Source organism: Lactuca virosa, chromosome 4 (genome assembly GCF_052849685.1).
Source record: "Lactuca virosa cultivar CGN04683 chromosome 4, Lactuca_virosa_CGN04683_v6, whole genome shotgun sequence".
NCBI classification, from domain to species: domain Eukaryota; kingdom Viridiplantae; phylum Streptophyta; class Magnoliopsida; order Asterales; family Asteraceae; genus Lactuca; species Lactuca virosa.
In genome coordinates, this window is record NC_136429.1 from 322,422,741 (window position 1) to 322,494,829 (window position 72,089).

The 72,089-nt window shown below is 36.2% G+C and overlaps 1 long non-coding RNA gene across 1 annotated transcript; it reads right to left on the minus strand.

The window, feature by feature from the left end:
* Positions 1-38,226: 38,226 nt before the first annotated feature.
* Positions 38,227-40,149, minus strand: LOC145168909 (uncharacterized). Its single transcript, XR_013742169.1, has 8 exons — positions 40,132-40,149; positions 39,965-40,011; positions 39,416-39,509; positions 39,236-39,346; positions 39,128-39,159; positions 38,754-39,027; positions 38,578-38,669; positions 38,227-38,369 (listed from the first exon to the last, which is right to left on the minus strand). It is a non-coding gene; the product is annotated as an uncharacterized LOC145168909 (long non-coding RNA).
* Positions 40,150-72,089: the final 31,940 nt, after the last annotated feature.

Here is a 72,089-nt window from a genome sequence, read left to right on the forward strand (position 1 = left end):
TATATATATGGAACTTAAATGAACGAACATAAAGGAACGTAAACGAACAACATAAAAGAACGTTCATGAAAATAATTAAACGAACAAGAATTTGTGCTCATGTTCGTTCATTTATTAAATAAACGAACATAAACGAACTTCTCGCCGAACGGTTTACGAACAATTCGCCGAATGTTTGGTTTGTTTACAACCCCTATATACTGTAAGATATAGGTTATATATTCGATAAATTATTGCCCAAACTCGAGACTTCTAATACTTTGAAATTCGTATTGCAGAAAAATTAGCTCCACTTATATCTTTTCATATGCTGTTTTGAGAAATTGATACATGTATTGTGTGGTGTATTATAAAAGTTGGATACTCCAAGTAAACCCCCATCTTTCGTTATGTGCTTGTATAAAGACTTTTTAAAATGAGTAAATTTATAAATCTTTTTGTAACGAATTTAGAAGATAAAAGGTAGAAATGACAGTGATGAAGCACATGTTATGTTCCCCTGTAGCGTCTTTGTTTACGTTATAGTTAGTAAAGATGCTAACCATATGGCTTACGCATGAGAATTGATGGATGGATAGTAAGCAATAAAGCACAATCCTGCTTCTCATACATCATGTGGGGATAAGGTAGGTGATTCTAAAATCATACTTTATGAAGCTTTTATTAATTAGAAAAAATAATATATACTGGAAGTTAAATTGTTAATATGTAGTGTTTAATCGAGAGATTATGTTTAATTTTGGGGAAACACACACACATATGTGTCGGAAAACCATTATAACGAAGTGTCGGAAATCATAATTATCAACGACCAAATGAATGGTTGTAGATTTGTACATTGGACACACATACACCATATTATACCAAAAAAGTTCATCTTTTTTTCTTTTAATTTTTTTTAAGTGATGTTTGTTAGCGAAAAAAAACCCCAATATATAATCGTTTACGATTTTATGTCCTCTTTCCATAGAGATTTATATTGATATATAAAAAACGATTTTTTTTCCGAAAAAAATACTCATTTCTTTTTGTTGTTTTTTTTTTCAATATTTAGGCCTTTCTTATCCCAAAAAACTAAATATACTAAAAATCTTAATTTTTTGTCTTCTATTAATAAACATCAATATCGATTAAAAAAACCACAATCTATTCAGATTCACACTGTGAATCCGAACTGTAAATATTCAATTTTAATATTCACAATATGGATCTGAATTACTATTTCAACTGTTTTATCATTCACAAATTAATTTCATGAAATTTACATATGAATTGAAATATATTTTTATATAACTTTATAATATTTTAACGTTATAATAACTCAGAAATTAGTGTTGTAAAACCAACAAATGAATTTCTTCACACTGTAAATGAGAACCGTATATGATTTAGTTTTCAAAACTGATAATGGAAATCTGACTTACTATTATCCACACTATAAATCTGAGTTGAATATAAATCAATTTTCAGCAGATTCATAATATGAATTTGAACAGATTCATAATGAGAATATGAGTTGATTCATAATGTGAATCTGAGCTGAAATTTTGATTTTTTTTAACATCAATGAGTCTATGTTTAATGGGTACCAATAAATATGAATTTGATATATTTATTAATTATTTTCAATAAAAAATAGACCTTAATTAAATTTTCAAAAAACAAAGAAAATTAAGTTGAGTTTTTTTTTGAAAAAAAAGAAGTTAATTTTTTTATATATCAATATACATCTATAAGGAAAGCTGACGAAATATCATGAACAATGGTATATTCGATTTTTTTTTCAAAAAAAACATAGCCTAAAAACAATTAAACTAAAAAAAGGAACTGAGTTTTGGTATAATCTGGTGCATACGCGTCCATTGTAAAAATCTATAACCTTACTTTTGACGTTGATCACTTTAAATTTCGACGTTTTGGATTGGCTTAATGATTCATATATATATATATATATATATATATATATATATATATATATATATATATATATATATATATATATATATATATATATATATATATATATATATATATATATATATATATATATATATATATAAAGGGCTAGGTTCAAATATGGATGAATATCTATTGTGCGGACGTGTAGACAGTGCTACTTTGTGAGAATGACAAAGAAAATATGTTATTTGGTAATATGAATACGTTCAATCTTACATAACTATTATAATTATCACGCATTCTCATTAATTAAATCATCTATAAGGTTATTATAGATTTTTTTTATGATTCTCATTCTATCAGAATGTTTATTGAATTGTATTCTGTAAAAATGAAAATGAGTTAAAAACGATGCGTGAGAACAAAAATGAATAAGAATTACTAAGAATGCATCATAATGACGATAGTTGTGTGAGGTTGAACGTATTCATATTAGTAAACAACGTATTCTATTAGTCATTCTCATATAATAGCAATGTTCACACGTCCGCACAATAGATGTCAATCCACATTATATATATATATATATATATATATATATATATATATATATATATATATATATATATATATATATATATATATATATACAGAGAGAGAGAGAGAATCATTATTAACTAAGGAACCAAATAACCAATCTAAAACATTAGAATATAATACAATTGACGGAAAAGAGAAAGTTTGTAAATTTGTACATTGGACATGCATGCATCAAATTATATCAGAATACTCATTTCATTATTTAGTTTTATTTTTGGGATAATGACTTAATAGGGTAACATATTTTTGATTTGTATACATTTAGTTTTTTTGTCCATATTTTCCCATTGAACTTGTTTGAAATGTTCAGAAAACATCTTTATGACCTGCTATCGTAGGCTTAACCAGTTTCTGGTGTTCTTGGCAGCTCCAGGTATATTCCGGTCATCTTCTCCGAGGAAACATTATTTTTTTAACGACCAAAGCAATCAACCATGGGTGATCTCGTCTCGTTTTTAGAAAATACATATATAAATTTGTAAAACGAGTTCATCTAATACACACACACACACATACTATTTTCTCGCCGATGACAACTTCCGACAAGACCAGATCCCGTCTCAAGTTATCTCCGACAATCTCTGATCAACCTTCGTCATCTTGTCTTTCACTTCAGGTGAACCACTCCGATGAGTCTTTCATCTCCAACGATTCCAAACTGTCCGACAAACTCTATTGTCTTCTTCGACGAAACTGAAATAAACTAGGCATTTTCCTCGTCGATTGGAAGGTTAAAATTATACAAGTGATCCAACTCACCATACAAGCCAACCTATAAATCACATGTACATCATGTGACTTACCCTTGGCATCTTACCCCTCAAAACGTTGTCGTTTTACTCAAGGCCGACCTTACCATGTAAAAAACTAAGCATGGGCTTAGGGGCCCAATTGTAAAGGCCCCCAGTTTTTAAAATCGGTGGCAGTTACACAATCAACAAGAGAAACCGGCGACGACTCAATTTCCACAAAACACGATCGATTTCCACAAAACGTAGCCTTTGTTCTAGTGTTCTTCCTTCATTCCCTTCTCGATTATTCCTTCTCCATTCTCTAATTCTCAATTTTGATTGTCTGATTCGATCGGTGTCTCGGTGGCAGAGTGAATACCGAAATGTCACCAACGCCCTAAAACCTTCTACAGTTCTACCTCCTGGCCCGTTTTTGATTCTCGATTTCGATCATCATCACCATCTCTATTGGTATTGCTTAACTCTTTAGAATTTTAGGTTTATTTTTATGATAATTATTTTTCTGATTGTAGATTGCACTTTTTAAATCCCTTTTCTGCTACTAGAACTTTCTTGAGCACATTTTAGATTGGTCATTGGTGCAGGTTAATTCTCATGTTCTCTTTTATCTTTTTTGAAAACAAAATATAAATTGTAGAATCATGGCCTTAGGGTTCAGGCCTTCACGGTTCGAACAAGCCAACAGGGAAGGAATGTGACTTTTCACTTTTGAGTTTTCCATTATCTTCTATTCTCATGTATTTCCATTAATCCATTAATCCATAATTTCATAATTCATTACATCCAATCTAACTTCACCATTTAAAAAAAATGGTTTATTATTGTCTGTCCCAATCCCTGATAATGGAGGAGGGTTTATAACATCATAGTAGTAAAGACCAAAGGGCCCAAATTTTCGGTTCGCTTAGAGCCCCCAAACTGGTTGAGCCGCCCTTGGTTTCACTTATCTGGCAAATAGTATATTTTGCTTCCAGATTAGATATTACTAAATCATATTCTTGATATTCTTCTGAATGCTCTAAGTACAAACCAATGATACAATGCCTCTTGGAACCAACCATCGAATGTTAAACTCACATACACCTCACGTGATTGTACCTGTGTCACCACTTTGTCAAAAAAATCTTTTGTTTCTAGATTAAATGCAGCTTAATCAAATCCAAGTGATTTCCTATGATACATCATGTATAACTCGGTATTGCACATTTGTTTGGAAGACTTTCTCATAGGATTAAGGATTTTGCAGTCAAACTGAAACTTTCTTTGGTTATAAATGTTTTTCCGACGAGAAAATGGTGTGTGTATGTGTATTAGGGAATCTCCAACTCTACACTAAAAATGTCACTTTTACACTATTAGTTACACTATAATGGTCTAACCCTACATTATATATAGTGTTGTATTTTAGCGTAACACTATATATAGTGTTGGATTTTAGTGTAACACTAAATAGAGTGTTGAATAAAGACTAATATACCTAAAATATTTTTTTAGTGTTAAATATAGTGTAATGGGTTGGAGGACTTTAGTGTTTACATTATCTATTACACTATAATTATAGATATAGTGTAAAAAAATAGTGTTAAGGGTTGGAGATGGTCTTAGAGTATATCAACAAAAGAGAAAACAAAACAAAAAAATTTTGTTAGAAAATTGGAGAAGGTGACCGACCAAACCCACATCAACCGGCCATAATGATTGATTGTGTACAAGATAACAAGTTTAATGGGAAATACGGACGGAAAAAGATTTGTTGACTAAATTTGTACAATACAAAGAATATCTTACCCTTCTAAGCCATTATCCCTTTATTTATTTGGCCATGTTTTTTATTAAAAAAAAAAAAAGAAATGTACCACTGTTATGATTTTTCATCATTTTTAAATAGAAATCTACATTAATATATAAAAAACGATTTTTTTTTTCAAAAATCTTCCATATTGTTTTTTTTTAAACTCAAGGTTTAGTTTTTTATCAAAACATTTAATAATATATCAAAATTTATAGTTTTTTTTGGTAATCTTTAAATATAGATTCATATTGATGTAAAAAACAATTTATTTTCTCGACTTTTAAGCTCAAATTCACGTTGTGAGTGCTGAAAAAAATTGAATTATATACAGTTCAGATTCACAGTGTGAATAAATTCATTTGTGAATTTTATAAAACTAATTTTAAAAAAACTCACTTCGTTTTGTTGTGTGAGTTTTTAATAGTTAAGTTTATTTTTTTTCAAAAAAATAAAATAAATATATCAAAATTCATAATTTTATGTACTCTTTAAATAAACATTCATATTGATATATAAAAAATAATTTTTTTATTATTTTAAATTTTAGCTAAGAATTAATTGAGAATACTGAAAACTGAATTATATTCAGTTCAAATTTACAATGTGTATAGAAGTAATTCAGATTCATATTATGAATTATGAAAGCTGAATTATATAAATTTCAGATTCACAATATGAATAAATTCGCTTGTGAAATTTATAAAACTAATTTATTAGTAATGAAAAAGTTAAAATATTATAAAAGTACAATGAAATATACTTCGATTCACATCTAACATTTATCAAATTAATTTGTGAATACTCGCAGAGTTGAAATAGTAAGTAAGATTTACATTGTGAATGCTAAAACATGAATTATTATTACAGTTCAGATTCACAGTGTGAGTCATTTCAGATTCACCAATTTACATTGTGAATCTGTCCAGATCAAGATGAACATTATATTTTTTTAATATCGACGTTGATGTCTACTTATAGAGGATAAAAAATTGAGAAATTTGGTATATTCATTTTTTTTGATAAAGAGAGAGAGAGAGAGAGAGAGAGAGAGAGAGAGAGAGCTAGATTCATATATTCTAACTACTTACTGTGTGGATATAGAAATCAATGTAAACTAATAATTTCAAAAACATAGATAAGGAAAGTTTGGTAATTGACTAATAAATCAACTAAATGTATTTAAATTACAACCTATAATATTGGTAATTTGTTATATATATATATATATATATATATATATATATATATAACACAAAATAAAAAAAATATTGCGGGTTTCTTTAACATTATATGATATTTTTTTAGATTTATTAGAATATTCTAATATTCTACTACAACTTCCACCATAAATATACTCAAATAGAATAGAATTTATATAATATTTTTATATTGTAATAGAATAGTTAGAATATTCTAATAATATTCTAAAATTGTTAGAATATGCGATATATTCTACAAGAATATTACATGTAAAAAAATCGAAAATTTCCATAAAAAAGGTGGTAATTTTTTTTTTATTTATTTGAATAAAAAATTACGAAAATAATACATTAAAAAAATCGAAAGTTTCCATTTATTTTGTGTTTTAGATTTTTTTAATATTTTTTTGGATCGTCCAAATGAGTGGCTAGTATTTGGTCCCCATGTGTCGTAAAAACTCATGGTCTGAAATGAACCTTTATATATATATATATATATATATATATATATATATATATATATATATATATATATATATATAAGTTGTGGTTCAATAGAGAACATTGATTAGCAATGAACCAAGAAACTAATCATGAACGTTGGAAAATATAACTATGAACGACCAATAGAAGGATTGTAAATTTGTACATTGAACATGAATGCACCGGGTTATGCGAAAAAACTCACCTTGCTTTTAAGTTTAATTTTTTATTTTACCATGTTTTGTATTGGAAAAAAAAGAACCCGAAAAAACCGAAATTCATAATTTTTTATCCTCTTTCCATAAACATCCATCTTGATATATAAACAATGATTTTTTTTTTGGGAAAAAACTAACTTCATTTTGTTGTTTTTTCCTATATTTAGGTTTAATTTATATATAAAAAAAAACTACATATACCAAAATTTTTAATTTTTTCCTCTATAAATAGTAGTCAACATCAATATAAAAACAAAATTAACCTTGATCTGTTCGAATTCACACTTCCAATCTGAACTATAAATAATTTACTTTTTTAACATTTACAATATTAATCTGACTTACTATTTCAACTTTTTGATCATTCGCAAATTAATTTAGTGAAATTTACACGTGAATCAAAGTATATTTCATTGTAGTTTTATAATATTTTAACGTTTTGATTACTTTCAAACTAGTTTTGTAAAAATTTATAAGTGAATTTATTCAAATTGTGATAATATTTTTAAAATTCAGAATGTAGATGTGACTTACTATGATCAACATTATGAATCTGAACCAAATATAAATTTAGTTTTCAAAATTCACAATATGAATCTTAGTTAAAATTTTGGGAAAAAATTATGAATTTCTATTTAAAGAGTAAAAAATTATCGCATATTCATAATTTTTAATATAATTACATTTATTTTTTAGATAAAAAATAAACTTATGAATTGCAGTAAACTTAAAATTTCGGGAAAAAATTACTTTTTGTTGATCATAGTAAGCCATATAAATTTCTATTTAAAGAGTAAAAAACTTATGAATTTTAATATAATTACATTTATTTTTTTAGATAAAAAATAAACTTATGAATTGCAATAAACTTAAAATTTCGGGAAAAAATTACTTTTTGTTGATCATAGTAAGCCATATGAATTTCTATTTAAAGAGTAAAAAATTATGAATTTTAATATAATTACATTTATGTTTTTAGATAAAAAATAAACTTAAATATTAAAAAAAAAAAAACAACAAAAAGTACCTAATGCGTTTTTCTGTTATTTGAAAATTAGCTTTGTAAAATTCGCAAGTGAAATTATTTACATTGTGAATTTGAATTATAGATAATTCAGTTTTCAGGATTCAAAATATGAATCTGGTTTATTATTATTCACACTGTGAATCTGAACACTATATAATTTAATTTTCAACATTCACAATATGAATCTGACTTATTATTATTCACACCGTGAATCTGAACACTATATAATTCAATTTTCAACATTCACAATATGAATCTGAGTTAAATTTCGAAGAAAAAAATTTGTTTTTATTACATCTATATGAATCTATATTTTCAGTGTACCAAAAAATGAATTTTGATATATTTATTAATTTTTTCAATAAAAAATAAACATTAAGTTTTCAAAAAAAAAAAAAAAAGAACGAAGCGGTTTATTTGTTTATTTTAATTATTCTTTTTTAAAAAAAAAATAAGTTTGTTTTTTATATATCAATATGGATCTCTATTTAAAGAGGACGGAAAATCATGAACAATAATATATTCTAGTTTTTTTCGATAAAAACATGGTCTAAAAAATTAAAACAAAAAACGAATTGAAATTTTTTATATAATCCGGTACATGCACCTACAATGTAAAAATCTACAACTTTTTCCTTAGCCGCCGATCGCTTTATATTCTCACGTTTTGTATTGGTTCCTTTTTTCAGTGATTAATAATGTTTTTCTGTTAAACTTCTCTCTCTCTCTCTCTCTCTCTCTGTATATATATATATATATATATATATATATATATATATATATATATATATATATATATATATATATATATTCTAATAAATGAAGGTTTTTTTGTCACTTGTCACCCTCTCATTCAATTTACCAAATGTTATTTTGTGGTTATTTTGAATTAATTTTTTTTCCACATGTTATTTTATGAGTTTTTCTAATTTATTAAATTCCACATAATATTTTAATGTAATAATTGCAATAAATGTAGTAAAAAATGAATATCAATTTCATTAATCAACTTAACTTTTAATTTTAAAATCCCCAAAATTAAAGCTCATTAGTTTCTTTTGTTTATTTATTTAAATTATTTGTTTAAATTTGAAAGATAAAAAACTTTTTCATTATAATATTTTATTATTTTTCTTATTTTCTTAAAATTCAAAGTTTTTAAATATTTTGACCTTTATATATATATATATATATATATATATATATATATATATATATATATATATACATATATATATATATATATATATATATATATATATTTAATTAACCCATGTAATACATAGGTCTCACAACTAATATAAGCATATATATATATATATATATATATATATATATATATATATATATATATATATATATATATATATATATATATATATATAGGTTTAGGTTTTATGGAAAACAAAAAACATTAAAAAAAATCCTAAAAATCATAAAAATGTATAAAAAAAATATTAGAGATCACAAAACTTGTTTTTGAAAAAATCGCAACTTTTAACACAAAAACGATGAAAAAAAAATTTATTAAAAAAAAAATTGATTTTTTATTTTTTTTCAGCGAAATTTTAAAAAAAACTGCGATTTTTAGATGTGTAAAGTCAAAAAAAATTTTTGTGATGTCTAGGTATTTTTTTTATGCATTTTTATGATTTTTAGGGTTTTTTTGTTTTCCATATAAACCTTCCCTATATATATATATATATATATATATATATATATATATATATATATATATATATATATATATATATAGAGAGAGAGAGAGAGAGAGAGAGAGAGAGAGAGAGAGAGAGAGAGAGAGAGAGAGAGGAGTGATCAATATAAAACGAATTAAATTCATAGAACCATATAACGATACTTATACCAATAGGATTATTATATAAGTTGATTCCATTAGAAGGATACACAATAATACTATACACCCGTATACATAGAATCACATACAAAAAGGATATAACAGGATCTTTATAATTATTAATATCAACTTAAATAAAAAGAAAAAAAATTATAATCGCTACAAATTAGCCTAATTTATTGTATTCCATCTTCATCGTGTAATCTCTCTCCTTTTATATATATATATATATATATATATATATATATATATATATATATATATATATATATATTAAAGTTGTAGAAGAAAAGAATAGTAAAGTTGGGATACTTTGTCAAGGTTTGGTCCCTTGATTTACATATCCGGTCCCTGTACTTCTTTAACTAATTTATTCATGTCCTTTTGTTTGTGTTCCATTCAACTTCCCATTTTTTTGGCAGAATTGGTCCCTGTATTATTGTTGGAAGTTAGGAATACTAAATTTGGATGTTTTTTGGCAACTTTGCTCATTATTCTTTACCCATTTTGACACTTTTGGTCATTGCAATCAATATTTTTATACTTTTTTGGAACCTTTTAATATTTAAAGTTTGGCCACAAAACTTTAACGGTTTGACAACTTTGATCCCTTTTCTAAAAAGTTGCTAATTCCTACCCCTTTAATTCTTTAGCCATTTTCACACTTCTGGTCCTTGCAGTCAAAACTTTTACATTTTTTGTCCGGGGCAAAGCCCGGACTTTTTATCCTTGCACTTTCTATGTCTGTCATATTTATCAATTCGGAAACAACATTGAAAGCTTCTGGCCCCCGCGTAGCGGGGGTAACCTTTCTAGTATATATTAAAGTTATGAAGAAAAGGAATAGTGAACTTGCCATTTTTTTTGGCAGAATTGGTCCTTGTATTATTGTTGGGCATCAAAGTTAGGAATAGTAAATTTGGATGTTTTTTGGCAACTTTGCTCCTCATTCTTTACACTTTTTTGGAACCTTTTAATATTTAAAGTTTGGCCACAAAACTTTAACGGTTTGACAACTTTGATCCCTTTTCTAAAAAGTTGCTAATTCCTACCCCTTTAATTCTTTAGCCATTTTGACACTTCTGGTCCTTGCAGTCAAAACTTTTACATTTTTTAACGGTCCGAGGCAAAGCCCGGGCTTTTCATCCTTGCACTTTCTATGTCTGTCATATTTATCAATTCGGAAACAACATTGAAAGCTTCTGGCCCCCGCGTAGCGGGAGTAACCTTTCTAGTTTCTCTTAAAAGTAGCAAGGTTCCCTACATCAACCCTTCATCTGATGGGAGCTTTGTTCAAATCAAGATCATGTATCCTCCGTTCAATCTTAAACGACAAGCCGATCAAAATTGCCTTGTATCAGTCCTTCAACATCACTTACTCTCTCTCTCTCACACACTCTCTCATACTCTCTCTCTCTCTCTCTCTCAATCACACTTAGTACTCTCAGCCGATTGTGAAATTATGATCAATAGTGAAAAGGAAAGATTTGCCAACGTCGTATCGGCCAGATTTGGAATGTCTCTAAGTGCACCATCAATGTCAAAATGAATAAGCAGGTTTTAGTTTTTTCCTATAAGGTAAATATTTTTTGTTGAGATTTCATAATATGGATGCTAAAAGAGAAGCCAATTTGCATGTCACGATATCTAATGGTACTCTGATTATAGTGAAGGAACTTTCTTTACTATCTTGCCAGGGAATTCATGAGTTTGTGAATGAAATAAATTTTTGTATCATTATGTTATGTATAGATATTCATAACCACATGTCACTACATATGCATATGAACTCACATAATCACTTATTATTAGAAAACATACCATTATCATTTTTCATCTTGCAAAATTTTTATCTAATTTCAGGTTTTTCCTTTTCAGATTTACATGTATTTACTATAACTATAAATGAATATAATAAATTATGAATACATAAAAAAAGTATAAGATAACAACATATAAGTGGTATTACAAATTTCATTGAATATAAAAGATAATATAATCATTTATTATTAAAAGTGACATAATAAAATAAATAAATAAAAACATGTTCAAAAAAACATCACCAAACAGACAAACTTGTTCATAAAAACCATCACCATAAAGAAAAGACTTGTTCAAAACAACCATCAAAATGTACACAAACCATCACCACACATAAACTTGTACAATCAAAGAAAACTTGTTCACACATCCACATATACATCTAAAAAACATCATCCAACTACTCTTCAATCACTTCTAACATGACCAAACCTTCAATCATAGAACATTTGTAGCCTCCATTCTATATCAATTTGAGCATTATATGTATGCCTACCACGAGTCTTTCCATCAAGTTTTTGATACTCATAAGCAGTTTTCTACACAAGATCATGCATTGAGTTAATCTCCGAAGTTAAAAATGTTGCTACATATTTCATCCTCAACTTTTTTAGAAGTTTTTCTTGTGGAGGACCTTCTTTTGAAATTCCACCTTTCCATTTGGAAACTGCTTCTCCAAAATAACTCTCTATATGCGTCACAAAGAAGACCCTCCAATCCACTTTGTTCTGAACTATCCTCCATGGTATTATTAATCTTATTGGTTTAAGATTTTCAACAATCATTTCATTTGCTTTAACATGCTTGATCTCCTTTAGATACCTCAAAACATATTTTTCTGATAATCATACATGATCAAAATAAAGAAAATAGAATTATAATAATTATAAAATATTTAATTGATACTTACAAGTGGTTTAAAAATTACTCTATACTTTCCATTAAAATCAACATCATCTACACCATCGTCAATCACTTCAAAAGCAAGTTTCTTCATATCGATAACAATAACATATATGTGATGACTCCTCATAATAGGGAAAACTGACATTATTTTCATATGTACAATATTAAGAATAACATATATATATATATATATATATATATATATATATATGTATAACATCCTAAAAATCCAACCCTAATTTTTTTTAAAAACCAGAGTATGGTTTTACCAAAAGGTTTCATTCATAATCATTACAAAAAAGTAAAATCATCTTTTTATATCACATTGATATATTCATTGTAAAAATACGAAAGTTGAGTCTTGTTTTTAAAGGGATAACATAATATAAAATGATTAGCCTAGATGACATGCTCCTCCGAGAATGTCCAGAAATCTTAATCCTACCAACTCCTTGTCCTTAGAGCTTGAAGGAACTGCAAAGAAAAACATAAAGCAAAAAATGTAAGCCTAAAACTTAGTGAGTAATCACAACACTCACTCATTATATTGATCATATGCATTTTCACAACATACATAGAGACATCAAGTCATAAACACATAAATCAAAACACATAACACATGATAGTATCCTAAAATAACTGGCCACCGTTCTCGTGATTCCCTCTGAGAGGTTTGTCTCTAGTTAAACTGGAATTGACCATTTCCTTTCGAGAGGTCTGTTATGGCCCTACATCCATCTAATTCAACTAGATTCCCCCGAGGAATGATCTCTAGTTAACATACATATTTCACATAACCTACGTAACAATTAAGTTCAGGATAACTCACCTGAGTGACTGATAAGCTAATCCACACAGCAAGCTAGGTGGCATTAACACTGCCTCAAGCCACTACACAATAATTAACCCTAACTTAGCAATTAAGGCACATCACTCAACTTTTTTTTAACAAAATGAGTCTTCCTTTTCCTAATCCTTATCATGGGCCAAATGAACATTTTTCCCTTACTCAAAGGAATGAGATACACTTTCACTAATAATTAACCAAAAGTCAAACTGGTCAAAAAGTCAATGGTCAACGGTCCACCGCATCATGGCAGACCACTGACCGTGTTGTGTTCTGGTCAAAACAAAACTGACCTGACTCACATGACCACCAATTCGTGGTTAGCCCACGACTGCGCCGTGGTAGATCTGGAAGATGGTTAAATGATTAAGCACTTAATCCTTATAGATCAAAGCACAAAACTTTAGATATGATTATATTGAGTGATTTAATGGATAAAGCTTTCAACTTTATCCATTCCAAGGGTAGGGCTAACCAAAACTCGAACGCTAACAAGATTATGTCTATTAAAGTCCACAATTCATTGCATAGCTGATCAACAACATAGCCTCATATAGTTTTCTACATCTTAAGGGTTAAAGGCCTTGTAAAACACTTGTTGGAAATTTGGAGTTCCTCAAACTCCAACACCATGAGGTTAAATGTCCTTAAATGAACAAAACTTAAGGGAAACCTGAGTTTATGCATCAAAAAGGATGAAACATAGGTTCAGAAGACTTACAAAGCAACAACAAAAGTGTTTAAGATAGATAATTGAGTTGGATATGGAAGCAAGCAATAATAACACACTTGAATGCTCCTTAGACCAGAAAACAAACTCCAAACACATAAATGCAGGCACAATGGTGATAGGGTTTCGAGTTGGGAGACTAGGGCTGAAGATGATAGCGAACCCTTGAAATCCCATTCTTTAAAGAGGGCCCAAGGCCTGAGACCTAGGGTTTTCGGTTCTAGTGGCCACCACGTCATGGATAGACATCCACCGCGCCACCACTAAAACACGTGGCCGCCCTGTGGAAGCCTAATGTCCGCGCCACAACTGAAGGTTCTTCCCGAAAACCTTAAGCTAATCAATCCAAGAAAACGGGTGTTACATTTCTCCTCCATTTATCTGTATTTTGTCCTCGAAATCCGACTTGGTTATAGTGCCAAAACAAGCCCTAAAATCAAATCCTTCATGCTTTTCCCAAACTTTCACTAAATTACTATAACAACAAAGGATCTTAAAGACTACTTGGAAACAAAACGTCACTGAAATTCGAAACCAACCATCTAAACTTTCACCAATTTACTCAACGATAAACTTTACAAAACGAGAATTCAATGGCTCAACCTCAGAAGTCAAGCCCTAAGACAAACGATTAACCCTCGGGTATACATATCAACTAATTCTATTTGATGATAAAATACCCCAAGTTACAAAGAAATAAGTATCCAAAAATATTATGAACAAACAACTCAATACACTTCCAAATCTAGACCCATGCCGAAAAAAGGGCTTCTAATACTATCTTTACTTCCTGACATATCGCCATTATGCCACTAGTCCCAAGAGAATAAAAATAAGCGAGACATAACCTCTTATCATATCATAACTCTTACTATGGATTAGGCGTACGTCCTAACCTATTGGCTCATAATTTCCAGAACTAGTATCCCATTGCCGGTTGCCGAACTCAATAGTAAACATATTACGTACAACCACAATGCCCCAACTACTTAGAATCTACTAATGCATTACCTTACCAACACACATCAACTCTATACCAGCATACTGATTCCTCCTAAAGGTCTATCTTAGACACTGTCATATGAGGAACTGATCACTTCCTCCGTACGGTCTATCATGATCATCCAAACCTTGACCACTTCCCCCGAAGGATCAATCATGGTGAAGCATACTAATTCGTGTTCACCCTATCCATGGAAAACTTAGTTTATAACATCCATATAACTTATGATCTAAAACCTGACGGGTTCAACCCACATCATCCAACCCATTTCGAACACTAAAATACAGACTGTTGTCAACATACGAATGCCATGTGCAACCATAGCTTATCAACTGCAACTACATAATTATCAAACACAAGGCCAATCTATCCAGAATATAATTCAAACCTCAAAAGCTTAAATAATATTCATCAGATGTTTATACGATGTCTAAAATCCCCAAACCTTTATGAGACAAGAACAAGTAGGGAGACTCTCCACATAATCCTTGACCCGAGTCGAACCAACTATCCTTATGCAAAATGCTGAAACATTAACCCATAAGTGAACTTTATGTAACACAAGGTCACACATGGAGAATCGAAGAAATGTTGTTCATGATAACTGAAATTCTATCATCACATGCCAAAACTGCAGAACTCTATGATAATCATTGAAACCAATCGGAACCGCCTGAGTCAAACAATCTGAATCTATGATCCTTACACTTACTGGTGGAGCACTAACAAATTCCAACTGCATCAGCACCTATCCTTATACTCAAAAGAATATTGTCCCCCAGACATTCATTTACTTACACACTTGCAATGAAACCCGATTAGAACATGTAACAAAGAAAGCACACATACCCATTTCTAAAACTGAATCATGATTCTCCATCCTTGACAAGAGATAACCCATAATTTCTATGAGTTAAACCAAGCTCTCAAATTTACAATGTTCATCCTGAGTGATTCCATTTGCTTTCTCACGGACATACCTGGTGCTCCCATGGAGAACCATTTTCCAGAGTGAGTCCCCTATCCAAAAACTTATATGCTGCGAGAACAACTCTTGCATCCTTGGCGACAAAGACTCATTCCGATACCCGAGTTGCGCCTACGGCCTGATATCTATATCCTTTATGACGCTTGGATGGAAATCCACCAAACTCTCAAGAGATACACAACTGAAACTCCATAACTATTAGCACTCCGATGATAAATGCTTTCCCTCCTCTCCCATATCCATAAACCTGAACTTAATAACCCCACATAATCAAACTTTAGACTCTTCAAACGCATGACAATGACGCTAAGAGTCAAACTATCCTTCAAATCACTAACCTGAATACTGAGTTCCCACCTACTTAGGGTTAAAATACCAACAGTTGTCATGCATAACATTAAAATCCCGAACCGACTCAACTAACACTTACCATACTTGATTCTCACAGCTATACTTAATATAGAATCATATAGTCCTTCAAATAAATAGCTCCATCCCAAAACCGTAACAGACGAGAACATGAAATCTGGCTAAGACAAAATTTTAAGCATATGTAATTCAATTCAACAGGGTATTTAAATAATTGGAAGAACTCTTGAATGTTTCCAATAATTCAATTCTCCTAAAGCAACATGAAACTCTTGCCAACCAATCCAACCAGTTGGCTGCACAAATTACTCGCGAGCCGACAATTAAGACCGCATCAAATTCGAATCAAATAGACCACCCAAATCGAGCATCAAAAGGCTCATAATAGATCACCATAACATAATGAAAGACATTGGCCACCGCGTCGGGTGCTGGATCTCACAACAATCCTCTAAATCTTAGAGACAAGTTCCCTAACATACCTCCAATAGTTTGCAAAGAAATTTACATTTTCTTCTCCCTTACTTACAGCCTCAGTTGCAAGTTTTCTCCGAACCACATTCTGAACACATTAGCTCGTAAGCAAGACAAATACCTCTATGCATCTTCCATACATGATGCAATAACCACAACTTCCCTGCTCTACTGATGAGAATCAACCATCTCAAATCTCTTAGCTTCCACTAGCGTCTGACCACACACCAACTCCCTCTTCCTCTTCCAGACCACTAGTCAGGACCCTGGATCATAAACTCGATATGCAATGGGAACATATGATCTTTGTAAATCTGGGTTGAAGACTCGACTCGTGACCTGGTTTCCACCACGGTCACCCAACCGAAAGACCGATCCAATATCTATTATCCACTTGTATTTATCTAATTAGTGATATGTATCCGATCGATTATACATTGAACTCAAGATATTGCTCATTCGAAGGAAACAATAACACAAGTCTTCGATGAATCGTGCCTGATAAAAGTTGTAATCCTCCTGTTGAACATCACGGTCACTTTCTATTTGAGTCTCGCGACTTAAGCTAATACTACCTTGAACTAGGCCTATATAACCTTGTAATCCAATGACTTGTGTATGACTACAATACTCTAGCCCAAGCCATTAGGTCCATTTAGTTCCAAACCAGATCATCCTCATCTAGGCCATCATAACCACAAGCTCGATAGGGATAAAAACATGCTACAAATGAGCTATAGCACCATAATACACTATTTACCATCTACCAGTTCCTCAGCGATCTCTTCAAATCTTCCTAATCCCGGTATGAATTTTGTGATTCTGGTAGTACGAGCCTATACTACTTTCCACACATATTCGTACATGTCCCAAGAATTGTCTCAAATCTTCCAAGTCACTACTCACTACCAATACTTAACGTTCTAATATCATATGCATGTGCTCAGACGAGCACACACCATTAATATTCCTAGACTCTCCTTCTAGGATTCTTCTAACAATATATTCCATCTCATCCTGCTATCCCACTAGAAAGGAACTTCTATCAATATTAATTAACTATCTTACAAATACTAACTACATGCATCTAGAATTAAGTAGTAGTTCGACTGAAAGATGTTACACTACAATGGTTGGACTCAAACAAGAGCTACACAATCGGGCTAAACCAAGAAATCTAAAACTATTTAACTATAGGGGAATGCAATAATAATGCATTCGTTTAACATTTAATTAATACCGATCTAGATTTCAATTAACATAAAGAAATCACCAGTCAAGCAACTATCATGATAAACAATTCTAGCACACAATCTTTGAAAGATCCTTAGTCTATCCATTAACATCCATAATCGTGACATGCAACCTGCAAACTGCCTAGGAGGAACTAATTAGATCTTAACATATAAGCATGTTTTATTTTGCACATAATCATCATATAGGGCATATAGGTCTATTGAATCAAATAAGTCATCTTATTCTTTTCATAATCATAACTGTCTGACCATGGAGCCTGGATGATTGGACTATCTGCATTCTCTTCTTCAAGGCATATGACATTTCCCTTTACTTATATTTTTTCAAAACTTGTCCCTTTACTTAATTTTACTTATAAAAACAATTATTTTCTGTAAATTCCGTAGTGGTTTGAGTCTAAACATAGCGGCAAGTACGTTTAATTCACTCAAACAATTGCAATGATACCAACTTGTAACATCACAGAAATCGCTAATTTAAAAAAAAACAGTGTATGATGTTACCAAAAGATTTCATTCATATTCATTAAATTCATCTTTTCATAGTACATTGCCATATTCATAGTACAAATAAGGAAGACGTGTCTAGTTTTGAAATTCATAACATAACATAAAATGATTAGATCAGATGCCATGCCCCTTCGATATTGTTCATATATCCCAATCATATTAGCTCCTTGTACTTCGAGCTAGAAGGGTCTGCAACTAAAAACATAAAGCAACAACTGTAAGCCTAAAGCTTAGAAAGTAATCACAACAATCATCCATTATATGTATGATATGTATTTTCACAACATACACATAGACATCAAGTCATAAACACATAACACATGATAACTTGCTAACATATCTGACCACAGTCCACAAGATTCCCTATGAGAGGTATGTCTCTAGTTAACCTGGTATTGACCGCTTCCCTCCGAGAGGTTTATCATGGTCTTTACCATTTCCCTCCGAGAGGTCTGTCATGGCCCTACATCCTTCTGATTCAACTAGATAACCTGATGGGCTGATCTCTAGTTAACCTACATATAACATATAACCTATAAAATAAGTAAGTTCATGATAACTCACATGAGCGACTGATAATCTAATCCACACAACAAGTGTAACACCTCAATTTTCAAACCTAAAATTTCATTTTTAAATTACCCAAAACATTGTTCATAAATCAAGTCATCGGAAAAACATAAGTGTCAAATACAATCATCATCACAAAATATCAAAGTGCCACAAAATGCCCAGTAACAAATCTCCTAGCGAGTGTGTACAATCAGACCTTCACCTTCCTGCGATCCTCAGAAGTACCTGAAACACATATAATCTACAACTGTAAGCACAAAGCATAGTAAGTTCGCCACACTACTACAAAAATACCCTTTAATGACATGCAATGCGTGTCGTAAAAGCCATAGATGGCACACAAATACGTGTTGTGACATTCCCAAATTCACGGTCATTTTAAAAGTTTTATTTATGCTTATTTGAAAATCAGAGTATCTTTTTTGAAGGATATTATTTCGGAATTTGTTCCCAAAAATATGATAAATATATTATCAAATCATTTCTGAAGAAATGTATTTTATTTATATTAAAACATTGGGATGTCATCGTCAATATAGAAACATAAGCATATACAAACCCTACATTCATTTACACTAATGATTTACATCTCTTTTAATCTTTCAGTGTAATGTATCTTCACATCGATACTTGTGATACAAATAAACTGAGTGGGTCAGGTTGGGAAACCTGGTGAGTACATAGGGTTTTCAACCCATAATAATATAGTTAATTTGTTTCTTTACATACTTCATGTCAAACAATTAACCCAATTACCCATCCCCATTATCTTCTTTATTCTTAAGGATCTACCCTAAGAATCCTCCATTCTTCAATATTTATTCCTACGGAATAGGCACGAAATCCATCACTGCCAGGGTTCATCTACCATGCATTAAGTTCAAAGTTGTTGATGTTATTCATTAGGCTCAGCTGCCAGTGTTATGTATTAGGCACTAAGTCTATAGCTTCCAATATTAATAATGCACTAAGTCCATAGCTGCCAGGGTTTTTAGAGTACATCTGGTGAACATGTCGTTCACATACACCTATAGGTTGCGAGCCTACTAGTGTTCCACAGGACTGTCTAGAATAGTCCATGCTCGTCATCTATAATCTGCTAGATGACTGGGTTAACTTCAAAGTCAAGGCTTCTCATCATCTTTCACCACTCATCATCTATATCATCCTTCATGTGACAACTAGACGATTTTGGGTCAAACCAAGTCTAAGGGGTCTTGTGTATAAGGGTATCCAGAATGTACGTCTATGTAACTTGATGCAATAATATAAATTGAAAGCCAAGAGGGCACCATTTGTATGATTAAAGATAATATACACTTGGAAATTCATGTTGAATTAACCCTTCAAAAGTCCATGCAAATCAAACAAGAATCAAATAGTTGTAACATAACAACACATATTTATGCAAGGACCTTGAATTATTGAGTTTAAGGCCATCATTCTTGTAATCTAAACCACTCAAAACCGAAATCAGAATGCTTAGGAAACATCCAAACCGAAAACTACTATAATGGATCATTGTTTGGCCGAAAACACACCCTAATGACCCACTAAGGCCGAAATCTCCGTGGGAAAAGACTTAGGACCGAAAACTAAAAGTGAAATCCATCCTAAGACCGAAATCACATGTGAATAAGACAAGGGAAAGTTGACTTTAGGATGTGATTTCACCCCCATTTCCAATGTGATCACAGTACACCACAGATTATCCTCCAAATATCCATACATTACCCTTCAGTTATCCAAGTAAACTTTACATCAATACCATTCATTTTATTTAAACGAGATCAACCTCATAAAGCCTCACCATTTCTTCATTCCACTCCCTGTTATGTTCCTCCTTCTCTCCAGAAAACCATTCTTACGTTTCAAAGGAATTAAGCCCCAAGTTCATCCCTAGATTTCTTTGGTAAGTGTTTTCATAATACCTAGTGATTACATATGATTATATGTTAGTTCCACTATTTTTACACACATATTTGTGTGTTGATATTGTTAGGATAATAATCATTCTTAGAAATTCATCCACTCCAACCAAGTGCCAAGCTCGAAATCTTTGTCTTTTTATTTCAAATCATCCAACAAAACCACTCAAGGTGAGCTTCATACCCCCAATTTTTCATGTTTTCATGCTTTTAGGGGGGGAATACAAGTCAAAACATGTTTATCTTATGAATATTGGCTAGTTTCTTCTTTATTACATGAATGTGAAATAATATTTGCATAAGATATGGTTAACACTATTTTATCTACACAAAAATCGTGTATATAAGTTGATGTACAAAAATAAAACTCATTATGTGATACAAGTACCAACAAAAAAATATGTGTTGTTAAACTACAAGTTTTGGTAACTCTTTTTGCTAAAAAAATGCTTTTCTAAGTGAAAGTGGTCATATATTAGTCATTACTATTTTGGTGGGTTAAAACCCAAGAATATTATGTTTAACAACATATATTACTACTAGACAAGATTTCAACTCGATATATAAAGTTTATATAAATAGTTTACACAAAAACATACAAGACAAATTATTGATAGTATAGTTTGTGTCATGAAACTCATGTCATAAGTTTTCTAAAAGTGCAATTACGTTATTACACAAGAAAAAGGGAGTCGATGTTCACGTAAATCCGTTAATGCTCTTGTGATTCATTCACCATACCTACCTAGCGTACACCTTAAGTCCTGCATTATAACCAGAGTCTCCTTGAGGGAGAGCGACACCGTTGTGTATAGATCTAATCGGGATTGACAACCCCACACCTCAGCTATTCGCTATAGTCAGACCGGCAAGTCTAGGGTGACAAATGTCTTACCAGCTCCGGCGCATGAAGAACGTTGTTTTAGGAATATCATTCATTTTAGCATGGTTATAATAACTCACATAGGGATTAACAAAACTATCTTGGTTTACGGGAAGTTTACACTTCACCGGTTTTATAAAATATAAAACTACATACTACTTTTCAATATACTATTCCGGTCTTAGGATTAAAGACTACAACTTTTCACACATCAGAAAATATTGGATTTTCTGGGAAGTTACATATACTAGATACAAAGTACATGCATACATACATTCTAGTCTTTGGTACAAGGTATACAACCATTTTTATAGAAAATATCGGATTTTCTGGAACATACAAAACCTTTCAAACAAAGTAGTTACAAATCGTTTTCATACAAAAATGCTTATGAACTCACCAACTTTATAGTTGACGCTTTTCAAAATGACTTGTATTCTCAAGGAACCAGTAAGCAGGTACTTAAGTCACTGGGAACTGGATTTTGCTGCATTATGGAAATTTTACTTTTCTGTCTTGGTTATGTACTTTTGAACAAATACATTATGTAAACTATGTAAGTTTGTATTCTTAATGCATGTTGTGTGGGTTGCTATGTTTCATTTATATTCAATTGTTATGATACCATACAATGACGTCATTCGCTCCCGGAAGTTTCCACGGTCCTGGTTTGGGGGTGTGACAGATTGGTATCAGAGCATTGTTTATAGTGAACTAGTATATCTAACCATACAAGATATACAATTATAAATTCAAGGGGACTAAAAACACTCTGACTAAAAGTATACTTTAAAAATATAAGTATTTTATAAAAAGTATACATACATGTGTGCATATTAAGGGTAGTGTCATAACAAGAAACAAATAAAAAGTCTTTAGAAGAGTTGAACACCGCGGCTAAATTTAGACAATTATGTAATCATATCTAGGTTAAATATAGCGTGATCAACTATATTTATTCGAGATATGACCAACATGTGTTTAGGAGTGGTCGAGGTGGACAACGAATCTTAAACTTATCAACCTTATACCAAATAGCATTAGAGAACCAAACATATAGAATTAAAATACTATAGGAGTATTTTAGCGCATTATGAACCTTTCATGTACTTCTTATACTTGTATTCTCGTACAAACAGATGGCATGATTTCATCTTCCGAGAGACCCCTACTTCCCCAACGAGGGGAACAGGGGGTTGATCGAGGAAGATCCATAGGAGGAACACGAAGAGCTCATGGAAGAAGAACCAGAGGAGATCGAGGAGGAAGTAGATGAGGAGATAAATGAAGAGGAGGAGGAAGATGAGTCGGACGCAGAGTCCGATTTCATCGGCCCTCCCTACATGGCTAAGGTACCAGCACACCGATGGGGCTATAATGGCCCTACGCCCATTGGCCTATGATCTTGAGAGATTGAGCCGACATCAGGACCAACGTCTACCTTTTGGGATGGAGTGAGGATTTTATGACCTTCGCCATGGAGGACCCGCAGACCGAGCCCTTCCCGTCATGGTCCGGAGGATTTCAGACATTGGAGATCAGGCTCAGACGACAGTCAACCGAGTCATGGAGATGAGGGCTGCTATGGAGGTCACGGCCGCACACATTCGAGACCTCGAGCGGGATTACTACCCTATGGACCGACTCGTCGAGGACCTTACTACCATGCGAGCGGAAGTAAGGGAGTATCAGGAGAGACATGCTGCTCTCGAGGAGAGAGTACTGGTAGCCGAGCGCCGACTAGCCGAGCTGCAGGGTGCTTCTACCTCATCTCAGGCACCGCAGGGGACTACTCGACGTGAGTAGGATCTATCTCAATCACCATCTATGATAGACTAGATGTTTGGGTATGCGTTAGTGCTACCCCTTTCTTTTGTATGTAGGACTGACCCTACGTCTAAGTGATTACACTATTCGGAGGGACGTTATGCTGTCAGATTATTATCTTGATGTATTGTAGACCTTATAAAGGTGAATTTTCCAAAAGATTGTGTACCTCTACCTTATCAGTAATGAAACAAAAATGTGTTTTATTTATGGATTTTGTTATCTGCTATGTCTTATCTATTCATGTTTATTCGGTAAAACAAGATTTCAATTATATATACAAAATAACTCAATAATCACTAGACTTGATATATCTAAATGCGATGCTTCATTATCCACATCATAGCCATTATCAAAAACTTATCGAATTGCACGTGTGGTAGTAGAATGCCGCCCCAAAGATACAACCGACACAAGAACAACGAGACATCACCACCACCACCGCTGCCTCCTCCACAAATGGATTCAGCCGCATTCCAGGTGGCAGTTTCAGCCGCAGTCACAATTGCTCTTGCACATATCAACAACAATGGTGCAAATGGAGGCGGAAGAGGAAACAGAACGGGCAGTTCCAACCAGGGGGTTAATCAAGGGCTTCAGCGAACATGCACATACAAAGACTTTACAAACGGGAAGGCAAGGCCATTTAACGGAAGTGGAGGTGTGATAGCCCTAACTCGATAGTTTTAAAATAAGGACACAATCTTTGAGATCTGTGGCTTCCCGGAGGAAAGCAAAGTTAAATTCGCATCCTATAGTTTTGCCGATAGAGCCCTTACATGGTGGAATGGCCACATCAAGGCTCTAACACTCCCAGTGGCGAACTCAATGGCTTGGGAGGACCTCAAAACCATGATGCTTGAAGAGTAGTGCCCTAGAGGTAAGGTATAGAAACTCGAATAGGAATTATGGAATCTCACTGTGAAAGACTCTGATATTGAAGCATATACTGCCATATTCAACGACCTGGCGATCTTGTGTCCGGGAATGATCACTTCTGAAAGTAAGAAGTTCGAATGTATCATTTGGGGACTAACTCCCCCAATTCAAGGGAACGTGATTGCTGAAAACCCAACAACGTTCAACAACGTCAAGCGCCTTGCGCAAAAGCTATATGATCATGGGGTACAAAAGGGCATGATGACTTCAGTCACCGAACCGAAGAAGGGGAATAATAACAAGAAAAACTCGGGAAACAAGAGGAAAGGGAAACAAACTCAGGAGTCTGCAAAGAAGCAACAGATCGTGGCAGTTCATGCTGCTACCACTCCTGCCACACCAGCACCAACAAAGCAATACGCCGGTAATCTGCCAAAGTGCGACAAATTCCCCTTCCAGCACCACGGAGCATGCAAGGAGATGTAGTGCACAAACTACAACAAGAAATCGCACACCGCCCGATATTGCAGAATGCCAACACAACAGACCAATCAACCTACCAATGCTGATGCAAGACAAGCATGTTATGGGTGTGGAGAAATGGGTCAGTACAAAAGAAACTGTCCAAAGACCACCAACAAGAACACAGGAGCAACATGGAGAGTCCTAACAATAGGACATGAAGAGGCAGTAAAGGATCCCGCAGTAGTCACTGGTACGTTCCTCCTCAACAACATTTATGCATGCATTTTATTTGATAGTGGGGCAGAAAGAAGCTTTGTGAGTCATAGGTTTAAACACCTACTCAACCAAAATCCTCAGGCATTAAACGAAACATTTACCGTTGAAATGGCTAACGGAAAAACAGAAACAACAAACGATGTATTCATAGGGTGCACACTAACATAAAATAACCATTCCTTTCGAATTGACTTAATGCCGGTTACGATTAGGAGTTTTGATGTGATCATCGGCATTGACTGGTTAAGCCCCCACCGTGCTAATATTATGTGCTACGAGAAGCCCGTTCGCCTTCATCTTCCAAGCAACGAAACCCTGGTTATATATGGCGATAAACCCGGTACGAACCTTCGCCTCATCTCGTGTATCAAGGCACAAAAGTGTTTACACAAGATGAACTACGCCTTTTTAGCTCATGTGGTCGATAAAAAGAAAGAAGAAAAGAACATTAAAGACATCCCGGAGGTGTGCCATTTTCCCGACGTGTTTCCCGAAGAACTTCCGGGAATACCTCCCGAACGACAAGTCGAATTTCGGATCGACTTGATACCCGGAGCGACACCAACTGCCACGTCGTCGTATAGATTAGCTCCTGTGGAGATGCAAGAGCTTTCCAGTCAATTAAGTGAATTAATGGACAAGGGGTTTATAAGGCCAAGCTTCTCACCCTGGGGAGCTCCGGTCTTATTCGTAAAGAAGAAGGATGGGTCGTTTCGTATGTGCATCGATTACCGTGAACTCAACAAGCTCACCGTCAAGAATCGATACCCTCCTCCCTGGATCGATGATCTATTTGACCAGCTACAAGGAGCAAGTTACTTCTTAAAGATAGATTTAAGGTCCGGGTTGTTGGATTAGATGTCTAAGCCCATAACTATTATTTGTATGTACTCGACCCGAGAGTAGCATGGTCCATTTGGGTTGCATAACATCAACACAATTTGTTAGGATGGACTTTTGAGAAGAGGTTATATATGATTTATTAATATATTATAAGTTCTAATATATTAATATGAAATCATATGATTTAATTAGTATTGATCAAGAATTAGTTTGAAATTAATTTAGTGATCAAAAGAGACTAATTAAATTAATAGGGACTAATTGTGTAAATTTGTTATATTTATATGTGTTGGGCTTATGGTCCATGTTGGACTAAGATTATGTATGAATACATAATGAGTTGGGCCACATGTACCATGGATCATAAAACCCATGGGTATGGATTTGGGTTATACCCATGACTCTTGGAATCCTACATATAAATATGAGCTCCATAACCTAAAAATACCACTTCTAGTTCTTGGAGTTCATGAAGGCGTTTTGGTGCATGTAAATTCTCTCTCAAGAGTCACCTTTGTCCTAGGTGAGTTGTGATTCCATTTGAGGTGCAACACTTGGGGCACTAAGTTCTTAAAGGCTAAAGTCTTCCTAGCAACATCAACAACATCAAGAGGTATGTCTAAAACTTGTATTATTATACATATGTTATTTGTATGCTTATAGCTTTGGAAACCATATGCATGTATAATTAGAGAAAACATACATCCAAAGCTTTTAGGGTTGTATGTGCATCATAGGATGTTGTAGTATACAAAACCCAACAGTGGTATCAGAGCCATGGGTTGTTTTCTATTATATTTGATGCTTGGTTATTTTTCAAAGCTAAAAAAAAATCGTTTTTTTTTTGGACTCTGCCTGATCACCATGAGGTGGTAAAAATTACCACGAGGTGGTGACGGGTCTGGCAGATTTTTGGATTTCTTGGCTTAATTTGGATTTTGATAATTACTATAAAATGTTTTCTTGATAAAAATTTGATTTTATGTTGTGAAAATAATTATCCTCATCCAAATAAAAGATAATTGTCATAGTTTCAAGATTTTATTAGTTTATGTAATAGAATAATTTCTTGTAAATAGTTGATATGAATTATCTTGTTATTATGAGTTTAATCTAGATCATTGAAAATTTATTTGATTATTGTGTTAATTGGAATATTTTGATCTTAATGGTTTTTATGAACTCCATAACTTGTCCTCAAGTTATGGAAAATGAAGAGTTTTTCTTTTAAAAGTTCATTAAGATTCATAGGTTTTGAAAAAAAATGAAATGTCTTATTTTAATGTCATCATCAAATAGTTTTATGTCTTCCATAACTTGTCCTCAAGTTATGGAACTTGAAAAGTCTTCCATAAAAACCATATTCAAGAACTAATCAAGGGTATTGTTTATCACTAGCACACGACTTGAGGTTTATAGCCTATCGTATTGACATATTCTTGTTTCTGTGCCCATTCCAGTTAAAGTTGACTATGCATGTGAGTTCTATGAGTTCTTAGTTGTTTGCATAACTACTTGGAAGCAATGGTAGGCCCTTGTGCTGACAGGTGGCAAGAAGTTAAGATTGAACGAGTTCAGTCCATATGAGTTTGGATATGTCACTAACCTCCTCTTTTGGTTATGTTTTTGACAAATTCATATGGATAGTAACACATACACCATAAAATCTAAGTGTCATAAGGTTTCTCTTCGATTCATGAAAATGATGGTGAGGAAACGCTTTCACTAAGAAGATTTTAAGGAGATAGAAATTATGATATTTGCATTCTCAAATTCAATTATGATTAAGGCATGCCTTTTCATAATTCAAATTATGAGCAATGGCAGAGGTCTAAACATTTGAGACTATGATTACGACATCGCTTTTCATAGTTCTGAAATTGTTTAGACACACATGTGAGCTATCTAAGGAAAGGTGTATGATTTTGGGAAGCTTAGATAAAGTCTTATCAAAGCATCTCGTATCAGAAACCTGAACTTTGGTAATGAAAGTCAATAAAGTATTGATTTCTAGAAGTCCAGTTGATTTCTGGTTACATGTCAAAGCTAGTGGGAGCATAAGTGTTATGCTGATAAGAAGATAATTATCATGTTAGTGGGAGCACGATTATTATGTTAAGTGTTGCAAGTTAGCAATGTTAACTATAGAAAAAAAAAAAGTTTCAATGTGCAAAGTTGCAGGGTTTGAAAATTTGTTTTGCTATAATTAAGGGATAGGAAATTATACTTCAATCCAATTCTAAACGATTAAATTGAGATTTTAATCAAATTTAGTCAAGTATATATATGAATGTTATGTTGGAATGGTTCAACATAAGGAAAATCTACATATTTCCAATATTCGATTATGATTACGACGTCCCTCTTCATAGTCCAAATTTTGAGAACATGGCTAACAGAAAAAATTATAGCAAAAGACTGGTCTAGGATCATGTCTTTATGTGAGACGTTATGAATCGTATCCCATATGCTTCAGGTATAGGATCGATTGCATATGCTATAATATTTCTATGTGTTCTGAATTTTCCAAATTCCTATGGCATTAAGAGGGAAAAAGGACCAGAACTGTATTTGACTAAAATGATTAAGCAATTGTCGAGGACAATCTGAGGCTTACCAAAGATTAGTTAATCATGGACAGTTGGAAATATAGTGTTAATTTTGGAAGGACCATATTGACATATTTTGAAAAGAGGCAACTCTTGTTCAGAAGTGATAGTCAAAATGGGAATATGGAAATGTTTCCATCAGTGGAAATTATTCTTTAAATCTGTGTAAGATTAGAAAACTTAATGCAAGAAGGATGTTCAAAGGAATGTACTTTGAATGTGAGACTTCGTTTCCATGGAATTACTCTCCATTGGAATACTTTGTAATGTTTGTTGCTAAGTCTTTGTGACTTTTGTGCATAGTCATTACAAGAGGATCATTGCATATAAGTTTAGAATCTAATAGATTGGCAAAGAATCTTGTAGTCTTACATTTTTCATAAGGATTTGGAATTGTGAAATGAGCATCATTGAAATGTTTTCAATTGATATATTCCACAAAGAAAGGACCATAGGTAAACATAGTGTGCATGCTTGTAGCATGGGACAACTATTGTTTTAGTTCAAGTATTAAGTTGATTATTTGAAACATTATACAATGAATAATGAGTAATCAATATGACTCAAAAGTTTTGGGGCCATATTAGTATTATTCTTGTGTTTCACTTTGCATGTTTCTGACTTCCCGAATAACTAGGTTATTCAAACCGTCCACAGTCGATAATACATTGAAGTAGGTATTGAGGCAAGACTGTCATGAATGGGTCTGTAGTATGTCTAGGTGTTTTAGACACAGCTGCAATATTCATGAGTGCTCTTGGAATAAGATTCGAGTATTGGATTAAACCCATGCTCATTTGAATCACTTCATGGATTTTATCACGAGTGATCATGAGACGATAATATCTTATATTCTTTAAACGGAGACGTGTGAGTTGTAGTTGCGAGTCGGTTGCACATTGACATATGTAAACGCACCAGTAACTTGGATGTTATAAAACATATCGTTGTGTGTAATTTGATGAGTGAGTACAAGCTAGCATTTGGTTCGAAGTTTATCTGTTCCTTTTACCCCATGTGGATAAAAGCGATATCCATGGGCCCCTCGATGATTTAGTGATGACAACCCTAAGTGCTCGGCCGGGCCTGGACTGATTTGATTTGTTTAATTAGTCGGTCGTCATAAATCAGAAATCGGGAAACAACAGATGGACAGAGAGAATGATTATAATCCATGTCTCAGTCCATATGATATCTAGAATCGAGGAATATATGATCCCTTATCTAATGGACACGTCATTGACTAGGTCAAAGTTCAACAACGACTTTTAAGAGCTACGATTGCTAGTGCGGATTTTGGAGTCATATTTGCAATAATAGTTTTAGACTTATCCAAGTGGGAGACTGTTGGATTAGATGTCTAAGCCCATAACTACTATTGGTATGTACTCGACCCGAGAGTAGCATGGTCCATTTGGGTTGCATAACATCAGGACAATTTGTTAGGATGGACTTTTGAGAAGAAGTTATATATGATTTATTAATATATTATAAGTTTTAATATATTAATATGAAATCATATGATTTAATTAGTATTGATCAAGAATTCGTTTGGAATTAATTTAGTGATCAAAAGAGAATAATTAAATTAATGAGGACTAATTGTGTAAATTAGTTATATTTATATGTGTTAGGCTTATGGTCCATGTTGGACTAAGATTATGTATGAATACATAATGAGTTGGGCCACATGTACCATGGATCATAAAACTCATGGGTATGGATTTAGGTTATACCCATGACTCTTGGAATCCTACATATAAATATGAGCTCCATAACCTAAAAACGCCACTTCTAGATCTTGGAGTTCATGAAGGCGATTTGGTGCATGGAAATTCTCTCTCAAGAGTCACCTTTGTCCTAGGTGAGTTGTGATTCCATTTGAGGTGCAGCACTTGGGTCACTAACTTCTTTATGGCCAAAGTCTTCCTAGCAACATCAACAACATCAAGAGGTATGTTTAAAACTTGTCTTATTATACATATGTTATTTGTATGCTAGTTGTAGGCTTAAAGCTTTGGAAACCAGATGCATATATAATTAGAGAAAACATAGATCCAAAGCTTTTAGGGTTGTATGTGCACCATAGGATACTGTAGTATACAAAACCCAACACGGGTACCACCAACTATAGGTCCGATAAGAAGACATCCCCAAGACTGCATTCCGAACTCCCTATGGAGACTATGAATTCGTAGTGATGCCCTTCGGTCTAACAAATGTGCCTGCGGCACTTATATACCTGATGAACCGAGTCTGCCGACCCTACCTCGACAACTTCGTGATTGTTTTTGTTGCCAGTATACTCGTCTATTCACGAAGTAAAGAAGAACACAGCCAACATCTGCGACAGGTTCTGGAAACATTAAGGGTGGAGAAGTTGTATGCAAATTTCACAAAATGCGAGTTTTGGATTCGAAGGGTGGATTTTTTGGGCCATGTGGTCAGTGAGGAGGGAATACATGTGGACCCCTCCAAGGTCAAAGCGATTGAAGGATGGGCAACCCCAAGGACCCCAACGGAGATCAGGCAATTCTTAGGCCTCGCTGGTTACTACAGGAGGTTCATACAGAATTTCTCTAAGATCGCCAAGCCGCTCACCGCTTTAACTCAAAAGGGTGTACCCTTTATCTGGGAGAAGAAACAAGAGGCTGCTTTCCAAACCTTTAAACAAGCTCATGCAGCGCCCCGGTCTTGTCTCTCCCAGAAGGGACAGAAGACTTCGTGGTTTATTGTGACACATCCAATTAAGGATTAGGCTGTGTACTCATGCTGCGAGGAAAGGTCATAGCCTACACGTCAAGACAACTAAAGAACCACGAGGTGAAAAACACCACATACGAACTTGAGCTGGGAGCAGTCGTGTTCGCCCTAAAAATCTGGAGGAATTATCTCTACGGAATAAAGTGTACCATTTTCACGGATCACAAGAGCCTTCAGCACATCCTAAATCAGAAGGAACTCTATATGCGACAGCGGTGATGGGTTGAACTACTGAACGATTACAATTGCGAGATCCGGTACCATCCGGGCAAAGCCAATGTGGTAGCTGATGACTTAAGCCAGAAAGAATACTCGAGTCGCCGAATAAGAACACTAACAATGACCATCCATTCCCACTTGTCTTCGCAAATCAAGGAGGCTCAGCTGGAAGCCTTGAAACCGGAAAACATCACGAATGAAGCTTTGTGGGGGATGGACAAGAACCTTATGATCAAAGAGGATGAAGCCTACTACCTCATGAACCGAATCTGGACCCCAATGTTTGGTGGGTTCAGAGATGTGGTTATGAATGAAGCCCACAAGACAAAGTACTCCGTCCATCCGGGTTCCGACAAAATGTACATGGATTTCAAGCAACATTATTGGTGGCCGAATATGAAAGCCGAGATTGCTACCTACGTAAGCAAGTGCCTGACTTGCGCCAAAGTTAAGGTAGAATATCAGAAGCCCTCGGGTCTATTATAGTAGCTAGAAATACCCGAGTGGAAGTAGGAACGGATAACGATGTATTTCAAAACCAAGTTGCCCAAGTCAGCGGGCGGACTTGACACTATTTGGGTAATCGTCGACCGATTAACCAAATGCGCCCACTTCCTGCCAATAAAGGAAACAGATAAAATGGAGAAGTTAACCAGGACCTATATAAAAGAGATCGTGAGATTGTACGGCGTGCCAGTATCTATTACCTCTGACAGGGATAGTAGATTTACCTCTCGGTTTTGGCAGTCACTTCAGAGGTCATTAGGAACTCGACTCCATATGAGTACTGCTTACCATCCCCAAACATATGGACAGAGTGAGAGGACCATCCAAACATTGGAGGATATGCTAAGAGCCTGTGTGATAGATTTCGGCAAGGCATGGGATTCCCACTTACCACTGGTCGAATTCTCGTACAACAATAGCTATCACACAAGCATCAAGGTTGCTCCCTATGAGGCTCTATATGGGAGTAAATGCAGATCACCCAACTGGCAAAGGGACAAATACCAAACAGCACACTCACCGGGCCCGAGATTATCAGGGAAACAACTGAGAAGCTCATTCAGATTAGGGAACGACTAAAAGCGTCCAGAGACGGACAAAAGAACTACGCAGACAGATCATGGAAGCCCCTGGAATTTCAAGTCGGTGATCGCGTGCTGCTAAAGGTCTCTCGCTGTAAATGGATGATACGGTTTGGAAAGCGGGGAAAATTGAATCCAAGATACATCGGACCATTCGAGATTCTCTCCAGGATCGGTCTGGTGGCTTACAGACTACAGCTACCATCAGAACTCAGCAATGTACACCCTGTTTTCCATGTGTCTAATCTAAAGAAATGCCTATCTGACGAAACTCTTGTTGTCCCGCTTGATGAAATAGAAGTAAATGAAAACCTTCATTTCGTCTAGGAACCCGTAGAAATAATGGATAGGGAGGTGAAACGAACGGAGAAAAGTCGCATTCCCATCGTGAAGGTCCGGTGGAGCGCCAAATGAGGACCTGAGTTCACCTGGGAACGCGAAGATCAAATGAAGAAAAGTACCCACATCTCTTCCCCAGTTCATGTGTTCCTACTCTAAACAAATTTTGGGACGAAATTCCCTCTAACGGGGGGATGATGTGACAACTAGAAGATTTTGGGTCAAACCAAGTCTAAGGGGTCTTGTGTATAAGGGTATCCACAATGTACGTCTACGCAACTTGATGCAATAATATAAATTGAAATCCAAGAGGGCACCATTTGTATGATTAAAGATAATATACACTTGGAAATTCATGTTGAATTAAGCCTTGAAAAGTCCATGCAAATCAAACAAGAATCAGATAGTTGTAGCATAACAACACATATTTATGCAAGGACCTTGAATTATAGAGTTTAAGGCCATCATTCTTCTGATCTAAACCACTCAAAACCGAAATCATAATGCTTAGGAAACATCTAAACCGAAAACTACTATAATGGATCATTGTTTGGCCGAATACTCACCCTAATGACCCACTAAGGCTGAAATCTCCATGGGAAAAGACTTAGGACCGAAAACTAAAAGTGAATTCCGTCCTAGGACCGAAATCACATGTGATTTCGGTTATACTAAGATATTTTAATGGGGTTTCTGGTCTAGGATGTGAGTAAGACAAGGGAAAGTTGACTTTAGGATGTGATTTCACCCCCATTTCCAATGTGATCACAGTAAACCACGAATTATCCTCCAAATATCCATACATTACCCTTCAGTTATCCAAGTAAACTTCACATCAATACCATTCATTTTATTTAAACGAGATTAACCTCATAAAGCCTCACCATTTCTTCATTCCACTCCCTGTTAAGTTCCTCCTTCTCTCCAGAAAACTATTCTCACGTTGCAAAGGAATTAAGCCCCAAGTTCATCCCTAGATTTCTTTGGTAAGTGTTTTCATAATACCTAGTGATTATATATGATTATATGTTAGTTCCATTATTTTTACACACATATTTGTGTGTTGATATTCTTAGGATAATAATCATTCTTAGAAGTTCATCCACTCCAACCAAGTGCCAAGCTCGAAATCTTTGTCTTCTTATTTCAAATCATCCAACAAAACCACTCAAGGTGAGCTTCATAACCCTAATTTTTTATGTTTTCATGCTTTTCGGGGGGGGGGGGGATAGAAGTCAAAACATGTTTATCTTATGAATATTGGCTAGTTTCATCTTTATTACATGAATGTGAAATAATATTTGCATAAGATATTGTTAACACTATTTTATCTACACAAAAATCGTGTATATAAGTTGATGTACAAAAATAAAACTCATTATGTGATACAAGTACCAACAAGAAAATATGAGGTGTAAAACTACAAGTTTTGGTAACTCTTTTTTCTAAAAAAATGATTTTGTAAGTGAAAGTGGTCATATTTTAGTCATTACTGTTTTGGTGGGTTAAAACCCAAGAATATTATGTTTAACAACATATATTACTACTAGACAAGATTTCAACTCGATATTTATATAAAGTTTATATAAATAGTTTACCCAAAAGCATACAAGACAAATTATTGATAGTATAGTTTGTGTTTCATGAAACTCATGTCAGAAGTTTTCTAAAAGTGCAATTACATTATTATATAAGGAAAAGGGAGTCGAAGTTCATGTAAATCCATTAATGCTCTTGTCAGACGTTCCTTCACCGTACCTACCTAGCATACACCTTAAGTCTTGCATTATAACTAGAGTCTCGGTGAGGGAGAGCGTGACCGTTTTGTATAGATCTATACGGGATTGACAACCCCACACCTCAGCTGTTCGCTACAGTTAGACCGGAAAGTTTAGGGTGACAAATGTATTACCAGCTCCAACGCCTGAAGAAGGTCATTTCAGGCATATCAGTCATTTTAGCATGGTTATAATAACTCACATAGGGATTAAAAAAACTATCTTGGTTTACGGGAAGCCTACACTTCAATGGCTTTATAAAATATTAAACTACATACTACTTTTCAATATAGTATTCCGTTCTTAGGATTTAAGACTACAACTTTTCACACATAAGAAAATATTGGATTTTCTGGGAACTTACATTTATAAGATACAAAGTACATGCATACATACATTCTAGTCTTTGGTGCAAGGCATACAACCATTTTTATAGAAAATATCGGATTTTCTGGAACATACAAAACCTTTCAAACAAAGTAGTTACAAATCGTTTTCATACAAAAATTCTTATGAACTCACCAACTTTATAGTTGACGCTTTTCAAAATGACTTGTATTTTGAGGGAACCAGTAAGCAGGTACATAAGTCATTGGGAACTGGATTTTGCTGCATTATGGAAATTGTACTTTTCTGTCTTGGTTATGTACTTTTGAACAAATACATTATGTAAACTATGTATGTTCGTATTCTTAATGTATGTTGTGTGGGTTGCTATGTTTCATTAATATTCAATTGTTATGATACTATACAATGACGTCATCCGCCCCCGGACGTTTCCGCCGTCCTGGTTCGGGGGTGTGATACTTCATCTCTCATCATTCATCTACCTATCTTTACGTAATATATTTATAGGTATAAAAATACATAACAGTTTAAATCATGTAAAACATGTATAAATCGTTCATCTAGCATAGATATCAGGAACACATATAATAAGAACATTTAGCATGTATTAATATTAAATACTTCATATCTATGTATAAGATGAAAGTAACTATGCACTCACTTGTTAAAGTGACGACTCGAAATTCAGGCAGCGCTTCGCTTCTAGCAACTATATTTTCCTTTGACGTAACCTAGTGTCGTCATAATTACGTCTTAGTTTATTATTTATTGCAACTAATTATTAGTCTAGATTAATCACTAACTCAAGTTCTACTTCACGATCTATCAAGTAAAGAACAACCAGGTGGGATCATATCGGAGGTAGGGTCCGTTTGGTATACGAAGTATATACTGTTTGGAAATCTCACTTTAAACACCTCACTAAATCACAGCGTAGACATCATCACCGTAAGTACATCAATCAATATAAGGACTTTGAATCACTGATAAATCTTATTTACAGGTTCATAATAACGACTTATGACTATAAATATAAGTTACACTGAAAACATAATAGTGTAGCTTAACTTATCGGGCTTTTAACGAAAATCGGGAAATTACACGGGCAGAACTCCGACTCTAAAAACTTCTTTCCTCGTTTTTTTGACGACTCATATTTTCTCTATCGCACCCTAAAAATAGAAGAAATCGAACAAGAAAGAAAGAAGAGTTTTAGAGAGAGTTTATAGGAATTGAGTAAGGAAATATGAATCATTCATCCTCTATTTATAGGGGTTTGATCATAGAGTAGGCCCTAAGTTTCGTCCGTATCTTCCGCGTACAAGCTCCATTTTTGTATGTTATTTATATTCACGCGTTGGTATTTACGAGTACTACAACTTTTATTTAGACCCATTCGGCTAATTCTCATTCTATCTCAAGTTTACTAATCTGTATCGAATTTATCGCGCTCGAAGAGTATAGACTAAGTTTCGTCCATATCTTTAACATACGAGCTCTATTCTCAATTTTCTTTATATCCACGAGTTGATATTTATGAGTGCTACAACATTCATTTAGAATCCTTTGGCTAATTCTCATTGTATCTCAGATTTACAAAGCTGTATCGAATTCGTCGCGCTTGAAGAGTAGGGACTAAGTTTCGTCCATATCTTTCGCATACAAACTCTATTCTCGATGTTCTTTATATCTACGTGTTGGTATTTATGAGTGCTACAACTTTCATTTAGACTCCATCGGCTAATTCTAAATCAATCTCAGATTTCCAAATCTGTATCAAATTCCTCGCGCTTGAAGAGTAGGGACTAAGTTTCGTTCAAATCTTTCATATACGAGCTCCGTTTTCAACTTTCTTTATATCGTTAAGTTCCTATTAACGAGTTCTTCAATTCTCGTTTAGGTTGTGTTAGCTAAAAATCGGTCGATCTAAACTTCAATTTTCGGGCTGTATATTGCTACACTGAGTCTTAGAAAAATGATAACTTCCTCTAACGAAGTCAGATTTGGACGTTATCTATATGCACGCTCTCAGTTTATCGTATACAATGGCTTTCGTTTAGATCGATAATTCTAAAAATTATTTAATCAAAAATTCACTTTTTACGATATACGGAGCCATGTCGGTTTAATCGCAAAACTCCAACGAGTCATAACTTCTTTGTTATCAACGTTCTTTATATGTACGGAATCCTTGTGACATATAGTATAACTTTGGATAAGACTATTTCTCCTAAATAATATTCACTATAAAAGTCATTTTTAACGCTTGTTATCTCTAAATTGACTAGCCTGAATCTGCAGGCGTTACACGTGTCAAGGAAGGCCCTGTCATAAAGGAAGACGACACGCATTTGTGTGTCAGAACCTTACGACGCGCATTTATGACATGCACTCACGACACTCATTGCGTGTCAAGGAAGCCCCGTCATAAAAGAAGACAACACACATTTTTGCGAGTCATAATTTTAAGTGTTTTTAAAAAATATTTTTTTATAGATTTACTAAATTTCAAATTAAATGACAATAAATGTTTCATAATATAAAAGAACATATCATACAAAAAAACAATCCATTTCATAGTATATAATATGTCAAATATAAATAATCATTCTGATTCTAAATAAATGCAATACATTTATATTAAGGGGCTTTCCCTAACTATATAATATGGTAGTACATTGTCATACAATTCAATTGCATAATTTTAGTGTTTTGTCTAGTACAGAGCCTCTGATGATGAGGTAAATTCCCAAACTGAAGTGGTTCAGCTCCTTTCTAGAATTTCTCATTATCCCTTGTGTTTCCTAAATACTCTCAGTCTGCTCACGAGCCAACAGTGCATAAAAAAGGAAAGTTAGAGCAGAAAGAGAAAAAAAAATGAAAATATGGCTATCTTTTCTTTGTGCACAACGAACCAAACAAGTGAGTAGGTAAGTTTCATCCATCCAATTAAAATACTTATCTTCTTAAAATCATGTATCAGATATATAATATATAATACTAATATCTTAAAAGAATAAAACTTACCTTAAAAGCATTACTTTTCTCACTGTCAATAACAAAGAAAAGTGGTCTTCTTTTAAATGGAACCATGTCACAAGGATATATCACATTTAAACCTGAAATCAAGATCATTGTTAAGCTAAAGTGTCTTAATTTTTAACTGCAATGTGATAACTTTCCAATAATTTACATTACAGTACCTCCATTTTCTTTAGAACCAAGATTCAAACCTTTAGAATGGTCTCTAGATCCATTCATAATCTTCTTCTCTGAAGAACAGTTTGTGTTATCAGAAGGTGGTGAAGTACATGAAGCATCTGAATGCATAACAAACAGGGGCTTAAATCTTTCAGACATGAACTAATTTACAAATTTTACAAAACAAAAAATACAAAAAAGATGAGATGTAAAAATGTGATTTGGAGCAGATTAGGCTTTGGTTGATCAGCAATCTGCTTAGCAGCAAGCACTTAACTACAAAATATTAATTAACACACCTAAAATGAATAAAAATTAGACATCCAAACATATTTTTTCAGATAAATTAATGTTTCAAGTAAAAGTTGCAGGGTACCTGTTGAGGATGAAAGTAGTAGAATCTACATCCTATTAAAAGAAAACCCAAGATCAAGTTATATAAAAACAATTTTAACTTTATATATTGGCACAAATAAGAACACACCTTTAACAAAAGTATGACAGAGTTGATTGACATGGATGATATAACAATATTTGGTGGTAATTCATTAAAGTAGAAATGGCAATAAGTTTCTTATAATTTCTTTGATATTATCTGCGCAAGGGAAAAGCATAAGAGAAATATAAAAAATAGATGAAAACAATATTTTTACTTGAGATGTACCTCAGCATAGGATACTTGTGTATGAAGTAAAGTGGCTTGAGGTATGTAGTCAAATACATTTCATTCCTTTTCTTGGGTCTCACTTTACAAAACTCTAGAAGATCAAGAACAGTAAAAAAAACCTAATATTAGGATGACCTATCGTTGTGCAATAAATTTTGTTAAACAGGTTGCAGAAACCATAATAAGGTCTGACCAAAATAAGAGAAATGATGATGGCTAAACTACAATGCTTTAATTTAAAGATTTTGTTTATGAAGTTTAGCAATTCACTTGTGCAAGTCCGCAAGCTTTTCAAGTTTATCAATATTCTAACATGGTGGCATAATTTAGAATGATGGACAATGATATCGTAAGAATATCTACACATGTACATGTAGTACAAAAAAGATTTACATCCAATATGGCCGCATATATATATATATATATATATATATATATATATATATATATATATATATATATATATATATATATATATATATATATATATTAAAGTTAATGATTAAAAGGGTCGTATGTAATGGAGATTTTTGTCAAGAAACATACCTGAAGTGCCAACTTATTTCACATACCCATCGTTTTGAAGGTATATCCTATGAAAATTAGAGTCTTTTCATGTCAACATATGGAAATTTACACAAAAAGTTACAAAACTGATCCATGAAAAACTTACACAAAGGCAAACAGATCTCACAAGATGGAGAAATTGTTACCTTTTACTACGGTCCCACTCTTGGTACAATCAACTCAGGATCATCCACCTATAATGGAATATATTGACAAAGATAAAGAAAATGCTTAAATAACAAGAAAAGGGAATGGCTAAACCTATATGAGTTTATGATTAATAGGGTAAACTACTTTGACCAAAGGCCAGCTATATTTTTAAATTAGTTCTATAATTTATACACACACTTTTCAACCATTTCTAATAAAGATAGATTAAAATTCATTAGAAAGTAAAGTATACTCTATTGAGGAAGCCAAGAGGCTTTGCTTCTTTTTGGTATCAATGTAGGCCTGCCATTGTTTGTATACAATATCATGAAAATGGATAATTGAATAATTTATTTGATTGAGATGGTTGTGGGAAGAATGGAGACACCCATCTGGGAATTCTGAAAAATCAGAAACTAGTAAAAATCTATGACGATCAATACTTTCATATTTCCAAGAAAAACACAAAAAACAGAAAAATTCCAAAAGTTGATTATTCAACAAATTACCTCTTGAATCGGTTAAAAAAATTGGGTTTTTAAGAATCAGCTACATAAGAGAACCATGGTAAAACACATCAGCCAATTGAAAAGCTTGGTACCTTGTGGGTAACTGAAATGAGTCTTTACACCTTCAAACCCAAACAACACAATGGGTCCAAACTAAAACTAGGGAAAATGTCTTACGTTTTGCGTTGACCTTTCGGCCTGATCATAGGAACTCCATGGTGCAAGGTAAACACCAAAATTAGGTCAGGCAACAGATTCGTGGTGGGAAAGGAATTGGAGAAAATGAGAGTAGTGGGAGTACATTGAGAATCCCTAATCAATGGTAAAGAAGAGGAGAGACAACGAAGTGATGAGACAAAATGGAAAATGATAACTTCTTCTTAGTTAAGGCAGGGAATGGTGGAGGTAGAGGGGAAACCTACAACACAGAACTAAGCCAACATAAAACCATGTTTCTTGTGGTGGTGGTTGCTAAGGTTTGTAGAGAGAAGGAAGGGAGAAAATGAAGGTCGTTGGCTTATGGAGAGGAGAGAATGAGCGCGTCTTAAAAAATTTGGGGATTTTGTTTCCCACCGGCCACTTAGCTATTAAAGAGGGAGCGCATATTAAAAGTTTATAAAATGACGTCTCTACACGACACCCATTTAATTTAGGTGTCCTCCGTGTTTGTAATATTTTTTTGGACACTAATTTTAGGGCATGCAAAAATGCGTGTCCTCTATCCTTCAATCTTTTAAAAACAGACATTATTTTTAGGACACGCAAAAAATGTGTATCGTAAATCACTACGTGTCATTGTTTGCGTGTCATTAAAGGGCAGTTTTCTAGCAGTGCCAAGATCCCACATACAACACAACATAAATTAACAGCTATGGGTTATCAGAAACCCTAGGACTATCAGCATTCCCAGTGGGAAAATAACACGCCTTGTGGGTTATCGGACCCTGGACACTATCCGCAGTCTCCGTCACACATAACACAATAATAACAGTAAGACCCAGCTGGTCATCACACATACAACTATTCTACCACACAGGTAAGAATAAGTGATGAGACTCACCTGACACAGATACAGATAAATTCCACACCCGAACTACCGGAAGTATACTCCGCCTAATAACACAATAATAAACCATAATTAATAATTAAGGTCTATAACCCAACTCACATGTCCACATCCCACAACTATGACCCTTAAGGGTAAAACACCATTTTGCCCCTCCCACTGTCCAAAACCATAAAATGTTGACCAAAAGTCAAAGCCAACAAAAAGTCAACTGCCCAGCGCATACGTTGGGCGTACTCTCCCTACGTGTCGCGTACACGAAGAAGAAGGTATATCGGGGTCAGGCCTGGGTATACTGGGCCTAGCCAGAAGTACGTTGGGCGTACTTCGTCTGTTTCCAAAATTCACTCCTAAATGTATTAATCATTAAGACATGAAATTTAAACATAGATCTGACATGCATAGAACGTCTTAATCCATAAAGTCCATAACTTTAAGCCTTTGCATGGCTGAAATAAGCTCAAACCTCAAAACCCTAACTTAAATCATGTTCAAAACCATTACACTCTTGCATGGAAAGAAAGGGACCATCAAGAAACCATTTTTATGAATCTATATGACTTAAAACACCTGAAAGGATAGCTACAATGCTCTGGAGTACCTCATACTCACAAAGGTACAAGCTTTACGACAAAAAGCTCATAAAAACACATCTAAAGAAATTGAAGAAGGTCATCAGCAAGGTATGGACTTTATACCTTCAAAAGAAGCACAAGATGAAGGAGTTTCTAAATGTTCAAGCTTGCATGCAACACCACCTTCTTCAAGGACCTTCTTCCATCACAAAGGTGCACCAAATCACTAACAAGACTCCAAGATCTTCACACTCAAGGCTAGGGTTCGATATTGAGGCTAAAAGGGAATAGAGGCTTATTATGGAAGGTCCAAGGGTGACTGTGTTTAGAAAGGGGTTAAACCCTAAAATTTAGGGTTTAGAGGCTGAGCTAGTATGCCCTACATACCACACGTACGCCCATTATACTAGCATGGCTTCCGCATTCTAGGTCTCTCATAAGTACGTTGCGCGTACGTGCATAATTGCAACTCTTTTGACAACAGGGGACTAATAACGTAAACTTTAATTAAGACAAGGGCAAAAATGGAAATACCTGAGAATCAGATGTTACAATTCTCCTCCACTAGAATCAGACTTCGCCCTCGAAGTCAGCTTCAGAAATAGATCAGGGTAGTGATTGTGCATCTAAGTCTCATACTCCCACGTCTACTTTGATCCTTTCCGGTGTTGCCACCGAACCTTGACCAAGTTTACCATCTTGTTGCTCAGGGTCTTCACCTTCCTATCTAGAATTGCCACTGGCCTCTCAATGTAGTTCAGGCGATCATCGGCATGAATATCCTCCAAAGGAACCACAGTTGTCTCATCATATATACACTTCCTCAACTGGGAAACATGGAAGGTATCATGAATCCGACTCAAATCCTCAGGTAGCTCTAGCCAGTAAGCCACCTTGCCCACCCGGGCCAACACTCTGAAAGGTCCACTAAACTTGGGGCTCAGCTTGCCCCGCTTCCTGAAGCAGATAACACCTTTCCAGGGTGATACCTTCAGAAGTACCAAATCCCCCACCTGAAACTCTAGCTCAGAGCATCGCCGATCCACATAACTCTTCTGGCGGCTCTGGGCCATCAGCAATCTCTGCCAAACTTACTTGATAAGCTTAGTCGTCCTGAGCACTATCTCCGTGCTCCCCATGACTCTTTGTCTGACCTCGCCCCAACAAATAGGAGTTAGACACCTCCTCCCATACAGAAGCTCAAAGGAAGGCATGCTAATTTGGCATGATGGTTGTTGTTATAAGAGAACTCAGCCAACGAGAGATAGGAGTCCCAACTCCCACCAAAATCAATGGTGCAGGCACGCAACATATCCTCGAGTGTCTGTATAATCTGCTCGCTCTGTCCGTCGGTCTACGAATGGTATGCAGTACTGAAATGCAACCTGATGCCCAACTCTTCGTGAAACCGCTTCCATAATCTGGAAGTAAAACGAGCATCCCGGTTCGACACAATTGAAGTCGGCACCCCATGCCGAGCCACCACCTCCCGTACATAAATCTCAACAAGTTTCTCTGCAAAAGATCCATCGCTTATGTCTAGGAAGTGAGCACTATTCGTCAAACGATCCGCTATCACCCAGATAGCATGAAAACCCATCGCAGTCCTTGGCAATTTTGTAATAAAATCCATTGTGATCTGCTCCCACTTCCACATTGGACCCTCCACGGGCTGCAACTTTCCGTGAGGGCGCTAGTGATCGGCCTTCAGCTTCCGGCAGGTCAAACATCGCTCTACAAACCAGGCCACATCACTCTTCATACACGGCCACCAGTAACTATGCTTTAGGTCAAGATACATCTTGTTAGCCCCTGGATGAATGGAAAATCTCGACTTATGGGCCTCCTCCATCAATACCCGTCGAGTCCCACCAGTATAAGGCACCCAAACCTGCATGTGAAGAGTCAAAAGCCCCCTGCTGTTGATATCAAATGCTGAAATATGACCAATCACCCGCTCACTTTTTTGATTCTCTTCCTTTATGGCCTCTGGCCATGCTTCTTTGATCGTTTCCAAAACTGGGGTCATCACAGTCATCCTCATACACACATCTTGGATCGGGGTACTGGACGCCCTCTGGCTCAAGGCGTCGGCCACCACATTGGCCTTGTGTGGATGATACAAAATCTCACAGTCATAATCTTTCACTACATTCGACCACCTTTTCTTCCTCATGTTCAAGTTAGGCTGGTCCATAAGATATCTCAGGCTCTTATGGTCCGTGTATATGGTACACTGAACACCATAAAGATAGTGGCGCCAAATATTGAGAACGAAAACCACCGCCCCCAACTCCAGATCATGAGTGGGATACTTCGCTTCATGAGGCTTTAGCTTCCTCGAAGCTTATGCAATCACATGCCCCCTCTAAATCAACATAGCACCCATCACTGCAATAGATGCATCACAGTAGACCACAAAATCCTCAACTCCCTCAGGGAGGGCAAGTACTGGTGCCTCACATAGTCTCTGGCAAAGAGTCTTGAATGATGTTTGCTGCCCTAGGCCCCAACTGAACACAACAATCTTCCCCGTCAAATTAGTGAGAGGAACAATAATTGTGGAGAAGTCTCGAATGAATCTCAGATAATATCCTGCCAAACTGAGGAAGCTCCTAATCTTAGATGGAGACTTCGACACTTCCCACCGCATCACCACCTTTATCTTGGCTGGGTCGACCAAAATATCATTTTGGTTGATGAGCTGTCCCAGAAAATGAACCTCGCGCAACCAAAAGTCACACTTGGAGAACTTGGCATAGAGCCTCTCCATCCTCAAAACTATGAGAATCTCTCGTAAATGCTCCTCATGCTACTCTCTGTTATTCGAATAAACCAAGATGTCATCGATGAAGACAATCACTGACCGATCCAAAAAAGACCTACACACCCGGTTCATAAGATCCATGAATGTTGCCTACGCATTGGTGAGTCCAAAAGGCATCACCACGAACTCGTAATGCCCGTAACGAGTTCGGAAGGTTGTCTTCTGAATATCCTCCTCTCGTACCCTCATATGATGATAGCCCGACCTCAAATCGATCTTAGAAAACTAAGATGCCCATGCAACTGATCGAAGAGATCATCTATCCTCGGAAACGGATAACGGTTCTTCACATTCAGCTTCTTCAACTCCCGGTAATCAATGAACATCCGCTGCGAACCATCATTCTTTCTGAAAAAAAGAATAGATGCTCCACAAGGAGAACTACTCGACCGAATAAACCCTTTTCCTAACAGCTCCTGAAGCTGAGAGGATAACTCTTGCATCTCAGGAGGTGCAAGACGGTATGGCGCCTTGGCAATTGGCGTCGCACCAGGGATCAGATCAATCCGAAACTCCACTTGCCTCATCATAGGGACACCCGATAACTCTTCGGGAAAGACATCGGGGAAATTGTGTAAAACAAAAACATCAGAAATAGAAACCGATCCCTTCTCCTTATTCCAAGTATCCACTACATATACCAGATAACCTATACACCCCTGTTGCAAGCTCTGCCTCCCCCTGGCGTCAGAACAGAAAGTTGATCCTGACCTAGTACCCTTACCGTACATGGTGAGCACTCCCCTACTAGGATCTCAAATCGTCACCATCTGGCGCTCATAGTCAATCAGAGCCGCAAACCAGCTCAATCAATCCATACTCACGATCACACAGACATCTCCCATCGCAATAGGGATAATATCTATCGGATATCCAACACCAAAAATCTCTAGTACACAACCCTGGTAGATGTCAGTAGCGAAGACCGGACGCTTATTAGGTATAGAGAACCTCAATGGCCTGTTCAAGGCCTCCCGCGCAAAACTATTACCACGATAAAAAGATGACAACACAAAAGACCGACTCGCACCCGAGTCAAACAGCACAAGCGCAAGTATAGAACTCACAAGAAAAGTACCTACATGAGCAATAACATAAGCAACATAAATAAATCAGTAGGATAATAAAGAACACATACCAGCCATGACGTTTGGGGCTGCTCCGGCCTCCTCTATTGTCAACTGAAATGCTCTGCCTTGAGCCCTTGGTGTCTTAGCCTTCCCCTGCCGGCCATCTGTAATACATAGGGTCACGATGGCCGGAGTCTTAACCGACCTAGATGCAAGCTGAGGACACTCGATCCTCAAATGACCCGTCTGGTTGCAATTGAAGCAAACCCGAAATCCCTTGGCGAAATCCATAGCCAAATGCTCCTCCTTGCCACACATGTAGCAAGCAATCCCAGACCGAAAAGGTCCCTCATGCCCCTTGCCGCACTTACTACAAGTGCGGCCCTTCTGGCCTCCAGCTCTGAAGTGAGCGGGCTTAGACCGCTTAGTCACCGGCTGCGAATGTACTAGTCTCCTATCTCTTACCTCTATCTCCCTTTCCTCTCTATACTAGGTCTAAAGCTCAATCTCTCTCCTCCTGGCAATGGTCTGCCGCTCAACCAATGTCCGATACGAAGTGTTCTCCACGAAATCATGGATATCTCTCCTCAGAATACCCAAATACTGACTCACACATGCTTGCTCAGCAGACACGTGCGCAGGACAAAGCAAGGCCCTCTCATGAAACATCATGTTGATCTCAGTCACCGCATCTGTCTTCTGCTTGAGAGATAGGAACTGCTGGTCAAACCTCACTCTCTCAACCACTGTTACAAACTCATCTCTGAACATCTCAGTAAATATCTCCCATGTTACCGCATAATGCTCTGTAAGGGTATAATCAGCCGTCACAAATTTCCACTAATCCTTCGCTCCCAAGCGAAGTAGGTTCAGCGCGAAACGAACCCTCAGATTCTCCAGATAGGAGCAAGTGTAAAAACAACCCTCAACATCAAATCCATCTCATCGCATCAATCAAATCCTGGATCCCATCAAACTCAGGTGGCTTCATGTTGTTGAACTCCCGGTACCACAACGAATCACCCCTGCGGTCTCACAGCAACAACAGTTGCAGTGGTTGCGGCAGTAGCATCCTCAGTGAAGGCAGCATAACGGTCATCAGAATTCTCAATCAGCATGGTCTTGAAAGAGCGAAAGATCTCTGGAGTATCATCTCTGATTGAAGTGGCCACCTCGGCGGAAACAATCCTACGAATATCATCATCATTCGCACTCGGCCTCTCGGGGTCGCTGGAGCCACAACCTCGGGTAACCGCCATACTGAAACACACCTGAAAACCATCAGAATCAGCCTAAAGCGCATACACAAACATGCACACACTCCTATAAGTTCCTTAGTACCTTAAGATCCCTTCTTGAGTTACATACAGATCTGGTGCTTTCAGTAGTACGGGCCCGATACGACATTCCACACAAACCCGTATTTGTATCAAGTTGTCCTCTCAAGATCCTAAGTCACAAGGACTCTATTTCTCAAGATCAGCTATACTCTTGCCCTGCTGGTTCCTCAGAACCACTACTAAGAATCTAGACACTTATTCTAGATTGCTCCCCAACACTGCTCTGCCTCACAAGATCTCTGTTGTCCTCGCCATTTGCTTTGCGCATGCCAATCGTACACAATCCGAGACTCGATAGACATTCGAATAAAAGATTCTACCTCAAATCCACAACCAAATGAGGAACAGGAAGAAAGGCTAAATCAGGCATTCTAAGGCTATAAAATCCTAACTATGTACAATTATGCATCATACACCAATAAAATAGCAATGTCATATTCAATCTCACCAGAACAAACTCCTAGGCTAAAGGCATCACATATCAGGAAACCCTATCATGCCATTCCTGCAGGATCCTTATCCAACCACTAACTAGCATGTAGTTTTATCAGCTCATAACATAGCAACTATACATTACTCATAACATAAATTGAGATATTTTGGGAAACTACCGCTCGAGCTCAGGTTGATTGTACACATTGCTTCACTGGGTTTTTCTCCTATAAAAATCTTCATTTCTTTGAAAGTTTTTTTTTTTTTGACAATCTTCAGATCCTTAGTTTGAGTTTGGAATTACCCTACAGTTCATCCAAATCCCTCAAACCAGGGCTCTGATACCAAATTGTAACACCTCAATTTTCAAACCAATATTTTCATTTTTAAATTACCCAAAATATTGTTCATAAACCAAGTCATCGGAAAAACATAAGTGTCAAATACAATCATCATCACAAAATATCATAGTGACACAAAATGCCCATTAACAAATCTCCCAACGGGTGTGTACAATCAGAAATTTGCCTTCCCGCGATCCTCAGGAATACCTGAAACATATATAATCAACAATTGTAAGCACGAAGCTTAGTGAGTATCCCAAGACACCACATACAACACAACATAAATAAACAGTTATGGGTTATCAGCAACCTTGGGGCCTATCAGCAGTCTCAGTGGGCAAACAGCACGCCATGTGGGTTATCAGCAACCCTGGAGACTATCCATAGTCCCAGTCACACATAAACAACATAACACAGTAATAATAGTTAGACCCAGCTGCTCATCACAAATACAGTTATTTTACCACACAAGTAAGAATAAGTGAGGAGAATCACCTGACATTGATATAGACAAATTCCACACCTGAACTGCTAGAACTAGACTCCGCCTAATAACACAATAGTAAACCCTAATTAATAATTAACTTCCATAATCCAACTCACATGTACAAATCCCACAACTATGCCACTTAAGGGAAAAAGACCATTTTGCCCCTCCCACGGTCCATAACCCTAAAATGTTGACCAAAAGTCAGAGTTAGCAAAACGTCAACTGCCCAGCACGTACGATAGGCGTACTCTCCCTACGCGCCGTGTACTTCAAAAACAAGGTATATCGGGCTCAGGCCTGGCTATGCTGGGCATAGCCAGAAGTACGATGGGCGTACGTCGTCTGTTTCTAAAATTCACTCCTAAATGTCTTAATCATTAGGACATGCAATGCAAACATAAATTTGACCTCCATATAACATCTTAATCCATAAATTCCATAAACTTATGCGTTTGCATGGCTGAAACAAGCTCAAACCTCAAAAACCTAACTTAAATCATGCTCAAAACCGTTACACTCTTGCATGGAAAGAAATGGACCATCAAGCAACCATTTTTATGAATCTAGATGACTTAAAACACTTGAAAGGACAACTACAATGCTTTGTAGTACCTCATACTCACAAAGGTCCAACCTTTGGGACAAAAAGCTCATAAAAAGCCATCTAAAGAGATCGAAGAAGCTCATCAACAAGGTGTGGACTTTATAACTTCAAAAGTAGCACAAGATGAAGGTGTTTTTAGATCTTCAAGCTTGCATGCAACACCACTTTCTTCAAGGAGCTTCTTCCACAACAAAGATGCACAAAATCACCAACAAGACTCCAAGATCTTCACACTCAAGGCTAGGGTTCGATATTGAGGCTAAAAGGGAGTGGATGTTGATTAATTAAGGTCCAAGGGTGAGTTAATGCATTTAAATAGGGGTGAAACCCTAAAACTTAGGGTGTAGAATCTGAGCTAGTACGCCTACGTACCACACGTACGCCCAACGTACAAGCATGGCTTCCACGTCCAGACTCTAACAAGTACACTGCGTGTACTTCACGTACGCCCAACGTACATGCTGGATTACAGTTATTTTAACAAGGGACCAATAATGTAAAATTAAATTAAGCCAAGGGCAAAAATGGAAATACCTGAGAATCGGATGTTACAACAAGTTAGGTGGTACCAACACTACCTCGAGCCATTAAACAACAATTAACCCTAATTTTGCAATTAAGGCACATTACTTAACTTTCTTAACTAAATGATTCTTCGTTTTCCTAATACTTATCTTGGGTAAAAGACCATTTTGCCTCTGCTCAAAGGCGTATGATACACTTTCACTAACAACTGACCAAAACTCAAACTGGTCAAAAAGTCAACGGTCAATGGTCTAGCACGCCCTGGCACACCATTGACCGTACTGTGGTCTGGTCCAAACAAAACAGACACGACTCACATGACCACTATGTCATGCTCAACCCATGACCACGCCGCGGTAGATCTGGCAGATGCTTAATTCAATAAGCACTTAATCCTCACAGATCAAGGCTCAAAACTTCATATCTGATTCTGTTGAGTGACTTAATGGATAAAGTTTCCTACTTTATCTGTTCCAAGCAATAGGGCTTACCAAAACTCGAACCCTAACAAGATTATGTCCACTAAAGTCCATAATTTATTGCATAGCTCATCCCCAACACACTCTCAGACCTTTTTCTATATCTTAAAGGTCAAAGGCCTGCTAAAACACTTGTTGTAAATTTGGAGTTACTCAAACTCCAAGACTATGAGGTCAAATGTCCTTAAATGAACAAAAATCAAGGGAAACCTTAGTACTATGCATAAAAAAAGATGAAACATGGGTTCAGAAGATTTACAAAGCATCAACATAAGGCATTAAAATGGATTCTTCAGCTGGAAATGGAAGCAAGCAACAATAGCTCACTTAAAAGCCCTTAGACCACCAAATAAACTCCAAACACTTTAATGCATGCACAAGGGAGATAGGGTTTCAATTTAGGAGAGTGAGGCTAAAGATGACACGAATTCTAGACATCTCATTCATTAAATATGGCCCAAGGCTCGACTCCTAGGGTTTTCGGATATGGTGGACACTGCATCATGTCCAGACATCCACTGTGCCCCCATGAAAGCATGTGGTCACGCAACAACATGCTAATCTCTGATCCACGACTGGTAGTTATTCCACAAAACCTTAAGCTAATCAATCCCATAAAATGGGTGTTACAATATAATACTACTATAAAAAACATTTATGATTAAAAACTATTTCACGTACCACAAGATATAAAGATGATTCTTTGTCTAGGTTTTATACCCCCTTGGTCCTTATCACACACTCAATAATGTTATCACATAGTTAATGGTACTTAAATTAGTATCTCTTTTAATGACATACAATGGATTCGTATTACATTTTCGCATGCTTATCGACTCATATTAATAAATGTTGGGTCAAAGAGTTGCGTCATTGGGCCTGTTACTTCGGTCCATTGTTATCATGGTTTTGGGCCTGTCCAACAGTGTTTATGTTATTAGGGTTTAGTATACAAGATGCATGCATGCATCGTTCTCTGTAAGCTTCTCAATTATTATTCCTTTCATTGTACTGTAACCCTAGCACACCTCTACAGTCGAAGTTCTTTATCGAGCTCTTCTGAGGTGGAGCATATTAATCATTCAGCTCTTGTTTGATTCATCGTGTGTTCTTTGCTTTTATTGTGTTTGTCTAAATCTATTACGAATCTAAACGATCTTAGAGAAATTAATTATCATCAATTGGTATCAGAGCAGGAGACTGTGTAATTCATACGCATCTCTTCTGTTGGAAGAATCTCTTTAGGATTTCCGCTTTTGTTGAAATTATTGGAGCCGTCATCTCATTATTGACGTTGTTCCATGTTTTTTGATAAAACCCTAATTCAACATTTACATGTCTGGTTCTTGACAGATATTCAAAACAGGTCATCATGTCTCATGAAGATTCACAAACAAACCCCATCAACATATCCAACAGCATCGGATCTACTACGAGAATCATGATCTTATATACCCAAGATTATGAAGTCTGGACGCATCACTTTGAAGACTATGTTCTTAGTTCGGAGGATAATGGGTATCTAATCTGGGAAGCTATCACCTTGGGTCCGTTTACTCACTCTTGAACAAATAAAGTCATCACATCTCAAAAGGAGTACAATCAGCTGACGATCGACGTGGAGAATGTTCCTGAAGACGAGAAGGACAAACCGATGAACAACATTAAAGCTATGAGGATGATATGATTTGCCTTGCAATCTGATACTTTTCGTCTGGTCAGTTCTTGCACGATGGCAAAACAAATCTGGGATAGGCTTAAGGAGCTGTATTCCACAGATGAGGATCTGGAGCATTCAATACAAACTCTTTTGCTCTCTGAGCTCGGTGACTTCAAGCAAAAGCCAGAAGAAAAACTCATTCAGGCATTCGATCGTTTCAATCATCTTCTCAGCAAGATGATCAAGCATGGAATTGGCAGAGAAGTAATCGAGGAGAAGGTCACTTTCATGAATGGCCTAAGACCCGAATGGATGGCTGTGGTTTCGACTGTGAAAGCTCATGAACATTTCAAAACCTATTCATTGGCGAAGCTTGTGGGAATACTCAAGTCACATGAAAATGTAGTGACTAAGGAAACGAAGGTGGTGTCTAGTATGGGATCTTTGGCTCTTCTCTCAAAGGGCTAGAACATGGCTGAAGAAGAAGAAGAGTTGGATCTCTCTGAATGTGCTCTGACAAATGATGAATATGCGTTAATGGTATCTAATCCCAAACGTTTGCTTGCAAAAAGTTTCCCACCTCCAAGAACCGAAACTGGCAAGGGAGCTACAGTTCCGAAAAGGCGAAAGAGGAGGTTAAAAATGCTCCTCAGCAAGAAGAAGCGAAGAAGGAGAACAAGCTTGTAGGTGACTCTGGATATGACTGCAGTTTCTGCCATGACAAAAATCACTTTGCCAAAGTTTGTATGTTGAGAAAGCTGTCCGAGAAGAAGGATGGAGAAGATGATGAAGCGTATCACCTACGCAAACTGGAAGAAATAACGAAGAAGAAGACCTCTAATAATTCTATGAATGCTTTGATTGTGCATGAGAACTTAGTTGATGATGAGTTCGGAGGAGTAGAGGTCTGGTCTACCGACTTTGAAGATGAAGAAGTTCGCAAACCTATGCATGGTAGGGCTTTTGTGGCGAAGGAAGATGATGCTGAGGTTGCTTTAAGGTGCTTAATGGTGACTCCTGGAGTGTCACAAATGAGAGGATACATAACGGATGACGGGTGTCATGAGGCGAAGGAAAGATAAGACAGATGCTTCGCTGCCAAACCGATGGGTGAGCAGATCAATGAATGTGATCAGTTGATCAAGAAGGTACAATCTATCCTCGAATCATTGAAAATACCAGTTAATAACTATGAAAAGGAATTAAACAAATTAAAATTCAAGTTTTCTAGTTTAATTGGTAGTCTAAAACAAACTCGCCTCACGAATTCTAACCTAACTGATCAACTTAGCAGGGTGTCTTCCAAGAGTGAGGAGCGAAGGATAGAGAAGAAGGAATTAGAGTTAGTTAGGGCAAGAGATGAACTGATTTATTTGCAACGTGACAATTTAAAGTTTTGAAACAAAGGAATATTTTTTTCTTAATTGCTAAACGTCTTTATTCCAATATTACTCAGTTGTATTTAAATTGTGAGATTGGAGATAAAATTCACAAAATGATTTTGCCTTTCCTTGAATTAAAGGAAGACGAAATAGATGTTGATTGCTATAAATGTGAATCTATTGTCTCTTCGGATGAAATTTCTGATGCCTACATAATCGGTCTGGACAAAATCGAGTCCTTTATCAAGTCCAAAGACCATAAGGACATGCTTAAAAACCTATTGGACGAAAATGATAAATTAAAAATCAAGACCGAAACTGTACATAAATTTGACTCATTGAGTACCAAGTTGAGTTCAGAAAACAAGATAAATGTGGAAAACACTTCTGAATTTGACGAGGACAGTGATATGAGTGAAATATCTATAGAGGATGAAGTTGACTGTTCAGAATTTGTCAAAAGTGAAACCGAACCTACCAAAGGTCTTAAATCTGAAAATTCAGTTGAGTTCGCTCGGATATCCCAAGATGAATCCAATGTTCTGAAACAGAAGGATATGGTATATCAAAAGGTACAAACCATACCAAATCAGGTATACACCACAACAGGAGTTACTCAGAAACACACAGCCGAACTTACAGCCATAGTAAACGAAGACAACGCAAGCGGCTGTGATAACTATTTTTGGTCTGCTCCAATTGACAATGCAGACGAAACTGTCGGTTTATCGGAAAGAACTTGATGGAGAGTCAAAGGCAGATACGTGGCAGAACCACTCAACAAGCCAACAAGCTTTGATGTACCAAGCACAAGTGGTACTAAAGAAATTCCAAGCGAACCTACGAAGGCGGCAAGCGAAACCTCTTCATTGAAGAGTGAAACTCATGCTGAGAGACCGAAGCCGAGAGTAAACATTCACAAGTCTCAAAAGCAGCTTGCTGAACAAAAACGCCAGCGAAACAGGAGATATCAAAAGAATCTCAATGAAAGGAAGCAGTTTTGGTACTCCCAAAACTCCAATTATGTTCGCACAGAAAAGACGTCCAATCACAAGGCGAAAGAAAGATCAAAGGCTAACTCTGATCCATGCACTCACTGCCAATCCTGCAGTCAGACGAACCGAAGAAGCAGTTTCGGTCCCAAATCTAGTAGTGACAAGAACCGAAGAAGCAGTTTCGGTCCCAAATCTAGCAGTGACAAGAAATGAAGGACCAGTTTCGGTCCCAAATCTAGCAGTGACAAGAACCGAAGACCAGTTTCGGTTCTAAATCCCATCCTCCTCATTCTCAACCAAAGCAAAATCCTAACAAGGATATCAAGGGAAAAGGAAAGCTCGTCTCAGAATACGAAACGCAAACGAAAAAGACGACAACTAACACTAGGAAACAAGAGAAAAAGTTTGTTAAGAATCAAAATAAAATTCCACAATCGGATTCAAACAAATTGAAAGCTAATTAAAATTAAAGTTTTCACCATCAAAAGGAAAGACGAAACCACTTTGATAAAACGAACATAGATGGTTGATCTTTCTATTGCTATTCCCTGTTCTGTAAAAATCTCACGTGGACCCAAGTAACTTTGGGTTCCTAAATATGCTTTATTTTTGCAGGTTATCAGTAACGACTAGTTCGACGACGAATGGTATATCGATAGTGGCTGCTCTCGTCACATGACAGGGAGACGGGAAGAGCTGAGGGAGGTTCGGGCTCTAAAAGATGGTTGTTGTGTCAAGTATGGAAACAACTCATATGGCACAATAAAAGGCTATGGAATGATAACGAACGGAGATTTTTCCATTCGAAAGGTGGCCTACCTGGAAGGATTGCAACACAATCTCATAAGTGTCTCGCAATTGGTAGTAGGGACTGGCCTGAAGGTCTCATTTGATGATGAAGGATCCGAGATCATTGAAAAGAAAACTAAGACAGTTCTGTTGAAGTCCCAGCGCAAAGGCGAAATGTATCCATTAAATGTAAACCCGATACGAGGGAAGCCTGTTGTATGTCTTCTAACGAAAGCTCATTCTGATGAAAGCTGGCTATGGCATCGAAGACTCTCGCACCTTAACTTCAAAGACATCAACAAGCTAGTTCTTGGTGATCATGTGCGAGGACTGCCACTTCTAAAGTTTGACAAGGAAAATTTGTGTGCTGCATGCGAAATGGGAAAGAAAAGCTGGAAGAATCATCCCACACGTGTTAACACAAATATCATCGAATCTCTTGAGCTTCTACACATCAATCTATGTGGTCCATCGGCCATAGAAAGTATTGGTGGTAATAAGTACATTCTTGTTATTGTCGCTGATTTTTCACGTTTCACTTGGGTTTTCTTTCTTAAACAAAAATCAGAGGCAACTCCATAGCTCAAAAACTTTATAAAACAGGTGGAAGTAAAGCTGAGAAAGGTAGTGAGAAATGTCCGAAGTGATAATGGGTTAGAATTCAAAAACAACGACTTTGAAGAATTTCTGGCCGAAAAGGGAGTTACTCACAACTTCTCTGCACCCTATACTCCACAACAAAATGGTGTAGTTGAAAGGCGAAACCGTTCGTTGTGTGAAGCCGCCCGAACCATGCTTAGCTTCGCTTCTCTACCTCTGTACTTCTGGGCTGATGTGATTTCTGCTGCTTGCTATACCCAGAACCGAACCTTCCTCAATAAGTGATTTTCTATCACACCGTATGAAATTTTGAATAATCGCAAGCCTAATGTTAAATTCTTTCATGTCTTCGGTTCTAGGTGCTTCATCTTCAACTCTAAAGAGAACCGAAACAAGTTTGATTTGAAGGCAGACGAAGGGATTTTTCTTGGCTACTCTCCTCCCTCCAAGGCATATAGGGTTCTGAATAAAAGATCAAAGAAGATAGAAGAAACCTACTATGTCACATTTGATGACAATTACGTGAAGAAACTTCAATCCAGCGAAAGTCCAATGGAGGAGATCTTTCCACAAACAGGTCAAGTCACGGCTCCTATAACAAATCTGTTTGAAGAGTACATGTTGCTATTTGATGAACCGGAGAATGCAATTCTCTCTGAAACGAAAGTGGCGTATAACAAGATTGACAACCTGAAGGAAATAATCAACGAAGCTGCAAAATCCATGGAAAGAGAACCTCAAGATCCTAGCCAACCTCAAGGTCCTAGCAAACCCACAAATGACCGCACCACTTTCTAGGGGGAGGGTTCGTCTACATCAAAGTGAACTGATTTGCCTTTCCAGGGGGAGAACCCATCTCCAACAATGAACCATGAAAGTATGATCGAGGGGGAGAATTATGAACCTGATGTTGAAATTGTTTCATCGTTCGAGGGGGAAAATGGTAATACGAATGATGACGACATTCAGTCAGAATTTGAAGAAGAAGTCAAAGCCGAATTGGATCCTGCTTATGATCCTAACTACCATCCTCTCACTAAATGGACAAAAGATCATTCGAAAACTCAAGTTATTGGTGAACCATCTGAGGGAGTTCTTACACGCTCTCAACTGAAAGCAAAGCAAACATCTCTATTCTCTCAAGTGGAATTCTGCATGTTTAATTCATTTGTCTCCAAGATTGAGCCGAAAACAGTTAGCACTGCACTTGATCACTCTGATTGGGTACAGGCTATGCAAGACGAACTCAATGAGTTTGAGCGAAACCGAGTCTGGAGACTGATTCATACACCAAAGGATGCATCTGTGGTTGGATTAAAATGGGTATTCCGGAACAAGATGGACAAAGAAGGGAACGTGATACGCAACAAGGCAAGGATAGTGGTTAAGGGTTATTGTCAGGAAGATGGTATAGATTATGCAGAAACCTTCGCTCCTGTAGCAAGGATGGAATCAGTTCGGATCTTTCTAGCATACGTTGCACACAAGAATTTCGAAGTTCTTCAAATGGACGTCAAGTGTGCATTCTTTAATGGAGAACTAGAAGAGACTATATATGTGGAGCAACCACCTGGATTTGTGAACGAGAAGTATCCTGATCATTGCTATATTCTGGACAAGGCGGTTTACGGTCTGAAGCAAGCCCCGAGAGCCTAGTATGAAACACTAACTCGCTTTCTAAAAACGTCAAAATTCAAACAAGGTTCGGTTGACCCAACCTTCTTTCGCAAGAAAGAGGGTAACCATTTAATGATCGTCCAAATCTATGTCGATGACATCATCTTCGGTTCTATGCATCCTAGCTTAACGGTTGAATTCCGAAAGTTGATGGAGACTAAATTTGAGATGAACTCAATGGGTCCGGTTAACTTTTTCCTTGGACTGAACATAAGACAGGGACCAGAAGGCATATTCATTAATCAGGAGGCTTACACGAAGACCTTACGGGTGAAGTTCGGTATGATGGGAGATTCTAAAGTAAAGGTTCCAATGGCATTCGGAACGAAGCTAACACCATCTCTGGAGAAACCAGCTGCTACTATGACCCTCTATCGTCAAATGATAGGGTCTCTTATGTATCTAACAACTAGTAGACCAGATATAATGTTTTCTATCTGTTATTGTGCCAGGTTCCAAGCTAATCCACGTGAACCTCATATGGTGGCTGTGAAAAATATCTTCAGATATTTGAAGTGAACCTCGTCTCTCGGTCTTTGGTATCCAGCTAAATTTGACTTCTTTGTTCAAGCATTCTCCGATGCCGATCTTGGAGGATGTGGTCTACATCGAAAGAGCACAACTGGCGGGTGTCAATTCCTTTATGGAAAACTCGTCAGCTGGAAATCCAAGAAACAACGTGTGTGTCTCTTTCTACAGCCGAAGCTGAATACATCGCCGCAGCGTCTTGCACTTCACAGGTCATATGGATACAAAGTCAACTGAGAGACTATGGCCTAAACATGAAAAAAATTCCCCTCTATTGTGAATCAGAAAGCGCTATTCGGATATGTCACAACCCAATGCAACACTCAAAAACGAAACATATAGCACTGAGATACCACTTCATCAAGGATCATATAGAAGATGGTAACGTTGAAATCCACTTTGTTCGATCCGCTGATCAATTAGCTGACATCTTCACGAAGGCCTTACCAGAAGCAAGTTTTAATAAAATATTGCAAGGCCTAGGAATGATGGAAGCTGAATCAGTACTGAAACCACTTTCGCCTCATTAAAATTGGACAAGCGAAATAGAGCGAACGCTCGGTCTATTTCGGTTTCAGATTTTTCGGGAACCGAAATGAACCGAAGGCTCGGTCCATTTCGCTTCATCACTCCAAAGGTGAAGTTTCGGTTGTGTACTCTGTACACTGTGTATACCTTTTCTCAATTCATTTTATGTTTTTCATTTCTTTTCATAAAATCCAAAAATATTTTCTTTTCTGTTTTTATTTCTTTTCAGAAAAATTCATAAAATCCAAAAATATTTTCTTTTCTGTTTTTATTTCTTTTCAGAAAAATTCATAAAATCCAAAAATATTTTCTTTTCTGTTTTTATTTCTTTTCAGAAAAATTCATAAAACCCAAAAATATCTTCTTTTCTGTTATTTTTCAGAAAAATCAAAATGATCAAAAATATTTTATTTTGTGTTTAGTTTTATTTCTTTTCTTTTTCACATATAAAAGCAAAATACCAAAAATATCACACTGAAAGGACTCTTGGAAGACTTCCACTGATGGAGCTGGGGCAGGTATAACTCTCTTTATCTTTGTACTAGCTACGTGTCCCTAGAAGCATGTTGTTGCATGTTGTCCAAAGCCTCAAGGACTTCAAGTGAAGCCTTACTGATTCGATATATACAAATCGATTCTTCCCAATCAGGCTGATAAAATCACTTAAGTCATGAGCTACCTTACTCTTCTCATATTGAGTTAAGAGTTTTCTGCTCGATCCTTACTATATAGCAGAGCTACTTTCGGTTCTTTAACCACCTTCACACTTTTCTCCATCACATTTCGGTTCATAAACGTAACCCTTGAGACTCTTAGAGTTTACCACTGAGGTTTACAGTTACACAGCATCTGTGTTCATGATCATAGTTTCGTTTCACCACGTACTATGTGAAACCCAAAATCCAACACCTACAATGAATTGACGGTGAACAATCACACGTTCTAGTTTTCACCCAAGTATCAACGAAACCACTTTAGTGGGAGGTACCAAGAAATCTCTTTTTATTTTTTGAGCGATCTTTATGAAATTCTCTAACACCAAGACTTTTCTATCCAAAAGATCCAGTTTATTTTTGTTTTTGAGATTTCTACAATATCACCAAGTCACTGAAAATTGATCAAACCTACTTGTTTTATAGGCTACACCGGTCTCACAATTACTTCATCCAACTTTCGGTCTTATATCAAGTTCCGTAGTTTGATTGAAGCGAAAGCCACCCTAATAACCTTATACTGAAAAGATGCCTTTCAATGCTTCTTAATAAGCATTTGATCATATTTTAACGGGAAACCACACAGACACTTATAAGTCTCTCTTGACTTTGAAGGAAGAGATTCGTGCCCGGGATCCACAGTTTTGTGTCTTAATTGACATCACTTATATCCCACAAATACTTTGTTTTATTTCTTTTTCTTTGGCACTCTCTTGCACGAAGATCTTTATGATTTTCCACAAGTCTTAATCATGGTACTAATGGCTATTTCTCAGATCTGTAGTTTCGGTTCAATACGTTACGATGTTAGACTATGTTTGGGAGCGAAGGCTAGTCAATACCAATGAAAGCGAAAGGGTGAGTCCACATTTCAAAGGGAATTTGAACAGTTTTAAAATTAAAGAGGTGGTGAATGGATAAGACTTTAAAAGGCGCGTGAATTTGAACCGTTCCCTTTTCTCACGCAGCTTGACACGATTGACACACTTTTCGGGGTAACAGTTGTCAAATCACGCTTTTTCAGGCGTCGCTTCAGACAATCGTGCAATCATCACTCCATATTTTTCTCTCTGATGGTAATCGTATAAAGGGTTTTCTCACCTCACTTTTACCTCTTTACCACTTACAAAATCCTCTCGAGCATTAAACGGCGATTTCTCTCTACTGTTCATCTTCTTCACTTCAAGCTTTAACAACGGCTGACTCATCCTCTTTCAAGAACAAAGCACACAATCGTCGCTTCTCACCATCAAGCCGAATAAAAACCTGATCATCGAACTCTCTCCTTTTCAGTACGATCCTTATATGCTTCAGGTGGTTGAATGCCTCAAATATTCACCACTTGTGATTGCCCTAACCAAGGTGGAGTCTGTCCCGATGTCTTTCCTTTCTCATGTTTATTCAACGGCGTTATATGATAACGCCAAGGAGAGGATTTTCTTTGAGGTTTTGGATCACAAGACTTCGATTTCAAAGGTTAGGTTTTGCTTATTGCTAACGCTAATCGTCAACGACTCCATGATCAACCCAAACTCGATCAGCACGACACAACTTTTCACCATGTTTTATGATATGGGGTACACCGAAGTTCTTACAACAGTGACAAAATTCAAGAAATCATGCCTTCCTCCACAATGGAATGGTCTATTTACTCTTCTTTTCAAGGGTTTATCAGAGAGGGTTGCAGGGTCTGACGAGGCAAGCAAAGCATTTATGACTCTCCTCTACGGTCTTTACCATGGGATCAACATGGACTATGGGTCTAGTCTCTGGACTCAACTGGTACAAAGTCTAAACTCAACTTCTCGTTATTCAGAAATGTCATGTGGCAGGTTTTGGACCTTAGTTACTCAATGGGAAATGGAGAAATTCCACATTCCAACAATGGCAGACTCTTTGATGTCATCTATTGCTACTTTTCACATGACGAAGATTATTGTCGCCGATCCAACCAAATTTATGTTCTTCAGTTCAGTTCCTGAATCTATGTATAAGTGTGTTTCTGGGTAAAGCAAGCTCATTAATGAATACAAGAAGCTTCCTCCTACAGGACCGAGGCAGCTCACCCCTAAAATGCAAAGATCGATGGATGCTGTTGATAAACCAGCGAAACGAGGGAGGAAGGCTGATCAACGAAAAAGCGAGAAGGAAGGACCATCATCTAAAGCTGCTACGCCTGAAAAGCGAAAGTCAGAACAAGCAGCTACTTCCGCTCCTAAAAAGCGAAAGATCAAGAAGAAGGCGCCCAAGCCAAAGGCTCAATCTTCAAGTGATTCAGACTATGTTCCCTCTGACCAACAACCCGAACAAGAGTCAAGCGATAGTGAACATTCTCAAGATGAGAGTTCGCTCCGAGGGAATACGCCTCCAACTTCACCGGCTCATCATGGTAACCGAAACTTACCTCCTTCCTCTCCTACTCGCTCTGTTCCTATCACAATTTCTCCATGCCCTCCTCCAATCTCTTCTTCAACTGCAACTTCAATACCAATACCAACCCCTTTATTCACTGAAATTACCACCACCACCACCACTACTACAACCGAACCTCTAGTTCGTGTCAACGTATCTGATACGGGGGCATCTACTTCAGGGACCGAAACCCCGATTACCTCTAAACCTCTATCTCCACCTATCTCAAATGAATCTAACACTGTTCTCGGTGGGGAGGATGTTGACTTTGATTCCTTCTATTATAGCCCCTACAGAGTTCAGAGCGACGATGATGATGATGATGCTCCTGTAACGAAACGACATTTAAAGGATCTTAACGAGAAACATGACAAGCTGATTTCCTCTTCATCTTCCACTCCAAGCGAGACTTACTCAGAGTCTGCTATCAAAGCTATGTTGGTAACTTTTGTCAAGGAGCATGACTTCTCTATTTCCAAAGCTACCAAAGCCATTGAAGCTTCCACCTCCTCTTGCCAGAAAGCAACCATCGCTGTTGAAGAATCAACAAAGGAAAGCAAGAAAGCGACCGAAAACGTCGAAAAACTAATTTCTGATGCTAATATCTTTCTAGATTCTCTTCAGACGACTGCTTAAAAGAACGCCGAAACTGTTAATGCCACTGTTGAGAATCTCAGCAAATCGCTTCAAGCTGAGAAGAAGCATTTTGAAGAAGTACGCCAAAGCATCAAGTTTGACAACACCGAGCTTCACACATCAGTCAATGCCCGTCTTGATCAACTCCAGACCGAGCTCGTTGTGGAAAACAAAATCATGGATGAACTAGATCGTCGCACTGCTCAACTCAAAACTCAGACCTTGAAGCTTACTCTGGTGACCAAGGAAATTGATGATCTCAAGTCTGAGCGAGCAGTTATCAAAAGTTGTGTTGGTGATGTGCACTCTCTTCTGTCCAATCTCCTAGAGGCACATGATTCGGTTCTTACTCTCACTGTTCGACGGCACTTGGCTGAGAAGCTGAGACCTGCTCTTGACATGTTGAGCCAAATAGAAGGTGTTCCGGAGACTGGTGTCCCTCCGAAACAAGGGGGAGAAGCAAGTCAGGGTCAACCCCCACAACCTCCAACAAGCAAACCTGTTCAAATCTCTTTACAGCCGAAAGTCACCACTGAACCGAAGGTTAATGAAGCTTCGGGTTCTAGTGTGAAGGACAAAAACAAAAAGATAATCGGTGATAGTGATGAGGAAGAAACCGAAGAAAATGCTCTCAAAAGAAAGCAACGTGACCGAGAGCTTGATGAAAATATCCGCATCGCAAGAGAAGAAGAAGAGAGGGAAAGAAAAAGAAAATAAGCTCACGACACATTGGAAAGTAGAAAAACTTTATTTCCTTTGTGGTCATTTGAGAGACTCTTAAAAGAAGCAATCGAGTGTCCTAGCACTCATGGGCTTGAACCGGTCATCTCGTTTGATCGTGAGAATTCGAGAGACTCTCAGTTCGACATGCCTATCCATTTGTGTTTCATTGCTTTGAACCAATTGCCGTTGTTCCTTCTCCTGACCGGAAGGTTGACCGAGAAATAATTGACTACTATCTCGCATTCTCTCAACGACAATAATTGACCTGGAGCGCACAAAAGATCACAACAGTCAAAGTATTGAAACCAACTCCAGCGGGTAATTTTATAAATGTGAAGTTCAAAGTGACCCGAGGCTCTGACAACTCGGTTCATATAATCTCTCTTGCTGATCTTCTGAACTTAAACCCACACGAATGGATCCTCCTGAACAACATTTTGCTTACTGATCAACAGCAGTACGAGCCTATCATCGATCACATCAAGATAATGTCAGTTTCTTACATTCATGAGGTTGCCAAAATGGATCAAGAGATCGCCTCTACCTTAAGGAAGAAGCCTACAATCAAACCAATTGGGAATGTAAGCGACGTTAACAAGATGCAGATGGGTAGGATTGACCCGAAGTATCACACAGTCATGTTCACTAGAGCCGAAGGCCAAAAGTGCTTGTTCGCTCTTGATGATAAACACCTGTTCTCCACTTCTTGTCTGGAGCACATTCTTGACATCATTCACAGGTGTAAGCAAAACAGTGATGCTGATAAGAAATTTTTTTCGGATATGCTTCGGTGGTATATTGACTTCCGTCAAAATCTTCTCGCCATCATACCGAAGCTATTCAAGACTGTGAAGAAATATACTCTCACTCAACCGAAATGATATCTCGCCTCAATTGACGCAAAGGGGGAGATTGTTGGGTCAAAGAGTTGCGTCATTGGGCCTGTTACTTCGGTCCATTGTTATCACGGTTCTGGGCCTGTCCAGCCGTGTTTATGTCATTAGGGTTTAGTATATAAGATGCATGCATGCATCGTTCTCTATACGCTTCTCAATTATTATTACTTTCATTGTACTATTACCCTAGCACACATCTATAGTCGAAGTTCTTTATCAAGCTCTTCTGAGGTGGAGCATATTAATCATTCAGCTCTTGTTTGATTCATCGTGTGTTCTTTGCTTTTATTGTGTTTGTCTAAATCTGTTACGAATCTAAACGATCTTAGAGAAATTAATTCTCATCAATAAATAAAACCAAAAAGTTGATTCTAACGTTGCATTCTATTGCACCAATACGTGCCAGTTCATTATCTAGCTAGTTCAATCTAAAATTATCCACCTTCCTAAACTATTTATCCTAATCAAACATACAACTTTCTTCATTATGTTTAGAAATTTAATCCAAGCTTGAAAGTAATGTACCACCACTTAGTAACCCTAACATGTCATGAATAGATTTGGTATTAACACTGACTTGACAATTCTCTGACTCCACCTTCAAACTTTCAACATTAAAAATTTCAAGAACATAAAACACAATCTTTAATGGTACATCAACCATCTTCATTCATAACAAAATATCAAATCGCATAACCCTAACACACTCCTTATTTTCTATACTTCAACCTTGAATAACAGCCAACAATGACCCTGGTGAGCATCTGCTCTTCATTAAACTAAATAATTTTATAACATCAACATTTTCCTTTTGTTCATGACTTTAGCTTCTATCTTTGGTTTCTTTGAATATTTAGGAAAACTCTCAAAACCGAAATCATCTTCATCAGATAATTAACGTTTCTTACATCCCCTTTTTTATTTCTATAAAATAACTTTCTTTCTTTTAATTATCAGTTTGTCTTTTGGTTTTCAATATTTTCTCTTTTAGATTTCCTGGATCGGGTTTTAACTACTTCCTTCGTCTTTTCTTTTTTTGAAGATGATCTTGTCTGTCGCGAGTTTTCTATTGATACCTTTTTTGTAATATTACCTTTTTTTTAACTACAAATTTCATTTGATATCATAGTATTAGTAGACAAAAAACAAAATGTGTACGTATAATCAGTTGAATAAACATAACCACTATGATTACAATACATACATATATTATTTTTAATCTTGGACCTTTCCTTTATAATTTTTTATCTTTCTATTTCATAAACAAATGGATTTACTAGAAATAAAAATTAACATAATGAACTGTGAATACATAACAAAAATGCATATTATTAAAAATAGATACCTAGAACTACAAATGTCATTGCATATAAAAATTCATGTAATAAAGTATGATTTGAAAAAACGTAATCACATATTATTTCAGAACATACCTTTGAACTCACATAATAACATATAATTACAAAACATACATTTTATCATTTCTCATCTTCGAATTTTTCTCTATACATTGAGGAGTATCATCTTCACATTTAGATTGATTTCCTAGAAATACAAATGAACATAATCAATTATGATTAGAACTACAAACTAGAACTACAAATGTCATTGCATATAAAAATTCACATAATAATTTATGATTACAACATATACCTTTTTTATTTCCATTCTTCGACCTTTTCTTTCTACCTTGAGGAGTATCATCTTTACATTCAGATTGATTTCCAAGATATACAAATGAACATTCTGATTACAACTACAAATGAACAATATCAGTAATGAGTACAAAAGGAGAAAAAATATAACTAAAAACATATAACTAGAACTACAAATTTCAATGAATATAAAAATTCACATAATAATTTATGATTACAACATATACCTTTTTCATTTCTCTTCTTCGACCTTTTCACTCTACCTTGATAAGATTCCTCTTCAGATTCACATTGGTTACATAGAAAATACAAAATGAACATAATTAATTATGATTACAAATAAAAATGAAGATAATCAATTATGAATACAATAGAAGAAAAGAATATGAATAAAAAAGCTTTACAAATACCTCTTTGAACGCCAATTTTTTTGCACTGTATCTTTCTTTATAGCAACACTTGTGCCACCTTCGAGACTGGTTCGTTTTTTAATTTTTTTGTAAAATACTTAGTTTTAAAATCCCTTTCTTTAAGCATAAAAGTACCTAGTTATACCAAAAATCTCCATAAACATAAATAATATACAACATGAAGTGTAAAATGAACAGATAATCAACATCAAGTAAAAAGAATATAAAAAAAACTACAAAGTCACAACAACAATGATCATCTACTTGTTGGGTTTTATTCAAAAATAGTTTCAAAAACTCGATATTTTGGCAAACGGAAGACTTTAAAATTTGAATAACATTAAACTAGTTTAATCCCACCAAGGATCTTATTGTAAATTTTGGAAAGGAAAACAACAACCAAAGAAGAAGAAAGAATATGACAACCTTTCTACTTTTGAATCCTCAAGGGAGGATTAAATGTTGAAGAAGAATGAAAGTAGAACTTCATCTATAGTAATCCACCAACAATGCTTCAACTTGATGTAGACAGAGGGGAGGTAATATATATTTCAATCTCACACTTGCCCTAGACTAATTATAGAGTGATATAGAAAGTGGTGAACATTTGGTAATATTTCACTGCCCCTAGTAATATATGACTTTGTGCTGTTCTATCAACATCCAATTCCCCAGAAGCTCAAAGCTGCAATTGGTGTATAAGGTAAGTTAACAGTTCTCCTTTTTTTGCATACATCATGTTGAACATGAGATATGGATAGGAATAAATCTCATTAGGTGTCAAACTTTTTGTAAAGCACTTTAGATGTCTAAATCTTAACATATAAAAGGAACAAATCCCATTTTGATTACGTAAGCCTTTGCATAGTTTACACCATACCAGAAAATGGATTTTATAACTGCCCATTTAAGGATCAATATTTGACCATATCAAAGGATAATACTCCCTATACTTAAAACCCACTATGTATCTAAGGTGTTAAGGATAAAAAGATATTACCTTTTATCATGTATCACCTACGATAGAGATCCATGAGGTGATTCTTGATGTGGGTCAATTCAATACGATGAGAGTCAACCAGTCCAATTCATATTATTCTTACTTCATAAATGCTCCCGCAATTATAAACGCCTATGAAATTTAAGAATAATAAGATTATTCATGGATTGACATGTTAATATAGAACAAAACAAGTATTAATGAGATGATCATATCCCAATATCTCAAAACATTATATAATGGTCGTTGTCATAATGTTCCAATATCCAAATACTACATCCAATTTAAAATCCTATTTCTAGAATAATGAAGTCCTATAGCTGAAGTGTGACCATTCATACTTAGCTTATGATAGGGAATTTATTAATGGGTCTAACTAAATTTAATTTGTGTGAATTTTGAGAATACTATCATTTCCATATTTGACTTTACTCTATGTATAGTTAAGTATCTCAGAGAATATGATTGGTGTTATTTCATGACATAGAGTCTCTTAGCTTGATTAAGTATACTCTTGATGTCACAAATATTTCTATATGATCCTTGAATGGAAAAAACCAACATAGTTTTTAAATGAACTCATTCTTTCAATCATTTTTTATTTCAACTTCTAAAGTAGTGTATTCTGATTTTGTAGTAGATTGTGTATTTTTTTTTCTTCCTTGAACCTCATTCCAACAAAACTTACTCTTCATTCCAAAATGAATTGATAATCCAATTATAATTCATAATTATCTATATATGTTTTGAAATCATCATATTGTGTATCTCTTTATATAATGATCTTCTTCTAAACTGATTATCTCATGTATATTCTGTTAGTTCTTCTTAAATACTCCTGAAATGTTCTTATAGACATCCAATGATTATCCTATGCATCTAATTGGTTTCTTGTGATATGTTCACAACATAATCACATACCTAGTTTTGTGCATAATTTGGCATGAATGATGGATTCATTTTCCAAGAAAATAGAATATAAATCATTTCATCTAGCTCAAACCTATGAGCTTGGCCCTTTTGAGTCTAACTCAAAACTTAGTGCCATGTGGCAATACCAAGATCCTTCCAAAGGAATCTTGTATATTGCCTCTTTAAAGATTTTGTCAAAATATGTATAAATACATAAGACTTTTAGCATTCATCATTTATCTATCTCTATAGATTTTACCTTCCAAGAATGTATCTTGTCTTTCCTAAGTCTTTCATCTTAGAAATACATTCCAAGTCAAGGTGAAAAGGCCTGACATGGTCAAAATGTAATTTCTCATGATTAAGTATGTCTCATTCATACAATATTAGCAATAAGACTATGCTCCCACTAGTTCTTAGTAAACAGAAATGTTAGACGTTTAAACTCAGTCTTATCCTTGTACTTGTCAGCAAGTTCGAACTGCTCATCCAGGAACATCATTCTATTCACTGGAAAATCTAGTTGATTTAGATTTGTATTCACAGTGTCGAAACTCCTTTTGGGAACCTTTTCAAAATCATGCATAACTCCTGTCACCGTCAAAGCTTCGATATATTCATAGTGATATATCTTTGTTGGATCACCTTTGTTCAGACCAGGAGGGTCATTTGCACATTGCTTCAAAAGGCTTTGCACATGCCTTTGTTTTTCAATCTCTGCTTCTTGAGCAGCTTTGATTTCCTTTTTCGAAGGTTCAATGATGACACCTTTGCCTTTGCCTTTATCAACTTCAGTTGGCTTTGGCTTTGAGGAACCAGATTCTCCACCAGTTGACCCAATAAGAATACCCTTCGTTATTGGTCTTGTTGTTGTTGTGGTTGATTTCGAAACAAGTGTTGTTGTTGGTAACGATGTTGGAATTTGAGTGGTCAATACTCTTCCAACCACTTTGGCATCACCTTCGACATTTCCAGAACCACTTCCTCCAGCACTCACTTTCGATCCAGTGCCAACACCACCCTTTTCTCCCCCTTCGCAAGTGGAGCCAATTCAGAGTGAATTGTTGATTCTAACTTTTGAAAATTTTTAGCTAACATTTCAGGAGAAATAGACATAACCTTCAAAGAGTCAGTCTTAGCCACAAGATCCTTCAACTCACCCAGTAATTTCTCAACATTCCCAAATCCCTTCACTGCATCATCGCCAAGATTATCGACTTTCGGAACAAGTGTTGTAGGCCATTCCACTACTTTCGAGATTGTAGCAGTAAGTATATCCACCTTGTTATGAAGATTGGAATAGCTGTGACCAAACTCATCAATTTCCTTCGCCATATCATCACGAAGCTCTTGAATCTTCAGATTAACATTCTCACGAACAGTCTTGATCTCCTGAATGTTAAGAACATGTCACTCTTTGGTAACCACCTTTAAGTCTTTAAAAGCATCATTAAAGGAGTCAGAGTGAACTTTGAGCTTGGATTCAAGATCTTGATGCACATTATCAACTTTACTTTGAATTCGATGCTCCTGAGCATTGAGCATTACATCCACTTCTATTCCTAAGACAGAATGATTACTTCCTGCATTTGCTTGAAACTGTAATAGGGAATTGAGTTTCTGATTTAGGATCTTAAACTGCTTCCCGGACATGATCATGTGATCTGGGATTTTCTCTTCCTCAGAGTCAAACTCAATTTCAGCAAACGAACCCTGAAACTCTTCTTCATCAGTTTCTGTGTCTTGAACTGGTGGTGTATCGGTGGATTAGGATGGGAATAAAGTGATAAAGGGTTTTTGTAACATAATGCCGAATGTAGGTGAATGAGTGGAGGAGGGAATATGAGATGTATTGGGTACAATATATGGTGGTAACGAAACTGTAGTATCAACAACTGATGTTTCGAAAGTAGATGATACGAGAATGGAAGGATTACATTGGGCTTCATGTATCGAAACTCCATCACCCTTGTTGACATTTTCACCCGTATCAGATACGTTTGCAGTGATGCATGAGGTTTGAACCTCCTCATTAAGTGACTCGGTATGCGAAACCTAGGGTGGTATGACCGTTGTCAGCTCAGGAGTCGAAATTTTTGGTTGTTCACCTGGATTGATAGTTGTGTCTACTTTAGAAGTGTTAACATTGCTATCAAGATTTCCAGTCGACTTGACTGGAGAATCCCTCACAGGTGAAGAAGAGCCCAAAATTGTATTGGCAGGTGGTGTGTCAGGAACCACTTCGTCATCAGATGAATCTTCTTGTAACACCAATTTCCTTTGTTTCTTTTGCTTCTTGGAAATCTTCTTCGCCATATCTTCTGCTCTCCTTTTCTTTGTTTGTGGTGAGACACGAACGGGTATTTCACGAATGAGAACAACCTTTCGACCAATTTATGGCTTCTTAACAAACGAAGGTCAGAAACTTCCAGACCTCTCAGGAGAATGACGAGACATTTTCGTGAGTTGTTTGAGAACACCAGTCTTTGAAGGTACCATATCCTTCGAAGGATCAACACTTTCAGTAACTACATGCTTTGATCTTCTTTTCGAAGGTTTTACTTTGACTGTGACCTTCTTTGGAGATTTAGCTGCTTTTTCAACTGGAACAACTGTCGAAGGACTTGGTTGATCTTCCTTCTTTGAAACTCTTTTCTTCTTTGAAGTACCTCCAGTTGTCTTCTCTAACAACTTCCCCGTTTCAACATCAGGATTGATTGTAGCCAAATAATTCACCAACACAGGATGCAGAGGATCAACTTTTTGAAGCATTGCATCAGGAATCCGAGCAACACTTGGGAAAATTTCAGCATCATCTTCAACAGTTTTAGGAAACTGATATAGAGAAAAACTAGCAGTTTCTTCGTTCTCAGGAACTGGAATACCCTTTTTGTTATAAACGAACTGAAGAATAAGAATCCAGTATCTAGCACACGATATCCCATCAACAACATTCGTGTTTTGAATGCTCTTGGTAAATTCTTTCTAGAGTTGTGTCGCATAATCCACCTGTAGATCATAAAAAAGACCAGCCACCATAGCATAGACTTCCAATCTCCCTTTCTCTAACCCCACACTTCGACCAGTCAAGCATCGAAGATAAATTCCAAAGAGAAAGTTCCAAATACACGGCAACCCCGATTTCTTGAAGTCACTGATCTTGGTGAGAATAGGTTGATAACCTATCTCATTGAACATATTAACAGCTTGTTTATTCGAAACTTTGTAGAACGGTTCACAATTAGGGATGTTCAAGATTTGGGCGAATAAATTCTTTGACAGTCTGAACTTCTTGTCGTTCATCAATTGAAACGTAATAATCATCATTGTTTTGCTGTAAGTAGCAATAGAACCAGCCAAAGAAAACCAAGACATCGGAACAACAAAAGAGTTGAAAATGGCAGTCGACAACACAGAACTCTTGAGAGCGACAACGAGCATCTGCAATCCCTCTGGATAAACACTTTCATCATCTTGAACTTGAAAGTTTTTTCTTTGAATCTTAATCAATGGTTAAGACGAAATATCTCCTGTGGTGTTTGATTGATTAAGGTTTGGAAAAGAACTTGAATAAACAGAGGAGATGATCGCACAAATATTTTGGAGAATAATCTGTGAGCGTAAAATTGGAATGAATCCCCCAAATCTCCTTTTATAGGTGACCACAGTTTGAATCTCAAACGGTTAGCATTCATAGACTTTCCACGTGTTCCTTGATTGTTGTACCCATAGCCGTAAATCATGCCATGTCAGGGAAAAGGGATGAGTTCTGTACCCTAGAAAAGCGCATAGTAACCAAATCATCACATCACACATCGTTTCGAAAGCACCCATTGGATAAGAACCGTCAGAAACCTTCGGAATGGAGGTTAGGCTCTTTCACTTTTGGGTTTAAAAGCGAAGTCATGTGCCAAACTTTCGAAAATGATCAGCATGATTTGGTAGTACTCAGATACTTAAGGATTTCGTGAGTGCATGTGTGCCAAGAAATAGAGAAGAATCAAAGATAAAAAATATTTTAGATCTGTGATGTCGAAAATCAAAATTTCAACATAAAGGCAGTTAGATCCCAGGCAAAGATCGCTTCGCGAATTATCAAGAGAGATAATCAGCAACTTGTGTGGTTTCTCATGAAGTACAATCGAATACTTGTAGAGAAGTAACGAAGGGCTTCTTT